This window comes from Oratosquilla oratoria, chromosome 40 (genome assembly GCF_046742065.1).
Source record: "Oratosquilla oratoria isolate Oo_2021 chromosome 40, ASM4674206v1, whole genome shotgun sequence".
Lineage (NCBI taxonomy): Eukaryota > Metazoa > Arthropoda > Malacostraca > Stomatopoda > Squillidae > Oratosquilla > Oratosquilla oratoria.
Genome location: NC_134816.1, coordinates 38,183,885 through 38,255,973, shown reverse-complemented (window position 1 = coordinate 38,255,973; position 72,089 = coordinate 38,183,885). Strand labels below are relative to the sequence as shown.

General features: G+C 39.7%; 3 protein-coding genes across 4 annotated transcripts in view; 2 read left to right on the top strand and 1 right to left on the bottom strand.

Moving 5' to 3' along the window:
* Positions 1 to 22,689, top strand: part of Mtr4 (exosome RNA helicase Mtr4) — a 25,277-nt gene extending 2,588 nt beyond the window's left edge. The window contains exons 2-16 of the mRNA XM_076177521.1: positions 1,703 to 1,816; positions 3,124 to 3,724; positions 4,525 to 4,719; positions 4,940 to 5,237; positions 6,926 to 7,086; positions 8,024 to 8,149; positions 8,270 to 8,420; positions 10,329 to 10,501; positions 11,562 to 11,705; positions 12,413 to 12,574; positions 13,414 to 13,602; positions 15,315 to 15,537; positions 17,539 to 17,690; positions 18,059 to 18,173; positions 22,058 to 22,689. Of these exons, the coding sequence (XP_076033636.1) occupies positions 1,703 to 1,816; positions 3,124 to 3,724; positions 4,525 to 4,719; positions 4,940 to 5,237; positions 6,926 to 7,086; positions 8,024 to 8,149; positions 8,270 to 8,420; positions 10,329 to 10,501; positions 11,562 to 11,705; positions 12,413 to 12,574; positions 13,414 to 13,602; positions 15,315 to 15,537; positions 17,539 to 17,690; positions 18,059 to 18,173; positions 22,058 to 22,212 (2,959 nt within the window). The 3' untranslated portion in view covers positions 22,213 to 22,689. The remainder of the gene's footprint in view (positions 1 to 1,702; positions 1,817 to 3,123; positions 3,725 to 4,524; positions 4,720 to 4,939; positions 5,238 to 6,925; positions 7,087 to 8,023; positions 8,150 to 8,269; positions 8,421 to 10,328; positions 10,502 to 11,561; positions 11,706 to 12,412; positions 12,575 to 13,413; positions 13,603 to 15,314; positions 15,538 to 17,538; positions 17,691 to 18,058; positions 18,174 to 22,057) is intronic.
* Positions 22,690 to 27,999: 5,310 nt separating this feature from the next.
* mgr (prefoldin subunit mgr) lies at positions 28,000 to 38,725 on the top strand. 2 transcript variants are annotated; one of them, XM_076177519.1, is made up of 6 exons: positions 28,066 to 28,152; positions 29,979 to 30,053; positions 33,525 to 33,652; positions 33,838 to 34,003; positions 35,553 to 35,665; positions 38,506 to 38,725. In XM_076177519.1, the coding sequence occupies exons 1-6, from the start codon at positions 28,081 to 28,083 to the stop codon at positions 38,591 to 38,593; spliced, it is 642 nt and encodes a 213-aa protein (XP_076033634.1). In that variant the 5' UTR covers positions 28,066 to 28,080; the 3' UTR covers positions 38,594 to 38,725. The 2 variants fall into 2 exon arrangements, with proteins under 2 accessions (XP_076033635.1, XP_076033634.1); XM_076177520.1 differs by lacking the exon at positions 29,979 to 30,053 and having other exon boundaries at positions 28,000 to 28,152.
* Positions 38,726 to 51,255: 12,530 nt separating this feature from the next.
* On the bottom strand, positions 51,256 to 68,840 carry LOC143020777 (secretion-regulating guanine nucleotide exchange factor). The gene is made up of 9 exons (XM_076177517.1): positions 68,684 to 68,840; positions 65,682 to 65,770; positions 61,493 to 61,636; positions 61,144 to 61,323; positions 58,241 to 58,450; positions 57,927 to 58,033; positions 56,739 to 56,851; positions 55,177 to 55,279; positions 51,256 to 53,381 (listed from the first exon to the last, which is right to left on the bottom strand). Exons 2-9 carry the CDS (start codon positions 65,748 to 65,750, stop codon positions 53,129 to 53,131), a joined length of 1,179 nt encoding a protein of 392 aa, XP_076033632.1. The 5' UTR covers positions 65,751 to 65,770; positions 68,684 to 68,840; the 3' UTR covers positions 51,256 to 53,128.
* Between the last annotated feature and the right edge of the window lie 3,249 nt (positions 68,841 to 72,089).

Below are 72,089 nucleotides of genomic sequence, written 5' to 3'. Positions count from 1 at the left end.
ATTGGGATGTGCTGACACTAGAGAAAATAGTTAATGAAATGCTGGACAATTTTTTTTTAACTATTGTACTAGGATATGTACGTCTGTCATACTGATGGGAATAATACATAAAATCCCAAGGATAGGAGGGTACTCCATCTTACAAACCTATCCCTGATAGGCCATGGAAAACTTAAAAAAAAATGCAGAAAACCTACTATGAAAGGAAGTGACTGAGAACTCAAGTTTGACAGCCCCTCACAGCAAAAAATGTCACCCCAAGCTGCAAGAAACCATTGCAGTTCACACCATACAACATCAACATCAAAAAGACATGGAACTCCCTATCTGCACCAATGCCATGAGAAAGAAATGCCTTAATTTCCCCCAAGAAATATAAAAAATTGGACACCATAGGAATTGGAGGAGGTGATGTGGTCTCATGAAATCACCTTCCAAGTTTTTGATAAACATCATGCCAAGGTGAGATGACCCTCCTCTGTCAGCCGTTACAACCCTGCTTACACCACACCAACAGTAAAACACACCTGATAGCAGTCATTGTGCATGTGTGGGTGTGTGGGGGAAGGTTAGTGGTAATGCTGGTCATGGTGGTCTCTGCTTCTTTCCCAAAGGCCAAATGATCTCAGTGTTCTCACTGATCACTTACTGCACTTTTATGAGATGCACATCTGCACCATGTCACAGGGCAAAAAAAGTGGCAAGATTTCTTGCTGATCACAGTATTAATGTTTTGGATTGGCCCTTTAACTCACCTGACCTCCACTCCATTGAGAATTATTGGTAAGTCATGGAATAGAACTTTGCCAAGTCCAAATCAATCTCCTTTAAACACCCCATGGACAAAATCAAACTTCAGTGGGTGAAGGACATATCTCTGGATTACTTCATCAAACTCGCCCACAGTATGCCTAAATGTCTCAGCATGGTGATTAAGGCCAAGGGAAAAATTATCAAGTATTAGGGTTATTGTTATGTATGAAAATATAAAGAGGGAGAAATGCAAAATAACTTGGTACGCTTTTTTCCACGTTAATAACTTGGTTAGATCCCAAGAGTTTTTGCAGTGGCTGTATAGTCCTTTGATCTTGAATAATTGGTTGCTATGGAATATCCTGCAGTCTCTTCTCACTAAGAAGTTTGTTTGCCACTTTACTGTGGATGTCTAACTTGTTGATCTTTTTTGGTAGTCTGTGTCTAGGAACTTTATAAAATGACTTGTTTATGTCTATTGATATCGTGACTTCTCAAGCCAAATGCCTCAAAATATGTCATGACATTAATATGTGGCCTTGGTAGTCTTCAGAATTTGAAATTATTGTTGAGCAAGGTGAGTGGTGAATTAGTTTTACTGTTTTAGAAATTAAGTGATAATGCTTTTGTTTTTTGTGATGAATTGTAATTGGAGATTATTTAACTTTACTATAGTTGTGGTTGAACCAATCTTTGGTTATGAAGGTCGACTTTTGTTTAGAGTATAAATGTTTTGCTTCCTTCTTTATATATTCAAGGGAATATATATAATCAATTAAATGTTATCTTGTTCTTCCATGAAAGAATTGGCATATAGGTTGTTTTAAAGTGGAGTTTTATTAGAGATAGAAAAAATGTATTATACATAGATACAAAACTTATACAAATAAAATTAGCATCAGCCAGAACTAAATCTTCAGAGATGTTAAATTTGTCTGTCTTGTTCCAGGGCCGAAGAAGAACTACGGAAATTGATGTGCAAAAGACCTGCAGATGAAGAGGATGTCAAAGTGGATATTAAGAAACCCAAGTCAGAAGTTGAAGCTATTCAGTGTGAACTTAGGTAACCATGTTGATTGTAAAACTTTGTTTATAGGTTACTGAAGCAGCCTTGCTGTGGGTGTGCTGTGTCTTGGTGCATTGCTTCTGACATACAGCAGCGGGCGGGATACAGGGATAATCCATCATCCATGTAGAGCTAAGATTAGAGGGAGGATAGGGTGGTGAATGGGAGTGGAGTAAATGCCTTTTGACTTTAGCTACCTCCTTGGCAAGGAAGGAAAGGGCCTTGGTATATAGATAGAATAGAAATAGATAGGTGACTGATAGTTATAAATCTTTGTTGATGTGTATATTGTGTGTGGCATTGCTCACATACACTTGAATATGTGTGATTTTCTTTAGTATTCATTTTCCTCTTCTAATACTTTTATTTTTATTATTAATGCTAGATTTGTTAGTGTGTGCATATAGTAGCACAAATTGTAATGATACTTAAAGCAGAATGTGTTTGGTGGTCGAGATGCACACCATACTACAGAACAATATTTAAAATCTTTATTATTATAGCAAAAGTCCCAGCCATATATTTAAAGTGGTTTAGGGGAAGACAGATGTAATAATAATTCAACATATTCCTGAGAATACTGTAAAGGACAATAGATGCTGTAAGAGATTATATTGCAGAAACACTCTGACAGGAGACTTTTCAGTTCGTAATAAGGGGGATCACCATACGGTAATGGTTCTTAACCTGGGATACGAAACCTTGAAACTGGGGGTATGAGACATGATAGCCAGTGCGTGGTGGTACTGTATATTAACAATGAGAAAACACATCAATGTCTGTATCATTATCCATTTCATATGTTTGCATTGTATTTGTATTGGATGGGGTTACAAGAATTTTTTTCTGAAATATCAAAGGGTACAGGCAGTGAAAGAACCACCACCATATGGTGATGCAGTGGGGATAAACCAGCTCTAGCCATTGGGCCCTGCTGTGGGGGAACTGTTTCACTACATTTGATTCAAGCAATAGGCCGCCTTGGGTAGGGTGACTCATCATTTCCAAAGCAGTGATGATGATTTTAATTTATTTCAATATATGAGATGGATGGATGAGGTAAAAGGGATGTTGAGTAAGAGGGGGATGTCTTATGAGGAAGGAGAAGGATATAGGTACATATAATGCATATATGTATATATATATATAATGTTAGCAGGGTGTATATAACCTAAGAGCTTCTTGCATACATATGAAATATTCCTCTCATTTCTACATATAAATATTAGATAGGAATATGTAATAATGTAAATACACTGATGTGATGATGAGATGAGTAATTGTTTGTTACCTTATATTTTCAGAATGACAGAGGAGTTGCCCAGAATTGAAGTTCACACGATAGAGACACTCGAGTCGTGCACACACGAAGTTGCCATCGCACCAGGCGCAACCTTTAGGCCCCTTAAACCTCCGACCAGAGAGCCGTATCAAACGTACCCATTCATCTTGGATCCGTTCCAGAAAGAAGCAATTTTGTGTATAGATAATAACGAGTCCGTGTTGGTTTCAGCTCATACGTCAGCAGGAAAGACCGTCGTTGCCGAGTATGCCATTGCGATGTGTTTACATAACAAACAAAGAGTTATCTATACAACTCCCATTAAGGCATTGAGTAACCAGAAATACAGAGATTTTAGTGACGAGTTCACTGACGTCGGCTTGATGACAGGAGACGTAACAATCAATCCAAATGCTTCCTGCCTTATAATGACAACGGAAATCCTCCGGTGCATGCTTTATCGTGGGTCAGAAGTCACCAGAGAAGTGGGATGGGTTATTTTTGATGAAATTCATTACATGAGAGACAAAGAAAGAGGTTATGTTTGGGAAGAGAGTATAATTCTACTGCCAACTTCAGTCCGCTTCGTGTTCCTTTCGGCTACCATTCCAAATGCAAGTCAGGTAAGTGTACTAACTCGTGATGGTGACGAACGTTTTTAGATTTTGTTTTTAACTAACAAGTTCATCAGAGAGGCAGACCTCAGGGTGGGGTGAAGGTCAATCTATTTGTATACCAAAGGAATTTTCCCCCTCATAATGGAGGTAGCCAAAACAAAATGGATGTACCCACTCCGCCAGGGATGCCATTTGTGGGAATTTACCACAAATTTGTGGGAGAAATTTTTATCACATGGGATGTTTTGTGAGCAAATTATATGTTGCAATGAACTTATTTGTGTATATAATAATTCCTCCTTTCTGTGGGAAAAATGTGGAAATCCAGATTTCCTTGTGGGAATTTTGTGGAAAATATCTCACTCGTTTGTGGGAACTGGCATAGATCAGTGGCAACACTGCTGCTCCCACCCATTCCACTCCCATCCACCACCCTTGTTTCTCTCCCATCTTAGCTCCTTGTGGATGAAGGGTCATCCCTGTCTCCAGCCCACTGCCCTGGGTCAGAAGCAATGCAGCAAGGCACAGTACATTTCACAGCAAGGCCACTTCATTCCCCTCTTTGTACTCACAATGGAGATAAATCATGAATAATCCTGTTTTGTGTGGGATCTGCCTCTGAATAAAGTAAAATGATTTAGACATTCACCGTAACAAAATCTATAAAAGTTCATCAAATTACAGGGTTTTATTTATCTATTTTATATTATTTATTCATTTATTTTTTTAGTATAATGATTTTAATGTAAATCGAAAGAGCCACCTCAGAATGCTGGAGAATGATCTGGGTATTTTCTCTGCACCAGTTTGCCCAGTGGATATCATACTTGCACCATCAACCAACTCATGTGGTGTACACCGACTACCGTCCCACTCCGCTACAGCACTACATTTTCCCAGGGGGTGCAGAGGGTATATACCTCGTTGTGGACGAGGTTGGACGGTTTCGGGAGGATAACTTCAACACTGCGATGACCATCCTTCAGAATGCTCCAGAAACGGTAAGTATTGTACTATTTTATCGTTAATTCATATGCTCTTTATTTCTTGTTGCAAGGATATGTTTTCCAGAGTTTAGGACTGGAATACGTGTATGCTTGTGCTGTTTTTGAATTTTTATTTTGTTATTTTGTCTTTATCATTTTGCCTGTACCAGCCAGCACCATAGTTACTCCTTAGTGCAACCAAAAATTTGGTAATCGTAGCCCTGTTGCTTTCCAGCAAGGACCTCGGGGAAAGAAAGGCGGTGTGCGAGATGGCTCGGATTGCTTCAAGTTGGTCAAGATGATAATGGAGCGTAATTTTGCACCAGTCATCATCTTCAGCTTCTCCAAAAAAGACTGCGAAGCTTACGCACTTCAGATGGCTAAGCTGGATTTCAACATGGCAGAAGAAAAGCAGTTGGTGTGTGAAGTGTTCAACAATGCCATGTCGGTATTGTCCGATGAAGACAGGGAGTTGCCTCAAGTTCAGAGTGTACTTCCACTCCTGAAGAGGGGCATTGGCATACATCATGGAGGTAAGATGGCTTCTTTGATACCATGTCTTCAATGTATGCAGCAAGATACATATTATCTCTCTTTGCATGTGTGGAAATATTTAGAATCAGTCAAATTGTTCAATCCATCATCCCAGGTCTTTTGTAGAAGACCTGCGGCCTTCAGGTAACTGGCATTGGCCTCAGGGCCAGACCATAAGTCATTCAGGGTAGCTATATTGTGTTTTCTAAGGACTGTTGGTGTGGGGTATTGTAGTGTGAAGTGTTCTGTGTCTTTTGTGGTTGTTTATTTTTATATATATGTATATATAGTCTGGGATCATTTAAAGAAAATTTTATATATATGTATATATAATCTGGTATTAGGAGGTGCTAAGATGGGAGGGAGGGTGGAGGGGTGTGGAGTGTTTTCGGGGATGAAATGGGTGGGAATGTTTTTGTGCCTTGTCCTTTTTGGCTACCCCCCTGGTAAGGGGGAAAAAAGCCTTGGTATATGTATGTATGTATGTATTATTAAAAGAATTTTTTTTATAAATACGTATATATAATCTGGGATCATTAAAAGGACAATAATTTTTCTAAATGTTGAGGTCGATCAATCAATTTGTTGCCTTAGATCTATCTTGCAGGGAACCTATATCTCCCAGGTACCCTGTAACAGCCACCGAGATTGCCCACGAATCACTCAAGGACAATATATTGCATTATTTTTTGGATAAAATTAGATTTGGGCAGTATAAAATGAGATGTTGGGTGTCTTTTGTATGGTAGTTGCATCAAGGGCAATTTGCATATGTTGCCAGGCCCATTCTGTAGTGGTATTGTTTTAAAACTAGATAGCAGCCTGAATACAGTCATGAGAGTGTGGTCATTATTTGTCATGGAAGGGATTTCTTAATGGGCTGGGAGTTTCAGTCATTTGTATTAAATTTCTTATTTAATTGTGTAATCTGTCTATCACATTTAAAGTTTCTCTCATGGTATTGATGAAGTACTATTGAATCTGAGTTATAATGCCTATTGAAGAAATGGTGACTTTATGAGAAAAAAGAAAATTACCAGTTAGACAAGAAGGAAGCAGTGATCAAGGCCAGCAAACCTGTGAAAATATATTCAACAGCAATCGCATAAGAAATTTCTTTGTGATAATTTCAATACAAATATAAGGATGTATATGTTTCCTGTGCAATCTTGTTGAATGTTGTGGAAGTGGATTTTATGCCTTTGTTTTTTGGCTACCTCCCTTGTAAGGGGGAAAAGCCTTTGGTATATGTATACAGAAATACCTCACTATACAACCGAGTTGTGTTCCCAGCCGACTGGTCGCAATGCGAAAATTTGTATATTGAGGTGGGTTTTACATGTAGATAGGGGAGATTTTATTCATGGACCCTGTCAACCCCCTTCCCCCTCAATTTTTGCCTCATGGGGCTTTCACATACGCCCAACATTTGTGTTACCTACTTTATAGTACTCGGTCATATAGTGAAGTATTCCTGTATATGTATGTACATACATATACCAGAGGCTTTTTCCCCCTTGCAAGGGAGGTAGCCAAAGAACAAAGGCATAAAATCCATTTCCACCCATTCCATCCCCATATACTCCACTCCCATTCACCCCCTCTCCCTCCCTCCTATCTTGGCTCCTCCTGGATGACCAGTCATTTGTTTAATCTAATTTATTTATTTATTTATCTATTTTTTCAGGACTGTTACCCATTCTCAAGGAAACCATTGAGATTCTTTTTGGGGAAGGGCTTCTGAAAGCTCTCTTTGCCACAGAAACATTTGCCATGGGGCTCAACATGCCTGCCCGAACGGTACTTTTCACAAGTGTTCGCAAATTTGATGGAAAAGACTTCAGATGGGTTAGTAACCAGGAACTGTTACGTTTTGGTTTTAAATAGGTATCTAATTTTGACATCACTGATAATGGAAGACTGGGTCACATTAGTTTAGTAGTTGTTTAGTTCTTTATGTGATATCCTGTAGCATAAGTACCCATAATTTTTAATCTTCAACAATTGTATATGAATCATGCAACAGAAAAATGTGTTGCATTTTAGGCAATAATTTTTTTTTATGTTAATTATTTCTGACAAGTATGCATGCATGAAGTTACTTCATAGCATATACAATCATATGATAATTAGTCATGTATATACATATACCAAGGGCTCTTTCCCACCTTACCAGGGAGGTAGCCAAAGTCAAAAGGCACAACTCCAACTCCACCCATTTCATCTTCACCCATTCCACTCCCATTCCACTCAACTTGGCTCCTCATGGATGACAGGTCATCCCTGCATCTTGCCCACTGCCCTGGGTCAGAAGCAGTGTAGCAAGACACAGCACATCCACAGCAAGGCCACTTCATTTAATTGATGAACCCCCAAGGGCATTGGGCAGGATGCAGGGATGACCCTTCATCCAAAAGAAGCCAAGAAAAGAGGGAGGGGGGTGAGGAATGGTAAATGGGAATGGAGTGGATGGAGGTGAAATGGATTAAAGTGGAATTGTGCCTTTTGACTTGGCTACCTCCCCTGTAAGGGGGAAAAGATCAGTGGGTGAGATGCAGGGATGACCTGTCATCCAGGAGGAGCCAAGATAAGAGGGAGGGAGGGGGGTGAATGGGAGTGGAGTAAGTGGGGATGGAATGGGTGGAAGTGGATTTTATGCATTTGTTTTTTGGCTACCTCCCATGTAAGGGGGAAGAAGCTGTTGGTATATGTATGTAGTGTTATTATTTATTTATTTTTTCTTTATTTTATTTATTTTTTATTTTTATTTTTTTCTTTAATACAGTTAACATCTGGAGAATACATTCAGATGTCAGGGCGTGCTGGTAGAAGAGGCAAAGATGACAAAGGTATTGTAATTATGATGACGGATGAAAAACTCAATGAATCTGTAGCAAAGAATTTAGTTCAGGTAAGATTTTTTGTTTTAGTGTGAGTAACTTAGTATTTATATATTTTTTTCCTTTGAGAATACTGATGAGTAGATGTTGGTAACAAATTTTTCTGATAAATAATGTGTCTTGTTCACCAGGGCAAGGCAGATCCCATCAACTCTGCTTTCCATTTGACCTACAACATGGTGCTCAACTTGCTCAGAGTTGAACAAATCAATCCAGAGTACATTCTGGAACGATCATTCTTCCAGTTCCAGAACTATTCTTCCATTCCAGCCTTATGTGACAGTATGTAACTTTTTTCTGTGTTGCTATTTAGTTTAGTGATTCAGTATTACAGTAAAGCCTTGATATAAAGACGATAAGGGGACGGGTCTGTTGTTATATCCGAAGATCCGTTATAACCAAGGATCCATTTTATCTGATGGAAATACCGGACAGATCCGTTATATCCTGAAGTTTGTCTGGTATTAGAAATTAATAGGATTAGAAATTACAGTAAACCCTCGATATAATGGACAATACGGGGACGGGTCTGTCGTTATATCTGAAGATTTATTATAACTGAGGATCCCTTGCTATAACAGATAAAAATGTGTTGTAGTGAGGATTTGTCTGGTCAGATTTTTTGCCTGTTATATCCAATATCCGGTATATCGAGATCCATTATATTGAGGGTTTACTGTATATTTATCTCTTCCAGTTTATCAATGACCCATACATAATATGGGTTCCTTCCAGTTATATAAAGCTACTTGGCAACCAGAAAAGAAATATATGAATGATCACACTTTTGTTGTATAAGTATTTGATATGTAAATATTGTACATACATATACCAAGGCTTTTTCCCCCTTACAAGGGAGGTAGCCAAAAAGGAAAAGGCATAAAATTATTCCCACCCATTCCATTCCTGAATACACTCCACCCTCCCTCTCATCTTAGCACCTCCTGGATGACGGGTCATCCCTGCACCTTGTCCACTGCCCTGGGTCAGAAGCAGTGTCGCAAGACACAGCACATCCACAGAAAGGCCGCTTCATTAAATCGGCGACACCCCCCCCCCTTCCCCCCCATGCATAAAGGAGAAGACGGGGAGGAATCCCTTCGGGCTGCGTCAAAATTTGCTCACGTACTACCCCATCCCCCCGCCCATTCCACCTCATGCATCACAACATCATCCATATACAACCATTCTCCATTCACCCCTATCTTCTGTCCTCTCCCGTCCTTCCTCAACAGATATTCCCCTCTTCCCCAAAGCCCCCTTCACCCCATCCATCCACCTCATCCTAGGACGTCCCCTCATGTTCACTCCCTCCACATCTGCCTTCCATACCTCTGTTACTAGTCTTTCTTCACTCATTCTTTCCATGTGTCCAAACCATCCTAATACTCTTTCATCAACCCTATCTCCCAACCCCCTTTCCACCCCTATTCTCCTCCTCACCTCCTCATTTCTCACTCTATCCAGCCTAGTAACCCCCATCATACTTCTCAGATACCTCATCTCAAACACATTCAAACTCCTTCTCTCTTCCTCTCTTATGTTCCATGTTTCTGCCCCATACAGTGCTGTTGGCACAATCACTCCTTCATATAGTCTCCTCTTAGCATCCATTCCCAAATGTCTATTCCTCATTACACTTTTTCATACACCAATTCATTTACTCGCTTCTCTCAATCTACATTCTACCTCCACCTTCACTCCACCTTTTCCTACCACATTTGCACCCAAGTATCTAAAACAATCCACTTCCTCCAGTCGCTCTCCCTTAATGCTCACTTCCAGTCTACTGCCACTTTCACCCCTTGTACATATCTCCTTACTTTTACCCACATTTATCTTCAGTTTTCTTCTATCACACACTCTCCCAAACTCTGTCACCAACTTCCTCAATCCCTCCTCCGATCCTGCCACAAACGCAGTGTCGTCCGCAAACAACAGCTGGCTCTCCTCCCATTTTTCTCCATTTTCTTTAACCATCTCCAATCACTGACCCACTAACCTTGCATTTACCTGTCGCACTATCCCATCCATGTATGGGTTGAACAGCCAGGGCGACATAAGGCATCCTTGTGGTTTTTATGCCTTTGTTTTTTGGCTACCTCCCTGATAAGGGGGAGAAAAGCCTTTGGTATATGTATGTATGTATGTTTTTATTTTATTTTATTTATTTTTCTATCATCTTTGTAGGAGTTAGAGATGCAGAAATGAGTCTGGCAAAGTTGAAAGTACCAAGAGAGTCCGATGTGGAGAGCTACTACAAAATCAGGATGAGCATTGACAACCTTCGTCAGGAGCGGCACACCTTTATCACACGTCCTGTGTACATCTTCCCATTCCTTCAGCCTGGCAGATTAGTCCAGGTGAGCTTGGGTCATGGAATGGGATTGTTTCAAAGTGTTGAGAATGGAAGGGTGATGAATGGGTGTGGGATTGGTATATGCCATGATTCCGTCATTCCTTTTATGGGTCGGAAAAAGCCTTTTTTGTGTTTGTATATTAAGAACTGATACATACATACATATACCAAGGCTTTTTCCCCCTTTCAAGGGAGGTAGCCAAAAAGGGAAAGGCATAAAATCACTCCCACCCATTTCATCCCTAAATACACTCCACACCCCTCCCACCCTCCCTCTCATCTGAGCACCTCCTGGATGACGGGTCATCCCTGCACCTTGCCCACCGCCCTGGGTCAGAAGCAGTGTCGCAAGACACAGCACATCCACAGCAAGGCCGCTTCATTTAATCGGCGACCCCCCTCTCTCCGTCCCCCCTTGCATATAAGGAGAGGACGGGGAGAAATCCCTTCGGGCTGCGTCAAAATTTGCTCACACATACTACCTCACCCCCCACCCACCCGCCCATTCCTCCTCATGCAAGAACTGATAACTAGTCAAATGAAGACATACAAAACATTTTTGTTATTTTATTTCTTTATTTTTTATTTATTTGAATGGAGAAGGGTTGTGTATAGATGAGGCTGTGATGCATGAGGGGGAGTGGGTGGGGGATGGCGGGTGAGGAAGTAAGTATGAGAAAAAAATTGACGCAGCCCGAAGGGATTTCTCCCCGTCTTCTCCTTTTCTGCATGAGGGGACGGAGAGGGGGGGGGGGGTCACCGAATTTATGAAGCGGCCTTGCTGTGGATGTGCTGCATCTTGCGACACTGCTTCTGACCCAGGGCAGTGGACAGGATGCAGGGATGACCCGTTATCCAGGAGGTGCCAAGATAAGAGGGAGGGTGGGTGGGAGTGGTTTCTATGTCTTTTTCTTTTTGGCTACCCCTGTGTAGGGGGAAAAAGCCTTTGGTATATGTATGTATGTATATATATATTTTTTTTTATGAAGATCATGCTGTTAGAGAATGACATTAATGCTCTTCCCATGTGCTGTTTGTTGATGACAGTTTTATGTTGTTTTCAGGTCAAAAACAATAATGACTATTTTGGATGGGGCGTTGTGTTGAGTTACAAGAAGCAAGACGAGAAGGAAAATCCAAGAGGTGGGGAGACCAGGGTCACTGTCGATGTTGTGTTGACAGTCTCCAAGGAAACTGCCAACAATAAGGTAATAAGGAGGTAGTTTCTCTCACTCTCTGCGTCTATATCTCCTTATCTTTCTCTCTCTCTGTCTCTCCCTGTCTCTCCCTGTCTCCCTCTCTTCCTATGTCTCCCCTCTCTCCTGTCTCTCTCCTTCTCTCCTGTCTCTCTCCCTCTCTCCTGTCACACTCCCTCTCTCCTGTCTCTCTCTCTCCCTCTCATCTCTCTTTCTCTCTCTCTCTCTCTCTCTCTCTCTCTCTCTCTCTCTCTCTCTTCCCCTCATATAGGGGGTAGACAGTATAATATATGCAGTCATTACTTGCTATAAGGATTAAAGATTTGAAGTAATTGAAAAACAGAATTAAAGGTGCTCCCTCCATTCTGAAACTGAATTGTGAGGTCCCAAGTTGTAGCTTGTTTTGTTTGTGTTTAAATATGATATTTGTCATACTCCAGCTTGTATTTACTTAGTTGTATCCAGGAGGTGCCAAGATAAGAGGGATGGAGTGGAGTGGAATATATAGGAAATGTAATGGTTGGGAGAGGTTTCTATGCCTTTTTCTTTTTGGCTACCCCCCATGTAGGGGGGAAAAGCCTTTGGTATATTTATGTATGTATGTATCTTACAGGAAGGGGAGCTATGCTCGTGGTGTCCTGTCTTTGTATCTCACAGTGTCTAGTTTGCTCTTAATTTCGTGAATGTTTTTGCACACACTAATGTTTCGTCCATTGCAGATCACTGCAGAGCTCAAACCTCCAAAATTGGGAGAGGATAGCGAACCTGCTGTGGTACCCATCGACGTCAAACTCATTCAAGAAATCTCCGCTGTGAGGCTGAAACTCCCAGCTGATCTCAAGCCTTTGGACCAGCGAATGATGGTCATGAAGATGGTACAGGTGAGTCAGATTGTTCCTTTGTTTGTAGGACATAGGGGCCGAATTTATAAAAATATTGACCCCTAAGTCTAGGCATAAATCTTCAAAATGGTGGAGATTTGACCTAAATCCCTATGTTGGCAACCGAAATGCTTATGAGAATGTCTAGACATGGGGATTTAGAGTAAAATCTCTGCCATTTTGAAGATTTATGTCTAGACTTAGTGGTTAGGATCTTTTATAAATTCAGCCCCAGGGTTTGTGTCAGTTGTGTTGTATTGCATCGGGTTTTTGTTTTGAAGGGGTCACTGTATCATAAGGGAAAACCAGATTTGGCTGTAGGGCAATATTTCCTCTTAATTTTTTGCTGTCAGTGTGCACTGAGATTTGTTTGTGTGCAAACTTTGCCTTCTCCAAAAAGTATGTGTACACCCATGCAAGTCACCATCTGATTGTTTAAGCAAATAGGCAATGGAAGTGCTTAAGTTAAAAGAGGAAAAAAAATAAATTATTGGTTTGATGGTTGGCAAGTTACTATATTTTTAAAGAATTTATAAATTGATCTGAGCACCTGGATCAGATAAGAGGGAGGGTGGAGGGGTGTGGAGTGTATTCAGGGATGGAATGGGTGAAATTGTTTTATGCTTTTCCCTTTTTGGCTACCTCCCTTGCAAGGGGGAAAAACTCTTGGTATATGTATGTATGTAGAAATTGATGTAAAGGTGTTAAAGTGGTATTAATTTTCATTTGAGCAGAGACTAGTCTTCAGGAATAAAAGAAAAATGAAAGAACTTGCAGAGGATTAGGTTGAAAATGTCATGTGAATTAATTTACATCACTAATCACTTTCTTCACAACAGGAAGCACAAAACAGAGTACCAGAGAGTCAGTTTCTGCTGGATCCTGTAAAGAACATGAAGATTAACGATGAAACATTCCTGGAGGTTGTAAATAAATTGGAAAAGTTTCAGGCTCGACTCAATTCTCATAAACTGCACAACGATCCAGATAAAGATCGGCTTTATGCACTCTATCAGAAGAAGGTGGAGGTAAGTGGCATGTCCGTCTGTTTGTTTCAAATATTTATGTTTTATTAAAATGTACCAGGAGGTGCCAAGATAAGAGGGAGGGAAGTGGAGTGTGATAGGGATGGAAAGGGTTGGAGTGGTTTTTATGCCTTTGTTTTTAGGCTACCTCTCTTGTAAGGGGGGAAAAAAGCCTTTGGTATACATATATATGTATTAAAATGTCATAGTGCACTTCTTGTATCTGTCTATATACCAATAGGTTTCATCCCCTTTATAATGGAGGTTGATAGACAACGCATACACCTACTCCCCCTCGTCCCACTGCCACCCTTCACCCATTTTCCTTGTATCTTAGCTCCTTGTGAATGGAGGGTCATCCCTGTCCCTTGCCTTGGTCGAAAGTAATACAGCAAGACACAAAAGCACATCCACAGCAGGGCCACCTGCATCATTTACTTGGCAATACTCCTACTTTGTCTCCTCATGCAAAAATGTACTCTCTATAGTGCACTAACCCGTCATCCAGGAGGTGCTAAGATAAGAGGGAGGGTGGAGGGGAGTGGAGTGGAGTGTATTCAGGGATGGAATGGGTGGGAGTGGTTTCTATGCCTTTTTCTTTTTGGCTACCTCCCTTGTAAGGGGGAAAAGCCTTAGTATATGTATGTATTATTATTATTATTATTATTATTTATTTATTATTATTTTTTTTTATTATTATTATTATTATTATTATTATTATATATATATTTTTTTTTATCCAGGGACTAGTGATAGTTGCCTGCTTGTGGTGGTCCTGTGAGGCCCCAGGGGGATGGTGCTCTGTTCCCAGACTAGGACCAAGATCTCTTTCTGTTAACAATATCTATCACTCTTTCACACAAGGTGCTGACAACCAACAAATGCTCTCCTACTCCTCCTCCTCCTCCTCCTCCTCCTAACAAGTGATCTACAAACAAACCCATACTAACACATCAGATAACATTCCATTATTTTTTCTCAGACAGATCATTGGAAGGGGAGTCGGTACTTTAGGGATTTTGTTGCACCCACTACAGACCAGATTACACAGCATTCCTTTATCTTTGTTTCAAAACTAATCCTCATCCATGGAATGTTACTAAACCACTTTTTAACTTGTACTGACCTTTGTTTCTACATACATATACCAATGGCTTTTTCCTTCTTACAAGACAGGAGGGGGGTGGAATACATAGGAAATGGAATGGATGGGAGTGGTTTCTATTCCTTTTTCTTTTTGGCTACCCCCCATATAGGGGGGAAAAGCCTTTGGTATATGTAGCCAAAAACAAAGGCATAAAATCCACTCCCACCCATTCCATCCCCACATACTCCACTCCCATTCACCACCCTCCCTCCCTCTTATCTTGGCTCTTCCTGGGTGATGGGTCATCCCTGCATCTTGCCCACTGCTCTATGTCAGAAGCAGTGTAGCAAGTTGCAGCTCATCCACTTTGTTCCCGCTTTTGCTCATAAGTATTTCTGTTACATTTCTTAGAACTCTACCATCTCTTTTGTCTCCTGTGGTGATGGGATAAGAATGCTGCCATCATGCTCCTATGCATGTCATACAAGATGATTGATTAGGAAAGAATAAATCTTCCTTTAATTTTTTTTCCTACAAATTCCTTGTTTTGATATATTTTGTAGACACCATTTCATTATATATTGTGACCTGCTCTTTATCTTTCTATGTTTAATTTTGAATTGAACAGATGAAGAAGGAGCTGGGAAATGCGGAAACTGAACTGAAGAGGGCGAAAAGTGTCTTGCAGTTAGACGAGTTGAAGTACCACAAGCGAGTCTTAAGACGTCTCGGTTATGCAACATCACAGGAAGTCATTGAGCGCAAAGGAAGGGTTGCTTGTGAACTCTCGGCTGCAGATGAACTTCTTATTACAGAAATGTTGTTCAATGGGCTGTTCAATGACCTGTCAGGTAAGATGTTTTTACTTTAAGAATCATTAGGGTGTATTATCTCTAGATTCTCAGGGTTTCAAATTATTATTATTATGAGATGGATGGATGGGATAAAAGGGGCATTACAAAAGAGAGGAAGGACGGGAGAGGACAGAAGATAGGGATGAATGGAGAAGGGTTGTGTATGGAGGATGCTGTGATGCATGTGGGGGAGTGGGTGGGGGATGGGGGGTGAGGAAGTATGTACATACATACATAAATACATATACCAAGGCTTCTTCCCCCTTACAAGGGAGTTAGCCAAAAAGGGAAAGGCATAAAATAATTTCCACCCATTCCATCCCTGAATACACTCCACACCCCTCCACCCTCCCTCTTATCTGAGCACCTCCAGGAGGAAGTATGTATGAAATAAATTGATGCAGCCTGAAGGGATTTCTCCCTGTTTTCTTTTCTGCATGAGGGGACGGAGAGGGGGGTCGCCAAATTTATGAAGTGACCTAGCTGTGGATGTGCTGTGTCTTGCGACACTGCTTCTGACCCAGGGCAGTGGACAGAATGCAGGGATGACCCGTCATCCAGGAGGGGCCAAGCTAGGAGGGTGGAGGGGAGTGGAATATATGGGAAATGAAATGGGTGGGAGTGATTTCTAGGCCTTTTTCTTTTTGGCTACCCCCATGTAAGGGGGAAAAAGCCTTTGGTATATATGTATATATGTATTTTTTTTCTAATCTATTGATCTATCTATATAAATATACCAAAGGCCACTTCCCCCATATAAGGGCAGTAGCCTGCCAAGACACACACCCACTATCACCCACGGTTTCCCTCTCATCTTAGCTCCTTGTTGATGATGGGTCATCTTTGTCTCTTAGGATGACCCTTTTCTTTTTGATAGATATTTATAATAGAAGTTAAATTTATTGTATCTTGCTGCATTGCTTCTGACCCAGGGCAATGGGCAGGATACAGGGGTGACCCATTATCCAGGCGGAGCTATGAGGAGAGGTTGGTGGATGGGAGTGGAATGGGTGGGAGTAGTTACGTGTCTTTGACTTGGCTACCTCCCTTATAAGGGGAAAAAACACTTGGTATATAGATGGACATTTATTGTTCAAGTAAAAGCCTTGGGAAACTGTACACATTAACAAGAGGGAGATGGCTGAAGAAGAGACTAGATGACTGCATTGTGGACAAATGCCCAGGATGTAACACTTCACCCCATACTATTCATGTGTGTTCATGCATATAGTTGTCCTCCAAGGTGGACAGCAAAGCTACCCATTTTCAAAACCTGTTTACCCCTTCACCTCCATCAGGAGGTGCAGCCCTGAGAGGCTGGCATTTGGTGTCTGGACTGGGCCTAAGATTACTCTTTATCAGCTTAGACTTAGTAACCATGTAGTGAGCACTAAAACTATCTGTTGTTTTAAGAAATGTTTGGACAACTATATGGATGGGGATGATAGGTGGTAATGGACATGGAACTGCCTAGTGTAGGCCTTATGGTCTCTTGCAGGCTCCTTCATTCTTATGTCCATATGTTCTTAACTGTATCTTGTGTGTTTTCATGCCTGAGCTAACAACTGCTCAATTTCCTCTTATCCCTTTGAGCTGGTGACATTGAAACAGTCTCGCACTGACACAACACAGACAAGAGTTCAGTGTTTCTTCTCGTAGAGATCTGTTGAAGGTTCCAAGGATGGTTGCCAGCCACTAGGGCTGGGAAGAATGCGTGAAGAAAGACTAGCAAAGAGATTGTGGAAAGCAGAGGTGGATGGAGTGAACTTGAGAGGATGACCAAAAATGTACATATTACACAACCATGGTGACATTACACAAACCTGGTACACCCCCACTCTAACATCAGACCATTCGCTCTTTCCATTCCCTACCATAACCCAAACTCTGTTACTCTCATAAAACCTTTTGACAGCCCTCAACAGACTTCCTCCATCCTATAATCTAGAACACATGATGTATATAATTAGTTATTTTAATGTTTATGTTTGATTTCAGCTGCCCAGACATGTGCTCTTCTAAGCACATTTGTATGTGATGAAAAGTCTTCTGACATGCCTAAACTCGGGGAGGAACTGTCGGGGCCACTGCGACAAATGCAGGACATGGCGCGCCGCATTGCACGGGTCAGCCACGAGTGCAAGCTAGAGGTATGTGTATTCAGAACTCGACTAAACTAATGAGCTTGACTGAGCATTAGGTTTATATTGACGCCATAATAAAACTACTGTATGGTCATTTAATTTTTTGTTATGGACAGATTTGTATAAATGTTTTTAGATGTACAAGTGTATTTACCTAGTTGTATTATATGGGAAGAGAGCTATGCTCATGGTGACCCATCTTTGTATCTCTCAGCATCAAGTTTTTTCTTAAAATCTTGAATAGGTGTTTGCTGGTTCTGTGAGAGATCTTAGAGAAGAGCATCTCACTCCCACCTAACCTAAGAACCTGGTGACAGTCGCCATTACATAAAACTGTAAGCTTTTAAGTCAAAATTATTATTTCTCCTTTTCAGATTAATGAGGATGAGTATGTAGAACAGTTCAAGCCCTTCCTAATGGATGTTGTTTATGATTGGTGTAGTGGTTCATCTTTCATGGAAATTTGCAAGAAAACTGATATTTTTGAAGGTAATTCACCGAAATTGTACAAAATTTTGCATGGGTGTAGGGTGGATGTATATTTTGACTTGGGCTACTCCCATATAAGGAGGAAAAGGTCTTTTGGTTTATGTACAAAAGGTAAAGGAGGCAAAGAGGAGAGCAGATGTGAAATGGGGTAGGAGTATGACAGAAAATTTTGAAAGTAATAAAAAGATGTTTTGGAAAGAAATTAAGAGAGGAAGAGGAGGCGAATCAAGTAGGGAAGAAAAGGTAAAAGGTACAGATGGAGAGATGATAATGGAAGAGATGGCAGTAAGGGGAAGATGGGCAGAATATTTTAGGGAGTTGCTAAATGTGAAGGAGGATAGGGAAGGAAAGATAGCTGCAGTGGGAAATGCGAAGAAAATGAGAGTGATGAGTGAGGAGAATGGAGGAGAAATAGGGAAGGATGAGGTGAAGGCAGTTGTAAAGATGATGAAAGCAGGTAAGGCACCTGGACTGGATGGATGCCATGCAGAATGTCTGAAAAAGGGAGGTTCAGTGATGGTGGACTGGTTGGTGAGGTTATTTAATGTTTGCTGGAGAGAGGGTAGAGTACCGGAGGACTGGAGGAGTGCCTGTATAGTTCCTCTTTACAAGGGAAAAGGGGACAAGTGTGAATGTAGTAGTTTCAGAGGGATTAGCCTGTTAAGTGTAGTAGGGAAGGCTTATGGGAGGATCTTAATTGAGAGGATTAGGAGAGGAACAGAAGGAGTAATTGGTGAGGAACAGTGTGGATTTAGGACAGGTAGAGGTTGTGTAGATCAGATCTTTGTGGTAAGACAGATATGTGAGAAAGCTATAGGAAAGGGGAAGGATGTTTTTTTGGCTTTTATGGATCTGGAAAAGGCTTATGATAGGGTAGACAGAAAGGCACTGTGGGAGGTTATGCAGATTTATGGGATAGGAGGAAAGCTGTTGGGAGCTGTCAAGAGTTTTTATGAGAGTAGTAGAGCATGTGTCAGGATTAGAAATGGAGAGAGTGAGTGGTTTGAAGTAAAGGTGGAACTTCGTCAAGGATGCGTTATGTCGCCCTGGCTGTTCAACTTATACATGGATGGGGTGGTGCGAGAGGTGAATGCTAGGGTAGTGGGTCAGGGATTGGAGAAGGTTAAAGAAAATGGAGAAAAGTGGGAGGTGAGCCAGCTGTTGTTTGCGGACGACACTGCGCTTGTGGCAGGGTCAGAGGAGGGATTGAGGAAGCTGGTGGCAGAGTTTGGGAGAGTATGTGATAGAAGAAAGCTAAAGATATATGTGGGTAAAAGTAAGGTGATGAGATGTACAAGGGGTGAAAGTGGCAGTAGACTGGAAGTGAACATTAAGGGAGAGCGACTGGAGGAAGTGGATAGTTTTAGATACTTGGGTGCAAGTGTAGCAGGAAAAGGTGGAGGTAGAATGTAGATTGAGAGAAGCGAGTAAATGCCTTGGTGGTTTAAAGAGTGTAATGAGGAATAGACATTTGGGAATGGATGCGAAGAGGAGACTGTATGAAGGAGTGATTGTGCCAACAGCACTGTATGGGGCAGAAACGTGGAACATAAGAGAAGAAGAGAGAAGGAGCTTGAATGTGTTTGAGATGAGGTGTCTGAGAAGTATGGTGGGGGTTACTAGGCTGGATAGAGTGAGAAATGAGGAGGTGAGGAGGAGAACAGGGGTGAAAAAGGATTTGGGAGATAGGGTTGATGAAAGAATATTAGGATGGTTTGGACACATGGAAAGAATGAGTGAAGAAAGACTAGTAAAAGAGGTATGGAAGGCAGATGTGGAGGGAGTGAACATGAGGGGACGTCCTAGGATGAGGTGGATGGATGGGGTGAAGGGGGCTTTGGGGAAGAGGGGAATGTCTGTTGAGGAAGGAAGGGAGAGGACGGAAGACAGAGGTGAGTGGAGAATGGTTGTATATGGATGATGTTGTGACTGCATGAGGAGGAATGGGCGGGGGGGTGGGGGGTCGCCGATTAAATGAAGCGGCCTTGCTGTGGATGTACTGTATCTTGCGACACTGCTTCTGACCCAGGGCGGTGGGCAGGGTGCAGGGATGACCCGTCATCCAGGAGGTGCTCAGATGAGAGGGAGGGGTGTGGAGTGTATTTAGGGATGAAATGGGTGGGAGTGTTTTTATGCCTTTCCCTTTTTGGCTACCTCCCTTGGAAGGTGGAAAAAGCCTTGGTATATGTATGTATATATATATATATGTGTGTGTGTGTGTGCAAGTAACCACTAGGAAAATGAAAACTTGCTAACTTTGAAGATGTCTTAAAAAGAAGAAAACATTCAGTTGCCATTTTTTTTGTTTTCATAGTGATTACTTGCATATTTTGTGAATCACACGTTGTTTGGAGATGGATGGATGGGGAGAAGGGGACTTTGGGTAAGAGGGGAATGTCTGTTGAGGAAGGATGGGAGAGAACAGAAGACAGGGGTGAATGGAGAATGGTTGTATGTGGATGATGTTGTGATGCATGAGGTGAAATGGGTGGGGAGATTGGGGTGAGGTAGTATGTGTGAGAAAAATTTGACGCAGACCGAAGGGATTTCTCCCCGTCTTCTCCTTTTCTGCATGGGGGGACGGAGAGGGGGGTCGCCGATTTAATGAAGCGGCCTTGCTGTGGATGTGCTGTGTCTTGCGACACTGCCTCTGACCCAGGGCAGTGGACAAGGTGTAGGGATGACCCGTCATCCAGGAGGTGCTAAGATAAGAGGGAGGGTGGAGGGGAATGGAGTGTATTTAGGGATGGAATGGGTGGGAATGATTTTATGCCTTTTTCTTTTTGGCTGCCTCCCTTGTAAGGGGGAAAAAAGCCTTGGTATATGTATGTGTTGTTTGTGATTTCTTTGCATATACAGACGCTCCTCAACTTACGTTTTAGTTACGTTCCGAACGGCCAAACGTAAGTTGAAAATGAACGTAAGTTGTTACTGTACGTTCTAGTAATGTATGACCGTTCATACTGTACTATACATCCGTAAATTCTATTACCGTATCTCATAAAACACCCCTAAATCATTAATTATACACATAACATTGTAAAATACAGTAAACTTCCACTTATCTGAACTCCAAGGGGGATTGAAATGTCCGATTAACCGAAATGTTCGGTTAATCCGACTTTGTGTGTTTCATTCCTGTAGAGTTTTATGCGGTAATGTCAGCTGCCATATTCGTACCTGTAAACATAACATACACATAAACATATTCTATAGAGTATAAACAGCCGATCAGGTGTAAACATGGAGTGTGCTGCCATGTGTGAGCACTTAGTGAAGCTTGCGGAAGAGGCGGCGGGGTGTTTGAATGTTCGGTTGAGATCCAAATACGTTCGGTTGAAGCGATGGCTACCGTATTGAGAAAATGCTCGGTTAATGCGATTATTCGGTTAAAACGCGTTCGGATAAGCGCGAGTTTACTGTAACATTAATTTCAAATAAATCAAATTCAAGCAACATAAATTGAGATGGTGGAGGAGGAGGAGGAGGAGGAGGAGGCAAGGCACGTTCAGTCTGTCGTTTGTGCCATGTAAACAATGGACACAGCGTCATATGTAAGTATCGTTTGAACTACGGAGAGCGCGCTAAACTAAAAATTCACTCAAAAAAAAAATACCATTTTTTTTTACAGTCAGTTTAAACGTAAAACGAATGAACGTAAGTAGAGGAGCGTCTGTATATATATATATATATATATATATATATATATATATATATATATATATTACTATTCTATAACTTAGTTTTGACCTGAAATTAGTTTAGTGCTATTTTTGAAGCAGTGGTGGTCATAAATCCACTCAGGCTGGTGTGCTGCACAGATTTGGTAAGATATGAATTTGTCGTAGAATGTTAACTTGTTCCTCAACATCGTTCATTTTCAGGAAGCATCATCAGGGCCATGCGACGTTTGGAGGAGCTGCTGCGGCAAATGATTCAGGCTGCCAAAGCCATAGGCATTGATCTCGAAAACAAATTTGCTGAAGGTGTAAAGTTGCTCAAACGTGATATTGTTTTTGCTGCGAGTTTATACCTTTAGCTTTCTTTCTTTTTTTTTTTCTTTTTTTTTTCTTCTTTTTTTTAAGGTAAAATATTTTTAGGATATAAAGATATTTATATTGATTTTTCCTTATAGATTGAAGAATAAAAAGTTTAGAAATTAAATTCCAAGTTATACTATGAAATTATTAAATCTGTACAAAAGTTTATCAGTAAGATACATTTTTACTAAAGAAAAAAATTAAGCTTACCATTTCATCAAGGGACTTCTTAATTTTTTTTTTTTTTTTTTTTTATCAATTTTTTTTAAAGTCATCAGTATATGAAATGGCAAAAATATATTAATGTGTTAGTATGGACGAAGACAGTTTAATGTGCTGCAATACATTTCATGATATAACTACTTGAATAAGACAGTAGGGTTTGCATAATTACCTTCTCAGAGTTATGCCTCTTTGGTAGTTATATGTGTACAGCTCATGTAATTAATTTTTAGAAAATAAAAATCTTCCCTGTAGTCATCTTTATTTCCTACACAGACCCATATGAACTCAAGATCAAACGTGCTAGACCACTGATTCACTTAGGGCCATTACCTAAACAAAATGGTTTCACTATCATAATTTATTTATTTATTTATTTATTATTTTTTATTTATTTATTTATTTTTTTACTAGACCCGTCATCCAGGAGGTGCCAAGATAAGAGGGAGGGAGGAGGGTGGAGGGGAGTGGAATATATAAATGGAATGGGTGGGAGTGGTTTCTATGCCTTTTTCTTTTTGGCTACCCCCCCGTGGGGGCATTGGATGTTATTGTATGCTGAAACAGTGGGAATATGTCAGCTTTGTAGGATCCTACTGTAGACACATTGGCACACTATTTTTTGATCCAGGCAGTATGACCTCTTCACTCCGAGGCACATCGCACGTCTGGCAGCATTAGCTGCCCGATGTGCGATGGTGCGTCATAATAATCGCATTATAAAAAATAAAGTCAGTGCTCAATTGTTCGTTCTCTTTCACCTGTGTATTTTGATAACCATAGAAAATTGATGAAGCCAGTTTAGAGAGAATGAAAATTACGTAGGTATGACTACAATAAATATAATCAAGATGGCGACGTCGGCATCATCAAGTACCTACTTGCTCCTCATGCCGCCTACGTAGGCATCACCGTATGGAAGTGGTTAATGTTGAGAGCAGTGACTGACTGTATTTCTATTTGTAGATCTGAAAGACTTATACTGAACCAGATGTAACTTGTGAAAGTGATGACTTTTCTGTCTATACTAAAAATGAGGGTGAATAGGAGGACCTCCATAAATCTTCATAGCCGTAGGCATGGGCAGACTGGCCATTAGGGTATTTGGGCAATGCCTGGTGGGCCAGTTCTTTTGTGCCCAAGTAGGCTGGTACAAGGGCCAGCTCCACTTGGGAAAAAACTTTTTATCTGGTTGAGTCTGAATGAAAAATGCCCAGGCCGCTTTAACATCCCAGTCTGCCCCTGGCTGTAGGTTCCAATAATGAGAGATGTTCAGTCACTTGTTTTTATATATATGCAAAGGCCCAGACATATGCCTAATCCACATGTATAGCCAGAGGAATATTCTAGGCTCTTCATGAATGATGAAATTGTTAAATTGTCTCGGAAAAACAGAAGCTATCAAACCTATGTAAAAGGAAAACCAAACTAAAATGTTCATCATTGGATAAAGGAAGGTAAGACTGATAAAGGACTTTTAACCTTTGTAGTTATAATGATTAATGAATTTGGTCAAGAAATTACAAAGGTCTTGCTGGGCTGTGGCTGACATGGTCCAACCAATACCTTGGTTCATCAAATCCTTCAGGAATCACTTTTCAAAATTTCCTGAAGTTTTTGTACTTTGCCAATAACAACAGTGCCTACTCGAGATGATCCTGTATATAAACTCCAAGGTACAACCATTGGTTTTCCATATTTTCAACCCATTTATATATTCTTATGTAACTGGAAGAAATATTTCTATTAATAAGAACATACAGGTTGTTAAGAGAAAACATCATGCTTGTGCTCCACAAGGAGCTAAGATGAGAGAGAAACAATGGATGGTGGATGGAAATGGGTGCATGCCTTCATTGACTACCTCCCTTATAAGGGAGAAGAGCCCCCCTTGGAGTAGAGATAGAGATAGATGAGTGTTGGATAAGTGAAAGGTGAATGTATACCTTGGCAGGGCCACCCTCCATATTCGAAGGAAATGGTCTTTTGGTGTATGTATATATGTATGTATGTACTTGTATATTCAGCAAAATGTAGTAAATAAACATCATGCTTTGTTTTGGCCTGAGAGAAACAAGATGTACAGTGACATCCAACATGTTCCAGGGTTTATTTTCATATCTTCCAAGTACTGAAGGCACTTGTAATAAACATGCATTACAGTGCAAGTTTTGTAAGTCAAACAAATTTTTGTAAGTCAAACAAATTGCCTTATCAATGAAATTGTGTATATCAGAATTATGTATCAGTGCAGAGTTTGACATCATACTAGTAATGGAAAACTGGCCAGCATTATGAATGGCACAGCTGCTATAAGTGGCTACACACTGGATGAAATTCCACCACAGGCAAGCCTAAGCATGGTGGGTACTTGTGTAAAAAAAAATCACAATTCTGCCTCTCCAGTTTCCCCTAATTTTCCAAATTTTCAGATATGATCTGGCCTCTCTCCACAAATTCTTTAGAAGATAATAGGCTTGGAAGATATTTATGGTGGTATTCTAAACAAAAAATCTTTCCCTTCTAACAATTTATATAAAGAAAGAATTCTTTTTAAGAATACCACAGTTAGTTGATTTAAGTATTGACCTTTATCCGCAAGGAGCTATGATAACAAGGAAACAAGGGTGCTGAATGGGAGTGGATGAGTCCCTTGAGTGGCTACCCTCCTTATAAGAGGGAAAAAGCCCATTGGCAAAGCACTTGTAGTTCTGTGTGACTTGTCTCCCAACTATCTTCTGGGAGTCATTAGATCATGATGCCTCAGCCACAAAGTATAGCAGAAGTTCTTTGAATTATTTTACACTTTTGGTCTGCTTCAGTGGGTCTCAGAACCCACATTCATATTGTATGGTTATTTACTTGACTGTGTTATAGCAATTGAACAAGATTGTGTGGAGTGCATCTCAAGGGAACCATTGCATCCTCACTTGTTGTGCAGTTAGTTTTCTCTAACCTTGTTCATCCTCAGCTTTCACATGAAAGAACTTCTTATAATCATCACAACTGGGCACAAGCGAACCACTCTGTAATATGTTGGCATTTTCAGGTGATTGACTGGTAATGTGAACTAAGTATCAGAGATGTGTTGATCATCTTCACCTTCCTCAATTCTACCTTACATCAGCTTGTTTCCCATTTTGTCCCTGTGGCTCAAAGCTTTGGGATCCATATTACAACTCCTTTGCAGAACAGCTGGTGTCATTCTGAAAAGATTTATGGAGAAAATATAAATGTCCAAGTGGCATGTATAGCTGACATTTTCCACAAGCCTGTCAGGTTCTGTATTCATGCACTACTAGAAATCACCTCTGAACAAAGATTCTGTTATGTTGGTCCTGCTTGTGGATACACTGCAATATGGGAGGAAGATCCAAAGAATTGAAGATGTAATACCAGTGAATTTCAGACAAATGGACCTGCTTGCTGATTCCCAAACCCAGCACAAAATCTCCCCACCTCCACAGGATTGACTGACTGATAAGACAGTAATTATATGAACTGGAATTGACCCCAAATTGCAACTCAGTGCTCAGATGCTTCAGCTACATACAAGGAAAGAAATCTTGTGGGACCAAGTTAAAATCAATTCAAGATAATCACATGCTTATTAGTAGGACTGAGTAGATGTTCAGAATATCTATTAATTCTTTCTTGCAAGCATTTGGAACAGCAGTGTCTCACCAAAAAAAGATTGATCAAATCTCTAGTTACCATCACAACCCAGGAAGTGTTCAAATACCTTAGGCTCTTTGAACTAGCGGTCTATCATTAATGCAAGGTTTGACAAGTGGAGACAAAGAGAAGTATTATAATGAACTGACCTCCCCATCCCACCACTACCAATGTAAACAAAACATTTTACAGTTTTATTGACAACCCCTCAAAGTGACCAGTTCTGGACATATTAATTGTGAAGCATACTGGTAATTACATAACCCACCATTATTTTGTTCAGCTTTCAAAGGCCTTTAGCAAGGTGCATTACCAGACTCCTAAATAGGGTCACAATAATTGGCATAATCGTGAATCTATGTAGACGGAGAGTATTCTCATATGTTGAAGCATAAGAATATCTTGATGATTTTTTCAGCCTAGAGAGGCTAGTGATCAGTAGTATCCTGCAAAATTTGGGGCTTGATTATCTTTTCTTTCATTTATGTGTTTATTTACCTAACTGCAATATACAGGAACAGAGCAATACTTGTTGGGTTCCATTTACTCTTTGATTTATCATACCTAGTCCCAAGATTATGTACATTTCTAACTTGGTTTATACCCTTAATTTCATATTTAGATCTGAATTCATGTATTGCTCTAGTTTGAGATATGTTCCTTCTAAACTATTCCAAGTATTCATGCATCTATATAGAAAACTATATTTTTTCACATCCTTTCTTAGGTCATTCTCTTGACCTCTGAAAGCCCTCCCATCTTTAAGCAAGAGATTTCTTCTGTCACTGTAGTCTGTCCCCTTTAGTGACCTGAATACTGTAATCATATCACCTCTTTCGAAATTGACAGACCCAGTAATTTTAGTCTATCCTCATATGGTTTATCTACCAAGCTGGGAGCCAGTTTTGTTGCTGCATATTGTATTTTCTTGATCTTGCTTAGATCCTTCCCTCTGTGTGGGGACCGTACCACTTATGGATGTTCCAGTCTTTGATGGATCAGGGTTTCAATGAGTTTGTGTGTCATATCACAATGGGTTGGGAAGTGTTTGGTAAATATAAGAATATGGGAGGCTTTCCACTGATACGTCTGAAATGCAGTGTATAATGCCAGCTATAATCTATGGATGTGAATGTGAGACTTGCAGATTAATGAAGACAATGCAGACAAACCTATGGAGTGCATAGAGGAGAATGGAGAGATCAATGGTCGAATGATGCTGAAAGTCAGGAAGAGGATAAGTTAATTGTGTGATAGAGCAAACGAGAGTGAGGATATTGTGGAGGCGATAAAGGAGCAGAAGTGGAATTGACAGGACACTACGAGATGGAAAGAGTGGAAGAGAAAGACCAGACAGAAGGTGGAAAGACGAGATAGAGAAGTTTGCAGGAGTGATATGGTAGTCGTGTGACCAATGGAGATATCTGTTCAGCAGTGGACTGCAAAAATATCATTGAGTGAATGGCTGATTTATCCCATGATTATGGTTGAAAACAAAGATTTATCACTTTTCTTTAAAATGTGTTGAAAATAAAGGGTTCATTGATTTGTTTGGTTAAAAGAGAATATGATTTGTCATGCAATATTTCAGTTATAATCTGAGTTAAGTGGTATTGAATGACTTAACAATTTACTCTGACTTCGTAAGTTGCATATATATATATATAATTACCAAGGTAAAACTAATGGATAATGATTGAGAGAGATGTCGCTAGCTTGTACAGTTCATAAAATTGTAAAGGCAAGTCATCCCGCCCCCTCCCAAAAATATATTATCGACAATATAAATGACATACATTAGATATTTTGTTGTATTAGAGATACTTTGATTTTATACACAATCAAATATCATCAGTATTTTATTTCTTTTTGTATGTTTGCTGAAAATATATCGAATCAATAGAAATTGTCATCCCTCATGTTTTCTGATAGTCTGCTTCCTCTAAGGGAATGAGTGTTCGTCTATAAACATGGCCGGGGAGGAAGCGAAAAATCGTGACGAAAATACAAGCTTCTCGGGTATACCAGAAGCTCAATTTATTGTACGTAGAAATTATAACATATTTTACTTTTATGTAGCTATATGTGACGTATATTTGGTTAATGCACTACACTTGCATAATAATCATAGTATATCAAACCAGGTTTGACAACACTAAATACACAATATCTTTCACTTCTTTGTCATTTTTGGCAGCTAGAATAATTCACAATATGACTTTTCGGTTAAATTCTACGCGATTTATCTTTTAAACAGTTGGTAGTTGACATTGAATTTGTCTTCACGTTTCTCAGTAGCTAATAGTTGATATAATGCTGCCCAGGAGTGAGTGGTCGAAGAGATCGAGTAACGTTTTAACTTCCATAAAAGGAGAGAGCCGCAATGTACCTATCCATGCACAATATAATACCCACATAAACTAAGTAATAGCCCTGTATCTGTCTATTTAGCAGTCCAATTATTTCGGAATTCTGCCAATTTAACATCACTTCAAAATTGACATTAGAGAGCCGTGGGTTAGTTGGAGATCAGGGCAATGCATTGTCATTGAATGATCATCTTGACATACACATTAGCAATTTTGTTTCCAAATTTCAGTGCTCCAAGCAATTGTTGAACAAGATCCTTGGGTACTTGGTAACTTGTGAATTTATACTGTTAAGTCATACTCATGTTCCTTATTGAGTGTTTTTTCTCAACCTGTACATGCAGTGATTTGCACGTATTATTATATATTTCATTTGCTAGTGTGAGAAGTAATTTATTTAGATTTTATCAGCAATAATATCAGATATAAAGTAAAGTGTTGGAAGTTGGAATTTATTACATCTGAATTCATTGTAATGATAATAGTATAAGATTTGTTGAGTAGATCGTTGTTTTTTGGTAATGACTAATGTAGAAGGAAAAAAAAATCAAAATAAATAGATCATACTATTTGAATAAGTCACCATTACATTGACCAAAATGGTGGTGGGGGTTAAGACGGTATTTGTGTAGATGTGCACACCTACACAATATAACATTAGGAAATTAAATATTGATTTTGCGAATTACAATATATCAACTTAGTATATGTTTTTCTTGGCAGAAATAAGAGAAAATTGGTAAATCTTTAGTTTCGACCATGGGAGGAATATAGCAATAGAAAATTAGATATTAATTTTGTAAATTAAAATGTATCACCGTAATATACAATTTTGTGTGCGGAAATGAAAAACAAAAAAGGTGCTAAAACAAATTTCTTAAGTAACGAAGTCGTGTACGACGAATGGTACGCCATGTTTGTTATGGTAGATGCCGACGTCGAAGAAATGAAAGAATGATAAATTCGTCTAAAGTAAACAAAACTAACCTAACCTGTGTTTGATAAGTCATTACCTGCAAATTAGATGTCATCCGGCTCGTCCTCGTTGTTGTCGTCGTGAAAGACGTTGGCGGGCTTTTCAATCACTCTCTCAGTTTGCGGAGTATACAAATTAATATTTAATTTTCTATTGCTATATTCCTCCCATGGTCAAAACTAAAGATTTACCGGTTAGTTTAATTTAGTGTACCTTAGACGAATTTATCATCTTTCATTTTTTCGATGTCGGCATCTACCATAACAAACATGGCGTCCCAATCCTATGCTACCGACTTCGTTCATTAGCATATTTAGCTTGTAGCAAGGTATTTTTATTTTCATTTCCGCACATAAAATTGCATATTACGTTGATACATTTTAATTTACAAAATTAATATTTAATTTTCTATTGCAATATTCCTCCCATGGTCGAAACTAAATATTTACCAGAAAATGTTGCTAAAAGCAATACACAAACGAAGTTGCGTTGATTCCTTGAGACACCATCTTTGTTTTGATAGATTTGGAGGTTGAAGATGATGATGACCCTGATAACCTCAAGAATTACAGGTACTGCATTACCAAATATAGGTTCGGTAAGTAAGTTAGGTCAGGTAGATAGGTTAGGTTAGAATAGATAAATTTATTATGCTTTAATTTCCTCTACCTTAGCATCTACCAAACCAAAGATGGCATCTCAAGTAGTTGCAGCAGTTACGTTTGTGTATAGCTTTTAGCAACTTTTTCTGCTGATTTCTGCCAAGAAAGACATATATTACATTGATGTAATGTATTTAGTTTTCTTTTGCTATATCACATAGGTGTGAACTTGTAAAAAAAAATTCCGATAAGAGTTTACTCATGATAATTATTATTAATTCTAAAAAAATCAAATTGATCAATATATTTTTAACTTGTATTACTCAAAGATGTAAAAACCAGGCATTACATTAGAGTAAATTAAGATTTATATAATAGCTAACATGGCTACATTGCTGCCATATTACATACATAAGCATACCAAGGGGTTTTTCCCTCTTACAAGGGAGGTAGCTAAAGTCGAAGACAAATCCACTCCCACCCATTTCATCCCCACATACTCTACTCCCATTCACCACCCCCTCCCTCCCTCTTCTCTGGCTCCTCCTGGAGGATGGGTCATACCAGCATCTTGCCCACAGCCCTGGGTCTGAAGCAATGCAGCACATCCACAGCAAGGCCCCTTCATTTAATTGGTGACCCCCCATCCTCTCTGTCCCTTCATGAAGAAAAAAAAAGAAGACGACAGGGAGAAATCCCTTTGGGCTGCATCAGAATATCATTCACACATATGCCTTAACCCCCCATCCCCCACCTACTCTCTTCCATGTATCACAGCATCATCCATATGCAATCATTCTCCACTCACCCCCATCTTCTGTCTTCTCTCTTCCTTCCTCAACAGGCATCCCCCTCTTTCCCAATGCCTCTTTTACTCCATCCATCCATCTCATCCTTTGTCACCCCCTCATGTTCACTCCATCTTCTTCTGCCTTCCACACTTTTTACTAATCTTTCTTTACACAATCTTTGTGTGTGTCCAAACCATCCCATCTCCCAACTCTTTTTTCCACCTCCGCTCTGCTCCTCACCTCTTCATGTCTCACTTTGTTCAGCCTAGTAACCCCTACCATACTACTTGGGAATTTAATCTCAAACACATTTAAACTCTTCCTCTTCTTCCTCTCTGCAGTGTAGTTATGGATAGGACATGATAGGAGAAGTATTGCAAAATATTGGGTGGGGACTTGGAAGCTATTTTGAGCTAACATGATGTAAAGTTTATATTGTGAAGGTAATATCATCTAGGTTTACTGCTGTAACTATGTAAATACTATTGTTAGATCGGTATTGATAATGTTATTGTGATATTCTGGTACACTGAGGTCTTATAATGCAGCACTCATCAACTGGCACATGTGTAGTGGTGTTTTATGTTCTAGGCCAATTCCTGAAGTGGGTGTAAGTCCTGGGCTCCACAAGTAGCAGTTGGTGAATGTTGGATTAAGAAACCTAGGTGTACTCTTATCCATTATTATGCAGTAACTATCCAATCCATACATCATCCATACACAACCATTTTCCACTCACCCCTACAGAAGATAGGGATGAATGGAGAATGGTTGTGTGTGGATGATGCTGTGATGCATGGAAGGGAGTGGTTATGTGTGAATGATATTTTGACACAGCCCGAAGGGATTTTTTCCCCCTTCTTCAGTGTTTCTACACAAGGGGATGGAGAGGGAGGGTTGCCGATTAAATGAAGTGGCCTTGCTGTGGATGTGCTATGTCTTGCTGCACTGTTATTTACCCAGAGCAATGGGCAATATGCAGGGATGACCCCTTGACCAGGTGAAGCCAATAGGGAGGGAGGGATGGGTGGTGAATGGGAGTGGAGTGGGTGAAGATGAAATGGGTGGGAGTGGATTCATGCCTTTTTGACTTTGGCTACTTCTGTTGTAATGGGGTGGGGGGGGAAAGCCCTTGGTATATATGTAACTATCCAGTCCAAACTTAAAATAACCAAGCCCAACCCAAATGAAATGTAAGCCTTAGAAAATAACAAACTAATGGTCACTTCACTTACATGGTGACACCCCCCCCCCCTCCATCCCCTTATGTGAAAATTAGAGATGGGGGAGAAATACCTTTGGGCTGCATCAAAATGTCATTTACACATAACCACTCCCTCCAAGACAGTTTGGCTGATAATTATTGTCATGATCTTCCATCTTCAAATATGAAAATTAGAAAAAAAAATATATAGTGGTAGAATTAATAGCAGTGGTATTGATTCAATGTATTTTGAGACACCTTGTATGTGTGCAATTTAATTATAGGCCTTTGGACTTATGTAGGAGCTTGGGTGGGTTTTGGTGTCAATGTTAGCTAGAAGGTGTGGTTTAAGGCAAGTAATGACCACCTTATGTTAAATGATAAATAATTATAATAAAAGAAACAAAAGTGGTAAAGGAAAATTGGAAGGTAGTGAGAGTGAAATGAGCGAGTTTCTGGCCCTGGCCAGATCAGATATTGGTTCTTTAGGGACCGACTAACCACCCAACTCCTAACTTGACCAAACTTCCCCAGACATCAGTCCTATTTGGAAATCCTGTCCCATAAATAAGAATCACATAAATATGACTGTGTAAAGGCCAATATCAAGCTTTAACCTCATTGATATGATGGTGCCTCTGTAGGCGCCATGAGGCGCGAGTGGGTATTGATTATATTTATTATGTAGTTGTAGCTGAGTGATCCCTGAATTCTGTGAGTTGGTTTGGTCACGTTTTCTGTGTTTATTATTACTCAGAGTGAAAGTAAACAAGTAAAAGAGCAGTGACTCATATTTTATAATGCAAGAAGTGTGATGTATAGTACATTAGACATCCAATGCCGTGTGGGAGAATTTGACTCACATTGACCTTAAAACAATACTACACAGAATAGATTGGGAGGAACTGATGGGATGGCAATTGTCTCACTAGAGCAGTTGTTCTCAACCCTTTTCACTCCATTCCTCCCTTTATGAATTTTCAATATTCATGTGGCTCTTTTATTCTCCCAAATACCACCCTGCCAAAAATGGTAAAAAACAAAAATTAGAATAAATAATAGAATAAAAATAAAATAAATAAATAATTTTATGAAGAGAAAACCTTTGCTTTACTTCAAAGTTGACAATCACATTTATCTTATGCCGGGACAGAATGATAGAAATTTGTTTTTATTATTATTATTTATTCATTCAGATTTCTCATATAGATATGTATGATTTGTAATAGTAGGCCATGGCCCCTAGTTTGAGAGCCACTGCATAAGAGAGTTTCTGTGTGACAGCAATGAGAGTGTTAGTCTTCAGTCCTAGTCTCTGACAAAAGTGTCACTGCTTAGTAACCTAGCAGATAACTGCTGAAAAAGAAATTATAGCTTGCACTTGGAGAGATATGTATTTTAGAATGAACACAAACTGTACATAGTTTACATTTTTAATACACTTTTTTAAAGATGTGCATTTTTCATTGCAGGAAGATGTTGACTTGTACATGTCAAAGGAGGAGAATGGAAGTAATGCGCAGGCAGTCATTCGCAAGCTCGATGAACAGTTGAACAAATACAAGTTCATGGAAGTTCACTTGCAGTCAAGGAGGAAAAAGTAATATTGACACTTGGGTTTAATGTACTAAATCTCTCTCTCTCTCTCAAAAATAATAATGATAACATTGATTGTATTGATATAATGAAATTGGTTTAATTAGTCATAAGCCAAAATACACTCTAGGTATTTGTATATTAGTTTTCTTTATTTCAACAAGTTGCTTAATTATTTTGTAATTTCAGACTAAAGTCGCAGATTCCAGATATCAAGAGCTCACTGGAAATTGTTAAAGAGATGAAAGTTCGTAAAGATTCTTCTAAAGATATCGACACACATTATCTTCTGTCAGATCAGATTTACATGAAAGCAAAGATTCCTCCGACTGAGAAAGTTTGCTTATGGCTCGGGGTAAGTTTTTTATATTTATTATTATTATTTACTTATTTATTTTTTATTTTATTTTATTTTTAGCTTTATCAATTTTTCTTAATGCGTTGATGTGTAACACTGCATTGGTTCCAACTTGGGCAGTGGGCAGGAAACAGGGATGATCTTTCATCCAGGAGGAGCTAAGATAAGAGGGAATTAGGGGTAGTGGATGGGAGTGGGTGAATACCATGACTTGGCTACCACCCTTATTAGGAGGGAAGGACCCCTTGGTATAGATGTTTTGATGCGATATGTTACAACTCTGAAACAGTGGGCAGGAGAGGGATGGATGGAATAGGTGGTAGTGGGTGCATGCCTTTGACTTAGCTATTCCCCTAAGGGGGGGGAGAAGCCCTTGGTATTTAGATAGATAGGGAGCTGGTATCCTGGAGGCTGTACGTCTTTTGCAAGAAACTAGGGGCAATGGATTGATAGATCGATGAATTGAGTCTGTCATGGAGTAGCTTCCTTCCATGATTCATAAATGTGTTATAATTACTAAACGATAATCTTATTTAACTCGTTAAGTACAGGTAGCTTAACATCTTTTTGACCACAGTTCAATAGACTTGGGATCATTAGTTTGTAATACCTTTTGATTAGTTCCTCTCCCCTTCCATGTCATTATGTGCCTTGATGTTATTCACCATGGTCTTGGGTCACATGTTGGACTCATGATTGACAACTATTACCCTCCTGGATGAAAGCTCAGAGCTCATATATGGTCTGATCAATGGGTAATGCTGTGACCTTACACACACACTTCCAACTCCTTACCTACCAGAATTGAAGTGCTGACTTAAAGTGCAGTGACGCTGAAATATTTCAGCCATGGATGAGACTAGAACCCTGATCTCCGAATTAGTGGTCAAGAACAACACTGTTTTAACTGGGTTGGAACAGTTGCATATAGGAAGATCTACATGCAATAATGATTTGGTTCCAGAGCACACCATGATGCACCAAGTCAAATGCCTTTTTGAGATCAACATAAGCTGCAAGAAACTCATGTCAGTGCTCCATAAGAATATAAAGTGAGAGGATCCAATCAATTGTTGACTTAGGCTACCTGGTATGAACTCAGACTGTTCAGGCCTCTGAAACTTTAGGAGATGTGAATGAACCCATAGCAATAGATGGGCAAGCACCTTACCTGGCTCACTGGGCAGTGTAATGCCATCGGAGTTGTTGCATTCCTGCTGGTCCCCTGTACCCTTCCACATTGGGAAGACCAAACCCTTTTTCCACTTAGAGGGAGTGTAGTCATGTAAAAAGGTATCGATCTTCGTCTTCAAGCATACACCCATACATACATACATATACCAAAAGCTCTTTCCCCCTAACAAGGGAGGTAGCCAAAAAACAAAGGCATAAAATCCTCTCCCATTCCATCCCCATATAATCCACTCCCTTCTCTAAGTGACTTATTGATCCTGGCCAGAGGCAGTGGTTTTTCTGCAAGAAAGACCAGAGGTAACAGATTGATTGATTTACTGAGATTTGTAAATGTGTTTATTCTACTTTCCAGGCAAACGTTATGTTGGAGTATGGCTTGGAAGACGCAGAAGGGCTACTTTCCAAAAATCTTTCTAATGCTACGAAAAACTTGTCTCAGGTGGAACATGACTTAGATTTTCTTAGGTAAGATTGTAATTTAATTTAATTAATTGTAATTAAAGTTATAATAAATTTGAATGTAGTGATTTAAGAAAGTGTGGCTAAGTTGACAAGGATGATGTGTGAAGATGAAGACTGATGGATGTAGGTTTGAGTGTCATCAACCCCTTTGATACAATGACGCCTATGTAGGCATCATGAAGGAGCAAGTGGGTATATGAAGATGCTGGCATTGACATCTTGATTATATTTATTTTGTAGTTGTAGCTGAGTGACCCCCCCATATTCTGTGAACAGGCCTTCTCATATTTTCTGTGGTTATTAACATTCAGTGAGAGAGAAGTAATACAGCTGTAACTATATATGTGAGTATTGTAATGCGTCATTTTATGTCAGGCAACTAATGCTGCCCACGAGAATTTGACTTGTATTGAAGAGGTTAAGAAACCCACTGTGTGACTGTAACAAGGGTATATAGTTTTATATCTCTAAGTTTTGATTTGGTTTAATGTTGGGAACTCCCAATCAGGAGGCTAGAACGATGCCCCTTACAGAGGACTTTGTAGCATTGAATTTTGTGAACCGTGCCCTTGGTCCAACTCACCAGCAGCAGAGTTTGAACAACTGTCACCTTGACCTCTGCTGCAAGGAGCAATGTTCTTACCTGCTCAGCCAGCGAGCGAGTTCTGATAAAAAGCATTTAGTGTCTAGCCATCTTGCAGAGCAAGCACAGCTGAAAAGTTGGAGTAAAAGATAAAAGGAAGTACATACATGTAGAGAAGAAAAGATATAAACGTGCAGATGGAGAGATGACAGTGCAAATGTGGCGAGAAAGGGAGGAGTGGAGGTAGAATGTAGATTGAGAGAAGCAAGTAAATGCCATAGGGTATTAAAAAGTGTAATGAGAAATAGACATTTGGAAATGGATGCTAAAAGGAGATTGTATGAAGGAGTGATTGTGCCAACAGCACTGTATGGGTCAGAAACATGGAACGTAAGAGAGGAGTTAGAATGTGTTTGAGATGAAATGCCTGAGAAGTATGGTAGGGGTTACTAGGCTAGATAGAGTGAGAAACTAGGAGGTGAGGAGGAGAACAGGGGTGGAAAGGGAGTTGGGAGATAGGGTTGATGAAAGAGTATTGGGATGGCTTTGACACATGGAAAGGATGAATGAAGAAAGATTAGTAAAAGGTGTCCAAACCATCCCAATACTCTTTCATCAACCCTATCTCCCAACTCCCTTTCCACCCCCGCTCTCTCCACCTTGTTTCTCACTCTATCCAGCCTAGTAACCCCCACCACACATTCAAACTCTTCCTCTCATATGTTCTATGTTTCCGACCCATACAGTGCTGTTGGCACAATCACTCCTTCATACAGTCTCCTCTTAGTATCATTCCTAAATGCCTATTTCTCATTACACTTTTTAATGCCCCAAGGATTCTCTCAATCTACATTCTACCTCCACCTCCACTCCTCCCTTTCCTGCTTCGTCTCTCCATAGTACCCCTTATCACGTGGTGCACGTGGTTATAAATGTGACGCTCTCCTCCCTACCCCTCATTTTGGCCCCACTTCTTGCTCTGTCACCGATTTTTGTCCCTGATGTTATTGCTGCTTTTACCTCCATGCTCCTGGGCATTCCAGTAATATCTCCTACCTTCTGAGTTAGGAAGCACCATGTATGATGTCCTGTTGATGGTGTTGTTCTCTCCTTCTTTTGACCTGCTTATGTTGATGATTTCTTCCGCCTTAAGCTTAGGGTCACGCCCTTGGTGTAGCCAAGTTTCAAGAAGGCTGTGACGGTGTACCCAATCTCCTCTTTGTCACAGCCTTCTTGAAACTTGTCTACCTCAAGGGCATGATCCTGAGCTTAAGGCAGAGAGCGGAAGAAATCATCAATGTAAGCAGGTCAAAAGAAGGAGAGAACAATGCCACAAACAGGACATCGTACATGGCGCTTCCTAACTGAGAGAAGGTAGGAGATATTACTAGAATCCTCAGGAGCACCGAGGTAAAAGCAGCAATAACATCAAGGACAAAGATCGGTGACATAGCAAGAAGCGGGACCAAGGTTGAGGGAGAAGGAGGACAGCATCGTCTATAAAATCCCACGTGCGTCATGTGATAAGGCATGCTATGGAGAGACAAAGAGGAGGCTAAACACAAGGATCCGGGAGCATAAGGCTGACCTCCATCACCATAGGCTTACCAATGCCATGGTGATGCATGTGGAGGAATTTGGACACCTCCCACAAAGGAACCAGGCTGAGGTATTACACAAAGGTATGGATAAGAAGACCAGGAAATCCATAGAAGTTGCATATATCAGTACCTGTCCCAACATCAATGGTAAGGTTGGCAGCTTCACCTGTGCAAAATCCTCAGCGGGCATAGAGCTTCACAATCGGCTGTCTTGGGCATCTCATTGAGCCAATCAGAGCACAGCATGTCACTCTCACATACCTCCATGAGCTACTAATTGTATATATAAACTCGGCATAATCCAGTGAGCTCATTCCTTTGAAAAAGTCAATAGACGAAACATTGGATACCTTGTACCCACATTTATCTTCAGTTTCCCTCTTTCGCACACCTTCCTAAACTGTCAGTAACTTCTACTGTAACTGTAGCTTAAGGGGTAAGAGTCCCTAGGTATATACATAGGACTGATGATGGGCACTTGCATAAGGAGGTCCTGTAGCGGCAGTGGCAGGTGGATGGATGAAATTGTATCCAGTGTTCCCATGTGTGTCGTAAAAAGTGAAAGTAGAGGGGAGTGTGGGGATATTTATTTTTTTTTTTTTCCTCACACACTAGAAGGCACTGTACATGTAGACCATTAACATCTTGTTCTCCAACAGGAACCAGTGTACAACCACAGAGGTGACCATGGCACGTGTGTACAATTGGGACGTGAAACGCAGACGAGCTGCCAAAGCATCTGCATGAAAACATCTTTCAAACCATTGAGCTTTGCTAACCTGCACATCAGATAACTATTGTCTCACAATATACGAGTAAACACCAGTTTTATCATTATCTTGTACTTTGTTTCAGCTACAGCATAAAGGATGAAATACATTTTGACTCTTATTTTCTTCCACAAAAACCAAAAGGATTGGCAAAAGAGGTGTGGAAAATTGGAGGTGAAGGGAGTGAACTTGAGGGGATGACTGAAGATAAGATGGATGGATGGGAGGCACTTTGAGCAAGAGGGAAATGTCTGTTGAGCATGGAAGGGAGAGGGCAGGGGATAGGAATGACTAGAGGATGGTTGTGTATGGATAATATTTTGACACAGCCTGAAGGGAATTCTCCCCATCTTCACTATTTTCCGCACAAGGGGATGAGGAGAGGCGGTCTCTGTGTAAGTGAAGTGGACTTGATGTGGATGAACTGTGTCTTGTTGCACTCTTTTGACCTGGGCAGTGGGCCAGGAGACAGGGATGACCCATCATCCATGAGAAGATAAGAGGAAAACAAGGGATGGGAGTGGGTGCATGCCTTTGACTTGGCTACCTACCTTACAAGTGGGAAAGAGCCCTTGGTATATAGAATAGAACAAATTTCTTTTCCGTTCTTTCCTACACCCCTTAACCTTGTTCACCCCTATGCTTTGTACTTTCCCTAATACTGATTCCCAACAATACTCGCACACATGGCTACAAACAATGAATATAGAACCATTGAACAACCCCCCCACTAATTCCAATTCCCACCATCCAACCTCACAATGGACCTCAGTTCCTACCAATCCAGACACCCACCAGTCTGTCTTGTCCATCTCCACCCAACCCCAACACCCATCAACTCACCTTGCCCACCTTCCCATCAATCACAACAACCACAAACCTCCTCTTTTTCAACTAACCCATTTCTCAATCCAGCCCCACAAACTCCAAACCCACCTCATAAGTCTTCCAGTTCAACTCCAACACCAGCCTACCTCAACCATGTTTAGTCCCACAACCAACTCTCACCAACTCGCCCCCAAGATCCTATGCAGCAGCCATGCAATCAATACTCTACCCAATCCAACCCCATCCACAAAGCCAATGACCTCTGTAAAGATCAAACTCCTTACCAGAAACAGTTGAAGAAATACTTTCTCATCACCTTTCTCACCCGACGCCTGGTAGGGCAATCCCCGTCAGCTAGCAGGCCTTGTCCCAAGGATTTTTCTCCATTCCTCTATTTTGATATCTTTCCTCTTCTCCCACCTATTGCAGATCTTCACTTCTTGATTCTAGTGTTTCCCACACACCATCAATCCATCTCTTTCTGGGTCTACCAATTTGTCTTCTTGTGTTAGGCTTCCATATCAGTGCTTGTCTTGGCAGTCTTAGTCCATTCTTATTACATGTCTGCCCATCATTACACATCCACAACAGAAACACCACCAAACCAACCAAACACTAGGAACAGTCACCAGAGATGTACTCCATCCACCCTCCTACCTTCTCTACCTACCACCAAGTCCAGGTGGAAATACACTCTGACCCAAAACCAAACCCACAACAAACCAAACCTCCCAATGCTCCCAAACCTAGAAGGGCAGAGAGCATTTGGTCTATGTCAAACTCCTCACAGTCATCTGAATTTCCCCCTCCACACTAACCACCAAAAAGACATTTCCCATAAACTCAACAAAATTAGAACCACCCCTTCTCTCAAAACGACAATCCAAACAGTGGTAACCAACAAAAGCAACTAACTCAATCCCCCCCAGCAAAAGCATTCACTTCCAAAATACTGACCTACCACCAGAAACCAAAATAAACCACATACTACAATGGAATTGTTATGGGATGATCTCAAATTGGGAAGACCTGGTTCTCCAAGAATTCAAACCTAGAGGTGTCTGCTTACAGAAAACTCAACTAGGTCCTCCTGAAATCCCCCATCTAAGGGCATATACTTCCTACTTGTCCACCCCTCTCCCTTCTTAAGTTAAACAGAGGAGCAGCCATAATGATAGGCCCTGGAATCTCCTCTCTGCCACTGACTCTCCATATTCCCTTGTGTGCAGTTGCAGCTAAGTTATTCCTGCACTGCTTAATTACCATCTCTCTTTATCTTCCCCCTTGAGACAACATCACTACATACACATTCTCTAATCTCGTAACACAATTACCCTCCCCCTATCTCCTATTAGGAGACTTCAATGCTTTACATCCCCTCTGGGATGACACCCCAACAATCCCACTAGAGAGTGATCACAACCCTTCTGACTGACCACTGAATATCACTGTTTAACACAACCCAACCCACATTTTTCCATTTACAGACCCAAATGTACTCCTATACAGTAGAGTGAGTCCTCGTTATAAGGTACATATGCGTTCCTGAAAACCTTACCGCAAATTGAAATTACCGTATACCGAACCCAAATTTCGACTTGGCAGACGTACCTTCTCCCTGCTCTTTCCTCTTCAAAATATCTAATTTTACCTCCAAAACATGAGCGGATACTGTATCTGTGAATTTTTTTTACCGTAAATAGAATTGAGGGTAGTAATTACCAAATACCGTAACTGTGAATTTACCGGGTAAAGAATTACCTTATAAGGAGGACTCACTGTACTGGGTCTACCAACTTTGAAAGATCGAAGAGAAAGAGGTGACATGATTACATTGTTCTGATCACTAAAGATATTAGAGAGCTCCTGATTAAATATGGGAGGTCATGGAAGTAAATTAAGAAAAACCACATGTCAAAAGGATGTGAGGAAATAGTTTACCATATAGATGAATAAATATGTGGAATAGCTTAGAAGGTGATGTAGCCCAAACTCAAACAATACACGAGTTCAAATCTAAATGTGATAATTGGAAATCAAAGAGATGATTAAGTTGGAACCATACACGAATTTGAGTCCAGGTATGTTTGAAAATTAGATAATAGGAGATGGGACTCAACGAGCATTGCTCCTATCCTGTATCCTACAATTATGTAAATACACTAATACACTACATAGCAGAACACCCACACATGCCAAGAAACATCAAAACAACACCCAAATACTTATATCATAAACACTTCTCTTTCTCCACGATCACCAGACATCAGCCTCCAGATGCATATCCATAATGTCACTCACTATTACATCAACAAACTGAAAGACTACATTGCTGCATGCCTGACCCCCTGATATCCATCCCTCTGAATCCTCTCTCCCCCAAAAGGACAGAGCCCACCTGGCCAAACTGCAATGCAGCGACCATCCAGCCCTGCAATGCTACTAGAAGAAGCTGGATGACAATATTGCAGACAACTACCCAGGATGTAACACTTCATCCCATACAACACATTATGGAAGATTGGATTGTACACAATCACCCATGCCAACAACACAATATAGGGCCTACACTCTGAAACTGTGGCTTTCCTCAGGGAGACAGGACTGCTCGGCCAGTCAAAGGAACAACAAAAAAATTTCAATCACACTGGACTTTCCAAGTCCATGTAGGAACATCCCTGTCCTCTCAATGCATTCAACCAGTAGTCCCACAAGGAAGTATTCTCAGTGTCCTACTTTTCACGGTAGCAATCAATGAGATAACAAAACATCTCCTCTGAAATTACAGCCACCTTATATGCTGATGATATGGCTATTTTCAGTGTAGGAATCCATCCCACCCACATAAACAATCTTCTCTAATGAGCTATAACCTCAGTAGCCCATTGGGCTGAAGACCAGTTTTAAATTTTTCATGTAAAAATAATTTGTCATGCATTTCTGCAGACAATGCAGCTGTAAAGAGACCCATTCAATTTATTTAGACAACAATCCACTCCTAGTAGTGGAACAAACACAATTTCTGAGACTAATTCTTGACTCCCGCCTTACTACCTTACCTTATGTTACCTTATAGAGATCTTAGCAAACATACCTCAGCTACAGCAGTGGTTCTTAACCTGTGGGGAATGGCGGAGTTGCCAAGTGGGGAATGACTGGTTGGACAGAAGAACCAGTCTTTTTTTTTTTTAATCGATGTGTTTTTGTTTCTTTTTGTTTGTTTCTGGTGTCTTCTTGTTGTCACCGATGCTGTGGTGGGAAATGAAGCGTTGGCTCACTAAAAAGTGGGGAATTGGAGAAAAAAGGTTAAGAATCCCTGAGCTACAGGAACTGCCACTGGTTCCTCTCTAGCCATGTTACCCCCAGTGAAGTGGTATATGATGAACCAGCTTGTAGTGGGGCCATGTGTTATTATAGGATGGTGTAGGAGGTGTGTCTTCAATTTCTTGTAGAAAGGCATCCAGACGTCTTTTGAATACTTCCTCTGTGCAGAATGTGGTGTTCTTCAGGTAATTGAGGCAACTACTGAAGAGCTTGAGGGCCACTGGTGAAGGAGTTTGCTCAGAGAGATATGGTGGCCCTTGTGCTGCTGGCAATTCCTTTAACAGACCAAGATCTCCCTCTTGTCCTTTCTTGGCTGAGTGTCACTCCAATGTTGGGGATATGACCCTCCAGAATTTTTCAGTTGTAAATGATCTGGTACTCTCTGCGCCTTTGGAGTGAATAGAGTTTGAGGTGCTTGAGTCTGTCCCAGTAGTTCATGCCTTTTTACACACTCAATCTTGCTGGTGAAGGCTCTTTGGACACCCTCAAGTTTCTCTATCTCCCTCTATACTGTCTGGATTTCACAGTTGGCAGTGTAATCATGCAATCTTTGTTTCTTGATGTTAACATCCATCTTGATTCACCATTAATCCTAGGTTTCTTACATTTGCATTATTCATGATCTTTCTGTGAGTTGACGTGTAGAGTTGGATGTTATTTGTGAGGCCTTTGCCATACCTCATCAGTTTGAATTTGGTTTCATTTAATTTCATGTTGTCAACAGCCCAGGTATATATGTTTTCAAGGTCCTTCTAGGAGGTTAGTGTCTTCAATTCTCCTTATTTTTCTGGTGACTGATGTCATCTGTGAATGAGGTTATTATGGAGTGTTTAACTGTGCTGTTAATGTCACTGATGAGTACTAGGAACAGGAATGGGCCCAGCAAAGAGCCCTGTGGGATGCCACTTATCACTGAAGACCATTCCAAGGCTGTCCCATTGATGGCTACTCGTTGCTGTCTGCCATTGAGAAAGCTGTGCAACCATTGACCCAACCTGCCTGTTACTCCTAAAACCTTTAGCTTATGTAGTAGGATGCCATGATCCACTATCAAAGGCCTTAGCAAAGTCAAGGTAGACAACATCTACATTCCTTTCCAGCTTTTCCATTATGTATACCTGATGGGCTAGCAGTTGGGATAGGCAGGATTGTCCTTTCCAGAAACTGTGTTGTCCATCATTAAAGAGTCCTTTTTTCTCAAAAAAATCAACTAGACATTCTTGTACTACAGCTTCAAATATTTTTGAGATGATACTAAGGTGAAAGGTCTATAGTTTTTGGCTTCTGTTGCCTCCCATTGTTTATGGGTATTAGTCCTTACTTCATAATATCTGGGACCATGCCTTCATCTACGGATTGTCTTTATATTCTATGCAGGATAGGTGAGAGTTCCTCCTTACAGGCTTTTAGAAGAGATGTTGTAATGCCATCTGGCCCAGCTGAGGATACAGATTTGAGTCCCTCTTATTGCCCATTCAATGTCCTTGCTGGAAAAGTCAAGGTCACACAGTGTATCTTCCCTTGATTCAGCAAAGAACATTCTGGGAGAGTCTATCACCACGTTGGCAATGCTGAAGGTTGATTCATACAACTTTCTTGATTGTTTGGCTATCAGATGTCCTGTATCATGTCCTCATTTTCATCTATTAATGGGCCAACCTAAGAATGGACTATTTACTGTTGGTTTTAATTATGCTTATTGCTTTCCTTTTGTTATATTCATGTTCTTCCTCATGTGACTAGTATGTCACTTTCAATCTTAATTAGTTTGTTTTTAAGGCTGATTGCTATGGTGTTGTATTGGCATTTTGGAGTTTGTGGGAGAAATGTTTCCTTTTCTTGAAGAGGATCCTCCTGTCTCTCAGGACCCGTGGAGTTGTCCTTCTTGCTCCTTTGAGTGAACCATGCAAGCTGCATATGTTGTAGCACCTCTTCAGGAGAAACTGGATCATTTGCTGCATGGATTTTCTGCCAAGATGCCCCTGCCAGTTTTTCTCAATTTCTTCTTGATCTCATCCCAGTTGATTTTGTTGTTGATGAAGTTCAGAGTATTTAGCCCACTCAACAAAAACTGCTGGGGTGGGGGTGAGGGGTTATTTCTCTCCAGTGTTGTATGTTCTCATCAAGATTAACCTGTGGTCTGATATGGCCGTATCATGGACCTCACAGCTGGCAGCTGTTAATAAGAGCATGGTTTCTTGTGAAAATTAGGTCTAGTATGTTTTCTTTTCTAGCTGGTAAAAGAATGTGCCAGGTTAGGCTCAATTCCTCTACTAGATGTAGCAACATCTTTGCTTTTCTGTATTCTGGTGCCCTGTTGATGGTACTGTTTTCTCAGTTTATTTGTGGTATGTTGAAATCACCCAAAAAGATAAATTCTTGTGATGCATAGCAAAAATCAATGGTGTCTATTTTCTTATCCACAGTAGATCTGAAACTTTCTTCAGCGCTGCCTGGAGGGTAGTACATAGTGAACAATAAGGTGTTGTGCTTTTGAATCTTTACATCCAGTATTTTGCAGTAGCTGTCTGAGAAGGAGTAAATTCTTGAAGTACTGGCTCCTACATCAGACCTCAGATAATTCATAAACTTCTCCATGCATCCAGTTTACCCGATCCATTCTGAAGATGGTGTAATTTGGTATGTTGATCTTGCTGTCTTGTATACCTGGGTGTAGGTGGGTTTCTGCAAGGGCAATAAACATAAATCTCTCTTCTTCTGCTAGATCTGTGAGGAAGGGGATTTTGTATTGGTTGCTTGTGTGATACAATCCTTGTACATTTGTGAACAGTGAGTTTTCTAGTAAACTCTCTGCCTCTGGTTGTGCAAGGACTGTGTGCAAAGTCATGTGAACACTGAAGAAGCTGAAATGAGACCTATGGCTAGTTGTACAAACTTGAGAAGTAGGTAATTGGTCATCCATGACTTTGATGCATGAGGTATGTACTTCAAAATCGCAAATGTTTGTACCAACAATGAGATGGAGGGGTGCATTAGTGTCATTGGCAATCAAAATGCAAGTGTTACCTTTCTCTGACATTGTGCTGATGGGTGAAAGAAGGGAGATGCCATTGACACATCAAGTTGCTGGCATACAGAGTACATGGGTGTCTGGGGCTTGAAAAACTCATAGGTGTCTCTTTGTATACTCATGAAGGAACAGTGTCTTTGGGCTGACCAGCATTGCATGTGTTTGAATGTAGATAACACTTCTGATACTGAGGGGCAATAAATTTTCTTTAGTCAATGAATAACCAATGGTATTTAATGGGCATTTAGTCCTGAGTTTAGCTGATTGGACATACAGGAGTTAGTGCATCTGTTATGTTTGGAATCCATGTCCATAGCTGTCAGTAATGTGGAAGAGGTAGAGTTCTGGGGAGGGTTTGGAGTGGTTGAGCACAGGGAATTCTGTTGTATGAAGGTGGTGGAACAATTCGTACTAGCAGCTGGTGCATCCTTGTATGATGGAGTGAATTTGAAGGAACGTGGCAACTGACAAGGGGTCATGGTCTGCCTGTGTCTGTTCAGCCACATGAATGTGATTTACATCATGAGGAGTTGCTGATGGCAATGCAGGGAGGAAATGGTTTGCATAAATTATGCCATTTTGAGCAGGGTAAATGACTATGTTATGTTGCTTCATCAGTTTTAAACCTATGAGGATATCAGCAGGAACGTGAACATCAGTTACATAGGCAGTAACTGGAATGGATGGGCACTGATCTTTGAAGCTCATGTCTAAGGAGAATCTACCAACGATTGAGAATGTACACCATCTACATTGCAAAGGTTGATGTTGGGGGTTCCAAAATAGTGACATGTTTTCTTGCAGTGCGTAATTTATGGAAACTGAATTGACATTATATTGACTGGGGAACCTGTGTCAAGAAAGATTTTCACTCTGGTGTTACTAGAAGTTGCATTGAATGTTAAGGAAGGGGAAGACATGTCTGGGATATCCAGTGTATAAACAGAGTTGATGAGGGAACTTCTGGGTATAGAGTGACTGGCCTTGATGTATGCCAAGTCTTGGTGTTTGTTAGTCATAACGGAGATGTGTTACATGAGTGTCTCGCAGAGGAGTGACCTGGGGAGTTGGTCTGTGTTGCCTCTGTTAGCTCTGTGCTAACAGCACATAGCAATGTTCACTTGTGTGGAGACATGTTCCATGATAATCGCAGAGGCGGTTTGGTTGTGAAGGTAGTCTGTGGTAATGTGTTTGCAAGGTGTTCTGGTTTGTCACAATATGTACAAACCAGTTGCGTTCTTGGTGGAGAGCATTGGTGTGAACGATGTCGAGTGCAAGATGTATGTCTTGACTTCATTTTATGTGGTTTAGCACATACTGTTTTGTTGTCTAATTTGTTCCATGTATTTATCGCTCTGTGTAGGAAACTGTTCCTTTTCAAGTTTTTTCTATAACTATCCTTTTTCAAGTTTTTTCCGTGTCCTCTTGTTTTACTGTTTTCCCACACTAATAGGTTGTTCCTGTCTAAAACTTCCATTCCTTTCATTATTCTGTAGTTAGCAAATCTCCTCTTTCTCTTCTTTGTTCCAGAGTTGGTAGGTTCAATTTGGATAGTCTTTGCTCATATGTTAGCTCGGCGAGTGTCGGTGCTAGTTTGGTTGTCGCTCTTTGTAATCTTTCTAGTTTCTTAATATTCTTTTTGGTACTGGGTGTCCAAAGTGATGCTGCGTACTCAAGTTTTGGTCTTATTAGTGTAGTTAGTATTTTCCTTATCATTTCTTCGTCCATATAAGTAAATACCACTTTGATTGCTCTCAATAATTTGTAGGTTTCTCCGAACATCTTATTTATATGCTTATCTGGTTTCATGTCCTTTCCAATCATCACTCCAAGATCTTTTTCATAGTTTTTTATTTTTTATTTTTTATTCCCCAATTCTGTAATCTTTTGATATTCTGTTTCTACTCTTTCCAAATTCCATTATACTGCATTTCTTAATATTGAATTTTACTTCCCACTTTTGAGTCCAATTCCATATTGTGTCCAGATCTTGTTGCAATGAGTTGCAGTCCTCTTCCGTTTTTACCTTAAGTAATTTTGCATCATCTGCAAAAAAAATTATGTAGCACTCCACACCTTCATTCATGTCATTAATATATACAGCGAACATGATCGGGGCCAGTATTGATCCTTGCGGGACACGCTTTTTACTTCTTCCCAGTTGGAGAATTTTTCTCTAATTACAACTCTCATTTTCCTCCCAATCAGGAAGTCTTTCATCCATTCCAATAATTTTCCTCTGATGCCACCTTTTGACTATCTTATTCATTAGTTTCCTATGAGGTATCTTATCGAATGCCTTTTGCAGGTCCAGAAAAGCACAGTCTGCCCATTCATCTCTTTCTTGTATTATGTCTACTAATCTTGAGTAAAAACAGATCAGATTTGTTGTACAGGATCTCCCTTGTCTAAATCCAAATTGATTTGGGTTCAGTATAGATTTTCCTTCCAGGTATTTAACCCATCTGTTTTTGATCACTTTCACAAATTTTTGCTATTGTGCTTGTTAGTGAGACCGGTCTGTAGTTAGATGGATCTTCCTGATCGCCTCCCTTATAAATTGGTACAATGTTTGCTTTTTTCCAGTCCAATGGTACTTTTCCTTCTTTAAGTGAGGATTTAATTATATCATATATTTTGTCGCCAATTGGATGAAGCGGCCTTGCTGTGGATGTGCTGTGTCTTGCGACACTGCTTCTGACCCAGGGCGGTGGGCAGGGTGCAGGGATGACCCGTCATCCAGGAGGTGCTCAGATGAGAGGGAGGGTGGGAGGGGTGTGGAGTGTATTTAGGGATGAAATGGGTGGGAGTGTTTTTATGCCTTTCCCTTTTTGGCTACCTCCCTTGGAAGGGGGAAAAAGCCTTGGTATATGTATGTATGTATATATTTTGTCAGTTAATTCTTCCATGCATTCTTTCAGTATCCATGAATGGGATAGTGCCAGCTTTCTGGATTGTGTCTGGGTGTAATTGGGATGGCAGTAAAAAATATGCCATGAAAAATGAGACTGTGTGTTCCAATGAAATTTTGTCATCTGAGACCCAGTCAGATTTTGAGGCTCACTCTAATATTGCTTTTAAATGTTGAAACAATTTTCACAGCTTTCTCTTTTGGTGTGGTGTGGACCATGATTGTATTTATAGCCAATGAGTATGGGTTGGGGGGGGGAGTGATCCAAGCGGCTCAACGAGTCTTTGTTTGTAGGCTCTCATGTTGGTTGCTGTTGGCAAGGTTGAGTCCTGTTGGGTTGTGTGATGGGCTGAGGAAGACTTGCCAGGTAGGTATGATGCTCGAAGATGCACAGCATAGAATTAGGATGTGAACCCGTACAGGTATGATGCTCGAGATGCGTAGCATAGAATTAGGACGTGAACCCGTGTGGAACAAGGAAATGACTGGGAGTGATGTGTGCTATTTCCACCCCTGTAGATGTCTTTGGTGAAGATGGATTTCCTTGTCGTGGGATGCTGGACGATGTAGCGAAGAGCATTGCCTCATAAATATGATGCTTGATGCAGCATAGCATACAGAGTGAGGAAGTCGTTATGTTTGACTGGAGTACAGATCTCTGATGTATCTTCTCAGCACATGGAATCCGCTTGGGTGCATTGTAGCAATGTGTGTTGAATTCCAGGGAAGATGTAGCGTTGAAGGTCAAATAGTCCTACTTGTTTGGAGATGTTGAGGTAAAGGCATCACTGCAATTCTTCTCTTTATTGGTAAGTCTTGACAGTAGTGTAGTCAAGCTTCATCCGACTCTCACCACGTAAGGTATTATGAAGAGAACGAGTGTCGGTTGCCAACATGGTTATACATACATATACCAAGGCTTTTTCCTCCTTACAAGGGAGGTAGCCAAAAAGAAAAAGGTATAAAAAACATTCCCACCCATTTCATCCCTAAATACACTCCACTCCCTCCACCCTCCCTCTTATATTGGCACCTCCTGGATGACATGTCATCCCTGCACCTTGTCCACTGCCCTGGGTCAGAGGCAGTGTCGCAAGATACAGCACATCCACAGCAAGGCTGCTCCATTAAATTGGCGACCCTCACTCTACATAAATCTATTTTCCTTATGACTAAATTTATGTACATACATATACCAAGGCTTTTTCCCCCTCACAAGGGAGGTAGTCAAAAAGAAAAAGGCATTACATCAATCCCACCCATTCCATCCCTAAATACACTCCACTCCCCTAAATTTATGTACAGTATAGAAATGAATATGAGCACCCAGTATAATTTATAAATACACATATACAGGAAGAAAATTTATATATACAGAAACATTATCCTATCAACATAATTTGTCATAAGGCAGCATTGTATGGCTGACCCACTGGTCGGGATGTAGGTGGCTCTGATGGACAAATCTGAGGTCAAGCCAAAGTGACCACAGGTCGGGTCAAACAATGGTTTGTTGAATCTTGCTGATACCACCAAGATCTGACATCATGTAGATAATGCGTGCATGTGTGCATGCTAGCATAGAACGAATCAATGACCCTCAATCTACAGGCATTTTTTGGAACATGGATGTCAAGCCTATGCCTCAGCCCTCCGAATACTTGATCCCATGTGCATCTTAGGCCTTCCCATCAACACAGGAGTTTCTGTAAACACATGCTAATACAACAGGTCTCCTGTCGATATGCTCCACCTTTGTACATACATATACCAAGGCTTTCTATCCCTTACAAGGGAGGTAGCCAAAAAGAAAAAGGCATAAAATCACTCCCACCCATTCTATCCCTAAATACACTCCACTCCCCTCCTATCTTAGCACCTCCTGGATGATGGGTCATCCCTGCACCCTGTCCACTGCCCTGGGTCAGAGGCAGTGTCGCAAGGCACTGCACATCCACAGCAAGGCCGCTTTGTAATCCTTTGTAAAACAGTCCAACATTTCTTCCCAGAGGGCCTGATGGATGTTGATAGAAACTGTATGGGTATGAATTTCCAGTAAATTTCAGCAATACAGACGCTCCTCTACTTACGTTCATTCGATTTACGTTTTTTCGATTTTACGTTTGAACTGACTGTTAAAAAAAATTGTAAAAAAAATTTTGAGTGAATTTTTTAGTTTAGCGAGCTCTCCGTAGCTCAAACGATATTTACGCATGACGCTGCATCCATTGTTTATGTGGCACAAACGACAGACTGAACGTGCCTTGCCTCATCATCCTCCCCCTCCTCCTCCACCATCTCAATATATGTTGCTTGAATTTAATTTATTTGAAATTAATGTTATCATTTTACAATGTTGTGTGTATAATTAATTATTTAGGGGTGTTTTATAAGATACGGTAATAGAATTTACGGATGTATGGTACAGTAACAACTTACGTTCATTTTCAACTTACGTTCGGCTGTTCGGAACGTAACTAAAACGTAAGTTGAGGAGCGTCTGTATTCAATTCTGATACACAGTATGAATGGGGACAATGAAACAAACGATATAGAAAAGCTCTGTATTACAAAAATAAAACAAAAGTATCAGCACCTGTCTCACGAGAGAGCTTAAAACTACAATTCATGTTACCATATCAATGGCTGAATTCAAAATTATATGGTCATGAAAAATAAAGAAAACATAAAAAAAAGAAAAAGAAAAAGAAAAGAAAAAAAGAAAAAAAAAAAAAAAAAAAAAAACTGAACCGGAAGACTGGTCACAATACCAAAATTTATTACACAATTGAGCTTTTTTTTTCTTCTTTTTTTTTTCTTTTTAAACCGAGTTTTACAACTATCAAAGAACGGGATAATCAAGGCAAAAATTTTCACAAAACGGATTCCAAATACTTGACAAAAGCAAATTTTTTTTTTCTTTTTTTGTCAATTGTCAATTTTGATTGAAGAGAACAATCCATACAAAAACCCATAACATTTTTTAATTCTTAATCTCCAGTACTATTCATCTATTACTACACTGTATCATTTTAAGTATGCATTACTCACCATAGATTTCTTAGTTATAAAAAATGACAAGAAAAGCATTCAGATCCACACATATTGCTTCAAGTAAAAATATACAATTTTTTTTTGTTTGTTTTTGTTTTACTAAAAGTAAAACTGTACATCTATAAAGACGTGAAGGGTTAAATTGTCAATGAAAGCAAGCCAACATCTGCTATACAAATTAGCTTCCGTTGTTGATTTTCCAACCAAAGCACCAAACCATCCACTCGTAATTCAGATTTATAAAAACTTGTCTCGTTCGTTACATTCAAAACCTTGCACTAGAAAACAATTTAAGTAACATGACATGCATCTATATATGTAAACCACAAAACAAAGGCTGCTGGATGTGTAGCATCAACCTTTTACTTGCCGTTGTTTCAATAATTTTTTTCAGTTTAATTTTACACTTGTATAATACAGTAGGCTTCCGAGGATTTTTGTTTTGTTTTCTGAAGACTGAAATGCAAAGAAACTGCAATGTGAAGATTTGTCTATGATACAGAAGTTCTTGAGGAGCAACTCCGCTAACTTTTTACTAAATACGTAAGCTGCTCTGTAACAAATATCACAATAATTTGTTTTGCATTCTTGGTAAACTTACAATTTGAGCCTGTATATGAAAGTCTGCACACCACCCTAAGAATTAAAATAATCGAGAGAAGGAAGAAAACAAGTTTGATTAAGGGGATACAGTCGTGGTGTATACACGATTCACAGCCCAATCCCAGGGTATGTGATTCTAATCCTGGACACTGGAAACTTCTTTTGTTGACTGCGAGCAAAGTGTGGGGGTGTTCCTGTACCTTCCTTAAAGCAGTTCTGATACATATTGCTAGTAATATCAATGAAGAGAGGAAACCAAGTTTACTCTTCCATTTCCCAAGGAGCTGTGAGTGATGTTTTTATAATCATGGAGATATCAAATGGAGAGAAAACAATGGGAAAAATAAACAGAAAATAAGTTTGTGTGTATGTGTGTGTTCGCATGTGCACTTATCTGTAAAACCCTCAATGGTTAACACACCACTGATGTATAGAAAGATTTAAAAACCCCTAGATGTTGTTTTTTATCTTTAGCACAGGTACTAAGGCTTTGCTGTACAAATGTTCATTAGTACTACACTAGTTCTTAGAGTTAGTGCATAGGTTAGTACCATTTCCTTTTTCATATTTTACTTAAATGAATAAAAAGTGTGAAAAAAAATTAAATTCGAGGAAATATGTAAAAAAATTTAGCCATGAGGGTTCATACCTGCAAATGGCTCAAGAATCTTCAAATAGGTATGATCATCACCAAATGTTTACTACCTTCATGGCTTGACCTTAGAACACCCTGGCTTCGCGTGTTCCAACTTTACGAACTTTCAGAAGAGTTTCGCGAGGGCAAAGGAGTGGCCTGACCCAGCACCGGCAAGGCCAACACTGCCAGGCACTGCAAGTTGAGTCGGCTTTAAGATGTTAATTGTAGTCCCGTCTCCGCAGTTGCCATGTTCGTTCCAACCCCATGTGTAAAGCACTCCAGCCTCTCCTTCCTCGCCTACCAGTGCCAGGTTGTGTTCTGAGCCACACTGGATGTCTTGAACCTCCTTGCCAATACTCAACATACCTGGGATAAACCTGTACAAGAGAGAAAGGTATAATACTTATTATGGTAGACAAAATATCCACACAAAAATACACGCCTTTCAGACAGACTGCCAAGTTTAATACTCCAACAACAACCCTCAGACATAAGCCCCACAGAAAGCCTGCACTCAGGACATCACCCAGCATTAAAACAGTACCAGCACAGACTAGCCCTGGCCACAGATGCCAGACTGCCCAAGATGCATCCACCACATAAAGAACACAGAACACTTCACACTACAATACCCCAATGGGTAAGAAGCCTCTTGATATGTAGTCAGATATATTTCCCTTCCTTAGACATACATTAACCTCTTCACTCCGGGGCACATTGCACGTCTGGCAGCATTAGCTGCCCGACGTGCGATGTTGCGTCATAATAATCGCATTATAAAAAATAAAGTCAGTGCTCAATCGTTCGTTCTCTTTCACCTGTGTATTTTGATAACCATAGAAAATTGATGAAGCCAGTTTAGAGAGAATGGAAATTACATAGGTACGACTACAATAAATATAATCAAGATGCTGACGTCGGCATCATCGAGTACCCATTTGCTCCTCATGCTGCCTACGTAGGCGTCACCGTATGGAAGTGGTTAAACAATCTCACCAGTTACTCCACTGTAACTACTGCATTTTATCAGACATGCCACACGACAACTGTCTAACCCAGATGCATTTTCAACTTTCATCTCTTTTAATGCTGTGACAATGCCTGCCCTTTGACACGTTGAAGAATCTCACCAGCTAATCCACTATTATTACTCTACTCTTAGAGATTCTATTTGACAATAGGTGGTGGGTGGAAGTAGGTGCTTGCCTTGGCTGGCTACCTTATATAGAAGAGGCATTTGGTAAACAGATAAATATGATAGCAATTGAGGTGCTTTCTCAGCTTTCAATACCATTTGTACCTCCTTATCTTTCTCCTCTCCCATTATAGTCAAACAATCATCTCCCATCACCACAATCAAAGTCTCAATATCCCCCTCTACATTCAGGAATCCCTTGAAATACTCCACCTATCTTCCTCTCACAGCCTTCTCTTCCATTAACAAACACCTAACTGCTCCCTTTACCCTTTCCTCTCCACCTGCCTTGCCTCTCTACACTTTTCATTAAAAAAAAAAAAAAAAAAAAAAAAAAAAACACATCTTTATTCTTTTCAAAATTCCTGGAGAAAAATCCATCCCATCTCACATCTACTCTTGTTTTAGCCTCTCTCACACTCTTCATAGCTTCTTTATAACCATCCCATGTAAGTATGCCTTTTTCTTGTCACCAGACTCTCACTTTTTTATTCCACCAATCACTACCCTTCCTTCTGTTTCCATTCATTCTCCTTATCCCACAGATTCTTCTGCTTTATTCCATACATCTCTTACTTCTGCCTGGAATTTATCCTCTTTCCCCTTCTCACTCTACTCACTTTCAGCACCTTCCTGCTTCCATCTTCTTCCACACTCTAAGTCTTCTTCCCACCACACATTGATCAGATATTCTACTACTCTCTCCCCTTATCACATTCTTTTCCAGAACCCTTCCAATCCTCCTTTTAAACACCACTCCATAATCCATCAATGTTTTACACAAATTATCGGAGAGCACGGTGGTCAAGGCACCCACAGCATGCTGTCTGATGCTGTGAGTTCTGTTCAATCAATGTGTGACAACAGTCAGGGCATATGGTCTAATTCCCAAGCTTCCAGAGGAGGCATATGTGGCTACCATGCATAGTAGATGACTGCTGAATAGTTGGAGGAAAGGAATATAACTATGTAATTACCTGCATTGGCTTGTCTTTGCTGCATCATCTGATGTGGAATCTTCATCATCTTCAGCTGGCCCAAGCTGTCCATAACATGACCGTCCCCATACATACATCACACCTGTACAAAGATTAGATTATACATTAATAATAAAACCCTAAATACTCCTTGTTTAATTCCCTTCCCAATACCATATTAATTGCCTTCCATGGCATCCCTCGGGTGAAACAGTTCTTTTCAAACTGGAGTCCGCAAACACTTATGAGGTCACCGAGTTCCACAAGGGGGAACACAAGCAGAGAACTAAAGGTCAGTGGATAATAGATAAGGTAGGGAACGTAGTAAGGTCACACAAGATACTCCATTACCAGGTTGAGAAATGTTTTCACTTATGGACATTTGATCACATATGACATTACCACCCCACAGGCCTGGTAACACTTGGAGGATATTCTACAATTTCCTTAGTAATAAAGTAATTAAGTTTGTATAAGCCTAAACTTAAATTAATATTATGATCAAAGGTGGGCTTAATATAACTGGATTCAATATCGTTTACTAATGAAGGCCTACAAGAAATTATTTTCTGAGTCCATAGGATGGTTATGGTCTCTTTACATGTACAAAATTGTCATGTTTCTAACCCATACAGTGTTGTCAGCACAATCACTCTTTCATACAATCTCTTCTTAGCATCCATTCCCAAATGCCTATTTCTCACTACACTTTTTAATCCCCCCAAGGCATATATTTGCTTCTCTCAATCTACATTCTACCTCCATCTCCACTCCTCCCTTTCCCGCCACATTCGCATCTAAGTATCTAAAGCTATCCACTTCCTCCAGTCTCTCTCCTTTAATACTCATTTTCAATTTGCTGTCATCCTCTCCCCTTGTGCATCTCATCACCTTACTTCTACCCACATTTCTCCTCAACTTACTTCTTTTGCACACCTTACAAAATTCTGTCACCAACTTCCTTAATCCCTCTTCTGATCCTGCTACAAGTGCAGTGTCATCAGCAAACAACATCTGGCTTATCTCCCAATTTTCTCCATTTTCTTTAACCATCTCCATTCCCTGGCCCTTTACCTTTGCATCTCTCACACCATCCCACCCACATATAAATTGAACAGCCAAGGCAACATGACACATCCCTGACGAAGTCCCACCTTTACCTCAAACCATTTGGTTTCTCCATTTCTAATTCTAACACAGGCTCTACTATTCTTGTAAAAATTCTTGACTGCTCTTCACATCTTTCCTCCTATCCCATACATCTGCGATACCTCCCACAGTGCCTTCCTGTCTACCCTGTCATAAGCCTTTTCCAAATCCATAAAGGCCCAAAAAACAATCTTACCTTTTTATAAAGCTTTCTCACATATGTGCCTTACTACAAATTCTGATCCATGCAACCCCTACCTTTCCTAAACCCACACTGTTCCTCACCAATTACTCCCTTTGTATGGAATATAAATGATAATACATCTAGAATAAGGGATCCTGACACTAAAAATTCTACTTCTATTTTCATATTTTTAAGTTATCATACAAAAACAATCACGAAATTAAATTACCTGAAACTGTTTTAGCAATGCAGTGGGTCCAGCCAGATCGTAGAAAGGTCACTTTTTCTGCCCCAAAATAATTGGGTGGGATGGGAATTGGACATGCGAAGAATGCAACATTCCTGGAAATGACAATTTGATTTTACTTCACTTGACAACATTGCGGCAGTGGGAGATACTAAGAGGAAAATTGAAGTTATGTAAGAAAAGATGAAGTACAAGTCATCCAGAAGGTGCTAAGATAAGAGGGAGGGTGGAGTGTATTTAGGGATGGAATGGGTGGGAATAGTTTTATGCCTTTTTCTTTTTGGCTACCTCCCTTGTAAGGGGAAAAAAGCCTTGGTATATGTATGTACAAGTTTTGAAAATGATGAGAGCTGGTAAGGCACCAGAGTTGGTTGGGTGTCATGTGGAGTGTCTGAAAAAGGGAGGTACATTTATAGTGCACTGACTAGTGAGGTTGTTTAATGTGTGTCTAAGGGTGGGGAGAGTGCCTCAGGAATGGAGTGCCTGTACAGTTCCACTTTATAATGGAAAAGGGGACAAATATGACTGTAATAGTTTTACAGGATCTCTTTGCTGAATAGTTAGAAAGGCTTATGGGATGGTTTTAATTGTGAGGATTAGGAAACGAATAGAGGGAGTTACTGGTGAGAAGCAGTGTGGGTTTAGGAAAGGTAAAGGATTCATGGATCAAATTTTGTGGTATGGCAGATTTGTAAAGGTTCTGCCAAAAGGTAAGAATGTTTTTTGGGCCTCTATGGACTTGGAGAAGGTTTATGACTGGGTAGACAGGAAGGCACTGTGGGAGGTATTACAGATATATGGGATTGGGGGAGAGCTGTTAAGGGAAGTCAAGAGTTTTTACAAGAGTAGTAGAGCCTTTGCCAAGAAAAGAGGGAGGGAGGGAGGGAGGGAGGAGTGGTGAATGGGAGTGGAATGGGTGGGGATGAAATGGGTGGGAGTGGATTTATGTCTTTATTATGCCTTTTGTCTTCAGCTTCGGAGGTGCCAAGATAGGAGGAAGGGAGGAGAGTGGAGGGGAGTGGAATATATGGGAAATGAAATGGGTGGGAGTGATTTCTATGCCTTTTTCTTTTTGGCTAACCCCTGTGTAAGGGGAAAAAAACCTTTGGTATATGTATGTATGTATGATTTTTGGGAACTAAATGAAACTCGACAATATGTATGTTGTACCTGGGATCATGAGCAAGCTGCCCCCACTTGTTATCTCCCCATGCTAAGACTCTGCCATCTGTCGTTAATGCGTATGTTGTGTTTTGACCACAAACAACCATAGATGCCTGGAAAGAAATATTAGTAATAAAATATCTATTGTTCTGGCCACACAACGTATCAAATATAAGATTACATGACTGTGGTATGATATTGTCAATAAGGGTAAAAACACTGTAAACTATAGCTCATAACAACAATGAAGAAGATGAAGAAGAAGAAGAATGCAAAGAGGAAGAAGAAGAAGAACAACAATAACATAGCAATGCACTTGCCTTGCCCTGTAGATGATCTACGACTCTTGGAACATTCTGAATCTTGACCATCTTGCCGTCACTATCCAAGTGACCCAGCTGCCCTCGGTGTCCATGTCCCCAAGTATAAACACGACCGTCACGAGTCGTAACGGCTGTGTGGCGCAGGCCAGCTCCCACACTCACCACATTACTAATGTCAAGGCAAATGGGTAAGCTTGTGAAAGGAACCTGAAAGAATTGAAGTCGTCTTGAATATTTCTGATTAGAAAAAAAAAAAAAAATCAGTTTCAATTATGAAAGGTTACCTATATACCTCCCTTACACATGGTACTGTTTAGTGTAGACCTTATGGTCTTTTGAAGTCTCCTTCATTATGTTCTTATGTACACAGGATGTAACCAGCTAAGGTATGCATCCACCCTCCACCCATTTATTTCTTGTTTAACCACTTCGGCTCAATGTTGCCTAAATAGGTGTCATGAGCCACGAATGGGAACGCAAGGAAGCCGGCATCGGTGCCTTTATTATATATTTTTTGGTTGTTGTACACGAGTTATCCCTGTTTTCTGTGAACATGTTTGATCGCATTTTCTGTTTTTATTAAATGCAAGGGTAGTGGGTCAGGGATTGGAGATGGTTAAAGAAAATGGAGAAAAGTGGGAGGTGAGCCAGCTGTTGTTTGCGGACGACACTGCGCTTGTGGCAGGATCGGAGGAGGGATTGAGGAAGTTGGTGACAGAGTTTGGGAGAGTGTGTGATAGAAGAAAGCTGAAGATAAATGTGGGTAAAAGTAAGGTGATGAGATGTACAAGGGGTGAAAGTGGCAGTAGTCTGGAAGTGAGCATTAAGGGAGAGCGACTGGAGGAAGTGGATAGTTTTAGATACTTGGATGCAAATGTGGCAGGAAAAGGTGGAGTAAAGGTGGAGGTAGAATGTAGATTGAGAGAAGCGAGTAAATGCCTTGGTGGATTAAAGAGTGTAATGAGGAATAGACATTTGGGAATGGATGCTAAGAGGAGACTATATGAAGGAGTGATTGTGCCAACAGCACTGTATGGGGCAGAAACATGGAACATAAGAGAAGAAGAGAGAAGGAGCTTGAATGTGTTTGAGATGAGGTGTCTGAGAAGTATGATGGGGGTTACTAGGCTGGATAGAGTGAGAAATGAGGAGGTGAGGAGGAGAACAGGGGTGGAAAGGGAGTTGTTGTTGTTGTTCTTGTCGTTCCCTAGACTGTCTGTCCGAGCACTCCCGTCTCCCCAAGGAATGCCACTGCCGAAACTGGGTTTTCCCACAAATCCTTTATAGAGTGTATGTTGTGTTGTTTGCGTGCATGATTGTGTATAATGCAGTCTTCCATTATGTGTTGTATGGTATGGGGTGAAGTGTTACATCCTGGGCAGCTGTTCACAATGCGGTCACCCAGCCTCTTCTGGGAGCTTAGAAGTGCTGGGTGGAAAGGAAGTAGGGAGATAGGGTTGATGAAAGAGTATTAGGATGGTTTGGACACATGGAAAGAATGAGTGAAGAAAGGCTAGTAAAAGAGGTATGGAAGGCAGATGTGGAGGGAGTGAACATGAAGGGACGTCCTAGGATGAGGTGGATGGATGGGGTGAAGGGGGCTTTGGGGAAGAGGGGAATGTCTGTTGAGGAAGGACGGGAGAGGACAGAAGATAGGGGTGAATGGAGAATGGTTGTATATGGATGATGTTGTGATTTATGAGGTGCAATGGGCCCCCCGGGGGGATGGGGGTGAGGTAGTATGTGTGAGCAAATTTTGACGCAGCCCAAAGGGATTTCTCCCTGTCTTCTCCTTTATGCATGGGGGGGGTCGCTGATTTAATGAAGCGGCCTTGCTATGGATATGCTGTGTCTTGTGACACTGCTTCTGACCCAGGGCAGTGGACAAGGTGCAGGGATGACCCGTCATCCAGGAGGTGCTAAGATAAGAGGGAGGGTGGAGGGGTGTGGAGTGTATTCAGGGATGGAATGGGTGGGAGTGATTTTATGCCTTTTCCTTTTTGGCTACCTCCCTTGTCAGGGGGAAAAAGCCTTGGTATATGTATGTATATGTATGATGATTATTATTATTATTTAGGGATGGAATGGGTGGGAATAGTTTTATGCCTTTTTCTTTTTGGCTACCTCCCTTGTAAGGGGGAAAAAGCCTTGGTATATGTATGTATTAATACTCAGAATAAAAGAGAATGAGTAATACAGTAGTGGCTTTATATTTCATAATGTGAGTTAGTGTGATACATCATACATATGGCAGCCAATGCTGTGTGCGAGAATTTGAGTCGCACTGAAGTGGTTAAACACCTTTGAGATGAAATATATAAGAAGTGTGGTGGGGGTTACAAGGATAGATAGAATGAGAAATGAGGAGGTGAAGCGGAGAGTGGAGATGGAAAGAGCTGGTAGACAGGGTTGACCAAAGAATACTGGGATGGTTTGGACACATAAAAAGAACAAGTGAAAAAAGATATACAAAAAAACAAAGATAGTGGAAGGATGTGGTAGGTGGATTGAAATTGAAAGGACTAAAAATTTAATGGATGGATAGAGTGAAGAGGGCCTTGAGTACAAGGGGAATGTCTGTTGATCAGGGAAGTGAGATGGCAAGAAATAGTTGTGAGCAGAGAGTGGACTTGAATTAAATGATGGTATGGTAATCTCTCCTGTATCTGAACTGTCATAATACAAATCTCGCTCACATCTGAAGAAGCCACAGGGCTTACAAATCAGAACATAGCCCTCTGTTTGAACTGCCCTGATATCAGTGTGATAAACTATCTATTGCATACCTTCAGAGACACCTTATAAAATCTAGTTGCCCTGTGTCCCAATTAGTTTTAACATGGGAGGGATTCTGGGATTACTATATTCAAAAGTACGTAGTCTCATATGACTGGTATTACCTCTTCCTTTGGAATGCCGAGCTGTCCGTGTGTGTTGCAACCCCAAACCCAGACTTTTCCTCCTCGACTGAAGGCCACAGAGTGCGCCCAACCACATGCTACACCGACCATATGCTGGCCTTCAAGTCCTCGTATCTGTTGAAATGTCGCAACTGCTCGTCCTTGTGTTCCATCTCCGACCTGCATGAGTATTTGATTTGAAGTGTACAAAAAATATAACACAATCTAAATCAGCAATTGTCAATATACCGCAGAAACCTTAATTTTAAATATATACTATTGTGCCTCTAATTCTAGTTAGTCTTCAATTTCATTAGGTAACACAAGAACATCGGAAAACATATCTTACTTGTCCACTCGAATTCCATCCTGAGCCAAAGAGTTTTCCGCTGGAGGTTAAAATGAAGGTGTGACCACCACCCCCACTCACTCGGCAAATTGAAGACTCACTCAAATTATCAGGCAAATCTTCAACTCTTACCGGGGTGGTCACCTACGGATGATAAAAGAAATTGATAACCATTCTTTATGCTGGAATATCTATTATTTATTACATTTATATTAAGTATTCTTCTTTTTTGGCTACCCCCTGTGTAAGGGGAAAAAAGACTTTGGTATATGTATGTATTATTTATGTATTTTATTTGTTATTTACATTATTATAGTTTTTATTTATTCATTTATTATTATTATGATTTTTTTTTTGCATCCGACCTAGATATGGGCCAAAAGGTCTCCTGTCAGCATGCTCCACCTTTGTAATTATATGCTGAGGAAGGACGGGAGAGGAGAGATGATAGGGGTAAATGGAGAATGATTGTGTATGGATGATGCTGTGATGCATGAGGGGGAGTGGGTGGGGGATGGGGGGTGAGGGACAGTGGCGGCGCCAGGGGGGGGCTTTAGCCCCCCCAAAAAAGTGGCCAGCCCCCCCATTAGCCCCCCCAACTGAAATGAGCAAATTGAAAATTTAAAACACTCATTGAAATAATTTTATTAAGTGGAATTTTTAATTGCCAGGGCTAAAGATTTGTCAGCCATCAGTGCTAGCCCAACCATTAACCCCCTCCCCTTCTGAAATGAGGATAATATATGTGTATTATAATATTACTATAAGCCCCCCCAAAAATTTGCTCAGCCCCCCTTAGCCTCCCCAACTAAAAATTCCTGGCACCGCCGCAGGTGAGGGAGCATGAGTGAGAAATAAATTGACACAGCCCGAAGGGATTTCTCCGCATCTTTCTCTTTTTCTGCATGAGAGGACAGAGGGGGGGTCGCCGATTTAATGAAGCGGCCTTGCTGTGAATGTGCTGTATCTTGCGACACTGCTTCTGACCCAGGGTAGTGGGCAAGATGCATGGATGACCCATCATCTAGGAGGTGCCAAGATAAGAGGGAGGGAGGTGGTGGATAGGAGTGAGTATGTTAGGGATGGAATGGGTGGGAGTGGATTTTATGCCTTTGCTTTCTGACTTTTTCCCTCATAAGGGGGAAAAAGCCTTTGGTATATGTACGTATATATATCACAGTAGCCCAGTGGATACTGTCTGGAACCCATGAACAGGTGGCCATGAGTTCAAGTCTTCAGACTCGCTAAGGATTTGCTGCGTTAGTTCCTGACAGCTTTGGCCAGGTAGAAGATATATACTATGTAAACACATGTGTTGCGGACGCAAAGATGATTAGAAGAGCAAGAGAGGACTGGAGGTCATTGCAGAAAGATAATGATAATGATGATGATGTCATTATTATTTTTGTTGCCTCAAGTTTCATCAAGTGGAAAACCTGTAGCCCCACAGTGGGTAGCAGCGGTCTACCCACTGTTATGTATCAATACAGAGAGATTTAAAAAAGACAATAAGAAAAAGAAAACGACAATACGAAATGAACATCGCTGAGAAATCCAAAGAGAATCCCAAAGAATTCTATAGTTACATTAGAGATAAAAAGGTTGTTAGGAATCACATTGGTCCACTATTATCTGCTGACGGTCAACTTGAATATTCAAATGAAGGAATGTGTAATATCTTAAACAATTATTTTAGCTCGGTATTCGTAAACGAAACACCTCAAAGTGAATTCCAAACTGAAACCTGTGAAAAGTCTGGGGTAAACTTACTCACTACGGTAAATATAACAAAAGAAAAAATTAAAAGGTGTATAGACAAACTCAAAGTTAATAAAACACCAGGGCCTGATGGTTGGCATCCAAGAATCTTAAAGGAAATGAAAAATGAGATTGTTGTTCCATTAGAAATTATTTTCAAGAAATCCATCATATCCGGAGATGTCCCAAGAGAATGGAAGCTAGCTAACGTTACTCCCACATTCAAAAAAGGTGACAAAAAGAAACCAAATAACTATAGGCCTATAAGTTTGACTTCGATCGTAGGAAAAATAATGGAAACTATCATCAGAGATGCTATCGAATATCATTTAGAAAGTAACCGTTTGATAAATGATAGCCAGCATGGTTTCAGACGGAAACGTTCTTGCGTGACTAACTTACTCGAATTCTACAACACAGTTATCTCGAATTATGACAAAAGAAACAATATAGATTTAATATATCTAAACTTTGCAAAAGCTTTTGATACCGTCCCACACGAAAGACTACTTACTAAATTAGCTTTGCATGGAATAAGTGGTAGCCTATTAGGTTGGACTAGTAATTGGTTGAAAGGTCGAAAACAGAGAGTTGTTTTAAATGGAAAAACTTCTGGATGGAAAAGTGTTGCAAGTGGAGTTCCTCAGGGTTCCGTTCTTGGGCCACTTCTATTCATAGTATATATAAATGATATAGACCATGGACTAAAATCTACTGTTTCCAAATTTGCTGATGATACAAAACTGTGCGGAGTGGCAAATGATCACTCAAACCAATTAGATATTCAAGAAGATTTAGATCAATTACAGCAATGGTCTGAAAAGTGGCTAATGAAATTTAACACAAGTAAATGCAAGGTAATGCACATAGGTAAAAATAACAGTAAGTACGATTACAAGTTATTTGGAAATTCGTTAACAAAAGTAGATAGTGAAAAAGATCTCGGCGTAATTATCAGTAACGACCTCAAATCATCCAAGCAGTGTATTTCAGCCTCTGAGAAAGCAAATAAGATTCTGGGATTGATTGCGCGATCTTTTGATTTCAAAAGTCCATCACTCATTAACAAGCTATATAAATCGTTAGTTCGTCCACATTTGGAATATGCTGTTTCCGTATGGTCACCGAATCTCATTAAAGACATTGACAGACTGGAAAAAGTACAACGGCGAGCCACAAAACTGATTCCAAATATCAAAAATAAATCATACGAAAATCGACTTAAGCACATGAATCTGTTTTCCCTAAAAAAGCGTAGACTCAGAGGTGACTTGATACAGGTCTTTAAGATTTTAAAGGGAATTGACAACATCAAAAGTGACCAAATTTTCACATTGAATGAGAATCAGACAAGAAACAATGGTCTCAAACTGTCCGGAAATAGATTCAATTTGGAAGTAGGTAGAAACAACTTTGCCAACCGTGTAGTTAATGAATGGAATAAACTTCCTGCACAGGTAGTGCAATGTAGTTCAGTTCGAAGCTTTAAGAATCATTTAGATAAATACCTAAGTAAGATGCTGTAATGATTATAATTTATGTTATATTATTTGTTTTTGTTTTGTTATAATTTGTCTGTCTGATTTTCATTTATTATTAGTTATGTCAATTTATAATCATTTACTATTTACCTGTTTGTTCGTTATTCAACTATACCTATGCATTTATTTATTTTATTTGTTATTTTTACATTATTATAGTTTTAATTTATTATTAATATGATTTTTTTTTGCATCCGACCTAGATATGGATCAAAAGGTCTCCTGTCGGCATGCTCCGCCTTTGTAATCCTTTGTAATCTTCAGGTACTTTCACAGATCTCTCTGAGAAGGAATGTTGGACTGATATTTGTGTGGGAACATTATTTACAGACCTGGTTGTGTTACTGCCTGATAGGTAGAGCATTACCACAAAAAAAAAAAAAAAAAAAAAAAAAAAAAAAAATATATATATATATATATATATATATATATATACATATATATATGTATATATACATATATGCATTGTATATACATATATATGTATATAAGATGCACTGACAGAAATGCACCTCAGATTTTTTGGAAATGCACGTAATGCACCCAGCTCTGGTTATTTAGATACCCTATATACCTGGAGCCAAAAATAGAAAATCAATTTTAATACCAGAAAATGCATCATGAACAGAAGTTATAAAAATTCATATATCTGAAGAATGCGAAAAAAACTCGTTTCCCGCACATTTATGTATACACGTGCAAGCTTAGGAGTTGATGTAACATCACCTAGAGCCATGGATGAATCTAAAACAAAAAATAAATGGAGCCGTGGGTCTCCTGTAATAAAGACCTGGGACAACAGATGGATTGATCTTACGCAGGTTTATGTACAGAAATAAAACCAAATCTCGTGTATTTAGTGAAAGAAAACAAAACACCAACGAACGTACCTGCTCACTGACAAAGCCAAGGCCTAACTGACCATGGCTATTGGCTCCCCATGCGTACAATGCGGTCATGCTCACACACTGGGGATCATCTGTAAAATAGATCTTACATCAATATATAAATCTATAATCAATCAACACCTATCATTCCTGGGTCTCTGTTGTAGAACCCCAGTAGCCTATGGCTCTATGTGAACAGTCCTTGCACTGGTGCATAGACTACTTGAGAAAAGTGATATCATACTTCCGTTTGTGTTGCATCAATGATTGGCAGTATGCCTACCTATACATAAGACATGTTTACCTAAATATAAGGATTGAGGGAATAAAATGACATCTTGTGGTGTGCCCTAACTTAAGCCGACTGCTTATACATTAACTCACATCAACAAGCTTACCATATGCTGCTTCAAACACAGCAATCATAAGCTGTTACTACACATTCAGAAAGAGAATAGCTAATACAATCAGAGATCATAGCAAGAGACATAATTTGATTCATGACTAACAGCATGGGTTCTCCAAAGGCAAGTCATGTGTAACTAATCTTTTATCTTTTTACACTAATGTCTTCAAGACATTAGATAACAATGATAGGTACAATGTTATTTAACTTGATTTTAGTAAAGCGATAGACAAGGTGCCCCACTAGAGACTACTAAATACACCAAATAAAGTCAAAACTCATGGTATAGGAAGAATTGAATGGATTAGAGCATAGATCAGTGATAGAAAACTGTGGGTCACCGTAAATTGTGAAACACTGGGGGTACATTATCACACATGCTTATGCTGTTGGAAGTGCTGCCTCCAAAAGCAAGTACTTGATCTTCGGACTGATACAAAAGTGGCTATACAAGTCATCAAATTTATTTACACATGTATTGTGGGATCTCTCAAACGAAGTAAAAAACCTCAGCTATTAGAGGGATTGGTACAACAGTGATTATATTTAAACTGTTTTTGCCATTTTTTATTTTTTTTCAATCACTGGATCATCAATTTTACTTTTTATTTTCAATAACAATTCATCAGAAAAAGAACACAATTACCATTAACAAGTTTCTGAATTATTAAAATTGTATACTAATCAATTTTTATCTTATTTTTTTTTCTTTCTGGCTCCAGAGTTTTTCCTTCTTTTTTTCCTGGCCAATAACCAATACCTGGTTAGATCTGCCCCAACACTCTGCCAGAGGTTGTGCTTGAGGTCTATGATTGTAGAGTTCTGTTTCAATCAATCAATCTATTGCCCCTAGTCTCTCATACATATGAGAAAAGATCTTTGACTTAACTCAGCAAAATTCTTTAAAGATTCAGATCCAAATTAATTTAAATCAAAAATAGTTGGAAACACATTAATAATCCAGTTTTACTTCTAAAATAATGAAATCAAAACTTATGCCTGAGCCTGCCATTTCAGTCATCCCACACAAATGGAGCAGGGTAGAGTATGCAGACAACTTTTCCGAAATAAAGTATGTCTCAGATTCAATTGGTTGGGTTGGTTAATTATCATCTCTAACCCCATATAGGATGACAAAATTATGCAATCTCAGTAATGAGTATGTGCACACAAACCATTCTTATTAATCTAAATACTGAATAACGCTATTATGATATATTTCTAGGGATGACCTTTCATCCGCAAAGATCTAAGATATAATGAAAACAAATGAGTGACAGGTAAGGATGGGATGGATAGGTGCATACCTTGCCTGGCTACCTCCCTTGTAAGGGTGAAGCATTTGATACATATACAGACAGATGTTAGACTTCCAATGATTTGTTATATATAGCAATTTCCTTGGGAAAAATAAATACCTTGAGATCAAAATAAAGGAATGGTGATTGATTATAATCTGACACTTTATATTTACCCTGATTTCTATCATGAATAAGATAATTTTTTTTTTTAACTTGTGACTGTTCAAGAATAGTACTTAACTATGACTCAATTTGGATACATACCTAGTTCTTCTTTATAAAGGTCAACTGTAACTGTGAGTAATTTTGTAATTTCTTGTCAGTGTCAAAAAAGTTACGAGAGACAAGGTAAGTAGACACAGGACGCTAGAAATTATTTCACTATGTTAATAACACACCACTTGACTGATTTTGACTTATGGCCTATTCAGAGTTAGAGCTATAGCCTAATACTAATTCTTGAAAAAGATATATGTAAAATTTGAACAAGGGGCGTGTCATTCTCCTAATAAGGCATTTCCAGTCCCATTCTTTCTTCTCTTCACCCTCCCAGGTTCTTGTCATCATCTCCTTCAATATGCTTTCTGTCCTAATTATTCTACAATGAGAGGAAAATCTAGCTGGTTGACCCTTCTGTTGATCAACTTTCCAGTCTTTAAAATAATTGGGTCAAGAATTTTCTCCAAATCAAACAGAATCAAAACTAAATAAATGAATTTGTTGCTAAATATCAATGGTTACCACATATGGTACTTTGACAGAAGTTCATAAGCTCTGAGTAAATTGCCAAATCAAAAGATGAGATCATTGCCAACTGAGTGTCACTGTGACTGTGACTCACTTCCTGTATTTGAAAACCACAAACATAATTACATTCACACACAATTTGTACTAAGTGTGAATCTGCAAAAGAAAGTAATATTTACCTTAAGAGTTAATGCTAAAAAGTTTAATTATCACATTCCACTAGAAACAGGCAAGAATATAAGTGATTAACCTAATTTTGTAAATCACAAGTTCGTAAATACATGTGTGACATAGTAACCCAAACTAGGAATTCGCTGATAAGTTAAAATTGTCAGTGATATATTTTACCTAACCAAATTACGCTTTAACAATATCTTTAAGAAGTAACAAACTACGAGACAATTAATATTTCAGAACTGTTACAGATTCATTTACGCTTGAAGACAGTAAAAACTTTCAAGCCCCATTTCCTTATAAAGAATCCTTCACAATAATAGAATTATTGAATACAAATATGAATAGGGAGATGACAGTCCTTCTCAATCACTTACCTCTGAAGTATATGGGGATTCTTTAAATTCTACGGCCGAGATTGTGTAGGATAAATACTTTTGCTTTGATAGCAATGTCAACAAAATTACAAAGTAAAGTGTGGAACAACAATTCTTACATGTTTACTCGCGTTATTTTCAAGGCTCAAAATAATTTTGTTTTCTGAACACTTTTATAATTAATTGATACCCTTGTATATAAAGATATGTGTAGTGTCTTAAATTTCTGTTGTCAAAAAGGTAAAGTTTAGTATTTTTGCATTGACAATAATGTCAACATTATTTTTACGTAAAGTCAGGAATAGTAATTTTACTTTATTTACCTTTGCAAAGCTTTTAGGTGTAAATAACTTTGAATCACGCCCATCCAAAAGCAAATCTCCGCAGTCTACAGACAAAAGTTTAACACCATAAATAAGGATGAAAAAAATACCCACTATCCACCTATTCATCAATACAGAACATAAAAAATCTAAAGAAAGTCCTGAACACACATTTTCCAGACACAGCAATTCCTGGAATAACTAAACTGGAATAAGCTGAGCTGCAACTACAATCAATCAGTGATCGATTCTTAGTCCACTGTTAACCAAGGCTTCTCCCAACTATTTTATGAGGCGTCACGCCACTCATACAGACTTTTCTACTTCGCCCTCCCCAAAGTGTCCCATCCTGAGGTGTCCAGTAGGCCCTACTCGATAACACACCTGTTCCATCTCTCATCATTCTTGTTGTCTAATTCCCTTCCTCCACTATTTTAAGGCTTCCATAGTATTATTTACTCTAGTCTGCTTTCTCACAATACTTGCCCTCGTCCTGTCTGTAAGCGTTACTATCAACAATGATCCCTCATTATTCGCTATTTACCAGTCGCTTCCAAAGTAGGGAGTGCTGTTACATACATGCAGAGTAGAATTCGATCAGTCATTCCAACCCGTTTTTTTATTTTGACATAAATAGAAAATACATGTAAGTAAAAAAATATATATAATTTCATGTAAATACAAAAAGTGGAGGCATGTGGATCTACTGGAAGTAAAAATGGGGTGTCATTAATATATTTTTGGAAACTGCTCTGCACTCAGTTTTGTTCCCATCGCCTTCGTCATTTTCTAGGTCTCACACCCGTAGAACATAGCTGGCATTATACATTGGTTGTAAACTTTGCATCTCAAATATATAGGTAGACAGCCTCTCAGTATATTCTAATATTTACCCGGTACTAAATATTTTTCAGACAAGTGTGACACGCCTTTTTGTTCTATATTCACAATTTTTAGTTAGTTTTAGCATCTGACCTAAATAATTATAGTATTCAGCTTTGAGATTCTCACCATTGATTATAATTGCTTTATTCTGAACTTATGAGTTGAATGTTACTTTAGATTTTACTCTTATTTATTGATAAGTATTTTAGACAAATGATTTGGATGATGGAGAACATAAACTCAGGGGAAGGCTCGGAACCCTAAACACTCTAACATTTCGTTCGCGTAGAACTTCTTCAGAGAGTGCGTCTTCTGTGGTATTCCTGCCAAATAACCTCCTGTTGTTCTCCATCATTTGACATATTGATAAGTATTTTAGACAAATGATTTGGAAACGTTAGAGTGTTTAGGGTTCCGAGCCTTCCCCTGTGTTTATGTTCTCCATCATCCAAACTCTTATTTATCTTCAAACTCACTTTAAGTCTCACTGACTTTGACTCAAGATGTTGTGTATAGAACGAAGGTTATTTTTAGACATTCGCTTGGCCGGCTTGACGGATGAAGATGCATACTTGGCCTATGCCTACGTCGTGTATATGTACGTGTGTAAGTTTTTGCATGGACTAAGGATATAACGACAAAATGCTCGGTCCGTTATTGGGAGCTGGCCTAAGCAACAAGTCACCATTTATTGTTGTCCATTTAAGAGTGACAACAACTGTGGTTATAAAAACGCACCAGTCTCTTCGGAGGCGTGGGTTCGAACTCCATCGCTGCCACCATTTGTTGATGTGTATGGAATGAAGGTTATTTTTAGATATCCCTTTGTCCGGCTTGATGGATGAAGATGCGTACTAAGCCAACGCCCATGTCGTGTGTACGAACGTGTGTAGGTTTTTGCACGGCCTGAAGATATAACACCAAAGACATTACTTTATATATATATATATATATATATATATATATATATATATATATATATAATATATATATATATATATATAATTTAAATGAAACTAATGCAATCCGAAAATCAAAAGCGATTAAAATATTCTCCGCTAATTTCCAAACATTTTCCTTCCCAGCTCAACTGTGAACATTTCTTCTAGGCACAATGTAATATGTCTGAGTGAAATTGTATCGCCTTATCAAAGTTCTCTTCGTCCTTTCCTGATCTCAAATTTTCATTACTTTCATGTAACTGAATTATAACAACATTTGCCATATGCTTTATAGAACTTTTACAATATATTAATTTGCACCTGGTCTGGATATAGTTTAGTACACTATCCCCATTTGTTTTATCGACATTTTCGTAATCTACAAAAAACTAAACACAAAGGTCGATTGCATTCTGTCGTGTTCTAGATCACTTGATTTATTGTCTGCATATGCACAAGACTAGACAGTGGTTAAGCCTTATTTACACGGGTCAAGTTGCCGTGTTTAAAAATCTGATTGAAAAAAAAATCCAGTTTTCTTTATCAAACATATTTACACGGGTCAAGTAACTTGCCCGCTTGACTTTCCTCTCAACTTGACCCGTGTAAATGAGGCTTTGCTCACATTTGGTGACAGTGTCCGTAAGCATAGGAGGAAGGAATGTGGTTGGACCTTTAGATAACGATGATCCAACAGGAACGCTTGTAATGACATTGGTTGTTTAATTTAAGGTTACTTGGGAAGTTGTGTCATTAATCTCACCTTATCACCTACTTTCTGGTGAAATACATCTTCAATATATTCAGTTTAGCTCTGTAAACTTATCGGTTTAAATAAGAAATAGGCAAGGGCCGGCTTATCAACAGAGTAGTTAATGAATGGAATAAACTTAGTAACCATGTAGTGAACGCTGACAGAATTGGTTGTTTCCAGAAAAGGTTAGTTAACTTTATGGATAGGAATGACAGGTGGTAAGGGACATGGAACTGCCTAGTGTAGGTCTTATGGTTTCTTGCAGTCTTCTCTATTCATATGTTCTTGATAGAAGAGATCGTTTGATTAAAGACAGGAGGGCCACGAGAACAAAAATGAAATAAAAAATGTCTAAAGGACATGGAAAATAAAAATTTCCATACAGAGGAATAAACATGTAGAATAGTTTACAAGGTAAGATTGTCCATTTCAAGTATGACTATTGGAGAATAAGGAGATATAGTCCAATTTGAAATTACACACGAATAGTCCAAGTTGGAGCT

Excerpts from the sequence above, each read along its gene's own strand:
- mgr (XM_076177519.1), top strand. The coding sequence starts at position 28,081 with ATGGCCGGGGAGGAAGCGAAAAATCGTGACGAAAATACAAGCTTCTCG. Across the intron at positions 34,004-35,552 it reads AAGTTTGCTTATGGCTCGGG|GCAAACGTTATGTTGGAGTA; the intron begins GTAAGTTTTTTA and ends TCTACTTTCCAG. Across the intron at positions 35,666-38,505 it reads CATGACTTAGATTTTCTTAG|GAACCAGTGTACAACCACAG; the intron begins GTAAGATTGTAA and ends GTTCTCCAACAG.
- LOC143020777 (XM_076177517.1), bottom strand. The coding sequence starts at position 65,750 with ATGACCGCATTGTACGCATGGGGAGCCAATAGCCATGGTCAGTTAGGC. Across the intron at positions 61,637-65,681 it reads TTGGCTTTGTCAGTGAGCAG|GTGACCACCCCGGTAAGAGT; the intron begins GTACGTTCGTTG and ends TATCATCCGTAG. Across the intron at positions 56,852-57,926 it reads CAGCTTGCTCATGATCCCAG|GAATGTTGCATTCTTCGCAT; the intron begins GTACAACATACA and ends TGTCATTTCCAG.